At 36.0% G+C, this 72,089-nt stretch overlaps 1 protein-coding gene and 1 pseudogene across 2 annotated transcripts; one reads left to right on the forward strand and one right to left on the reverse strand.

Annotated features, from left to right (window-relative positions):
- The first annotated feature begins 6,947 nt into the window (after positions 1 to 6,947).
- Positions 6,948 to 49,418, forward strand: GLIPR1L2 (GLIPR1 like 2). 2 transcript variants are annotated; one of them, XM_032296048.1, is made up of 6 exons: positions 6,948 to 7,196; positions 21,898 to 22,143; positions 24,339 to 24,442; positions 30,380 to 30,465; positions 47,387 to 47,413; positions 47,493 to 49,418. In XM_032296048.1, exons 1-6 carry the CDS (start codon positions 6,963 to 6,965, stop codon positions 47,834 to 47,836), a joined length of 1,041 nt encoding a protein of 346 aa, XP_032151939.1. In that variant the 5' UTR covers positions 6,948 to 6,962; the 3' UTR covers positions 47,837 to 49,418. The 2 variants fall into 2 exon arrangements, with proteins under 2 accessions (XP_032151939.1, XP_032151930.1); XM_032296039.1 differs by lacking the exon at positions 21,898 to 22,143.
- Positions 49,419 to 49,997: 579 nt separating this feature from the next.
- Positions 49,998 to 53,257, reverse strand: LOC116563436 (annotated as a pseudogene).
- Between the last annotated feature and the right edge of the window lie 18,832 nt (positions 53,258 to 72,089).

Consider the following 72,089-nt stretch of genomic DNA (forward strand, 5'->3'; position numbering starts at 1 on the left):
GGTAGCTTGATGAGGACAGCACTGAAACTATAAATTACTTTGTGAAGTATGGCCATTTTCATGATATTGATTCTTCCTAACCATGAGCATGGAATGCTTTTTCCATCTGTTTATGTTCTCTCTTTCATTTTCTTAGGAAATTTTAATGGCTCCCTGTGCATCTGGGATTTTAATTCTTGGACATTTATCTAGCAAATTTCTCCATTGCCCTCTTTTACATTTTAACAAAGTAAAGTCTATCTTTCTACCCTTCAATGCTTGCTTTTATGTGTGCATCATTTTCGTTTTCTCTTCTCATGCTTCTCATGCACAATTATCTAAATCAGAAATCTGAATTATAGAAATGATCAACCAAGTAAGTATGTATTGAAAAGAAAGAACAATGAGAAAGATTCAGTAAAGTAAAAACAGTATGTTTCTAATAACATCTATACAGAGAACAAAGTAATACATTTCAGTATCTTCAGTCTTATTCCATAATCATTATCAGTAAATGTAGATTAAAAATATATTTTTAAACTTGCTAACTTGTGCAAGCCAGGCATGGTGGCTCACTCCTGTAATCCCAGCACTTTGGGAGGCCAAGGCAGGCAGATCACCTAAGGTCAGGAGGTCTAGACCAGTCTGGCCAACATGGTGAAATCCCCTCTCTACTAAATATACAAAAAATCAGCCAGCTGTGGTGGCATGTGCCTGTAGTACCAGCTATTTGAGGGGCTGAGGCATGAGAATCACTTGAACCCAGGAGGTGGAGGTTGGAGTGAGCCAAGATCATGCCACTGCACTCCAGCCTGGGTGATAGAGTAAGACTCCATCTCAAAAATAAATAGATAAAAATTTTAAAAAATTTCAAGTGCAGTGTACCAAAACTGAGAACTTAAGGAAAGTCCCAATTCATCTGAGATAAGCAAGAGGCTTAAAATTTATCCTAAAATTGCTCTTGTTTTTAAAATTATAGCAATATCTGTTATGTATGACAACAGAAATGTTAAATGGGTATGCAAAAAGTACACAAGCAGCAGAATTTAAATAAAACAATTTAATGAAACTTTATATTCCACATTTCTTATAAAGAAATAAATGATTCTGTCAATACCCACTAACAATTCCAATGTTTTCAAGAAACCGGGTGTGATAAATTAGTTTCATCACTTTCAGTATGAGGTAAGTTAAAACTGTTTTGCCCCAAATTTCAAAGTTCAAAAATCCACAACCGTTCAAAACTTATAAGAAAATGTATACAACCTGAGATTTAATACGCATTTCATGAAACTATGATTAAATAATTCTCATGTATTCTCACGCCTCTTTAAATATTTTGAAAATATGTATCTGAGAATATAATGTATTTAATTTTTTTCTTATATAAAGTACATAATGGGAGCCAATTTATTGACATATCTAAAAGACTGAATATTTACAGAACATTGTCAGCAAGCTCACTTCTTTCTGTAGAAACCAATGAGATGCTTTTGTGTGTCCTTCCACCATATTCCTATCTGAGTCACCTGGGGTTAAAATATGGCTCTACATCAGTAATCAAAAGAAACCAAGGTAGCTATATTAATTTTAGCTACAGCCAACTTCAAAACAAGTAAAACAAAACATTCCTGGAATGTTACATAATAAAAGCGTTAATTCTCCAAAAAGACTTTACAATCCTATGCACCTAATAAGAGAGTGTAGAAAGTGTAGAAATATATGAGACAAAACCAAGAGAACTACTTGAAGAAATAGATGAATCTACTATAATTGGAGACTTCAAAACACCTCTATCTGGAATGTATAGATTCAGGAGGCAGAAAATTGGTAAGGACATAGTTAAAATCAACAACAACATTAATCACCTGGATATAATAGCCATCTATACACTATTCAACAATAGCTGAATACATATTCCCAAGCTCACATGAAACATTTACCAAGATAAGCTATATTCCAGACCATAAAACACACCTTAATAAATTTAGAATACAAGTTATGTAATGCCTGCTCTCAGACCACTAGTAATTGAACTAGAAATCAATAAGAGAAAAATAACCATGAAATGCCAAAATAAGAAATGAGACAGCACACTTCTAAGTAACACATGGTCCAAAGAAAAAAATCTCAAAATAAATTTTTAAATATTTTTAAATAAATGAAAATGAAAATATCCTAGCAAAATTTGTGAGATGCACCAAAGCATTGCTTAGAGGTAAATTTATAGCATTGAATAAATATATTAGAAAAGAAGATCTAAAATTGGTTATATTTCCACTGTAAGAAACTAGAAAATAAAAGAGCAAATTAAATCCAAAGTAAGTAGAAGAGAAATAATAAAAAGTTGAGCAGAAACCAATAAAATTGAAAACAAAATTAATAGAGAAAAGTAATAAAACCAAAAGCTGGTTATTTTAAGGCAAAAATAAGATTGACACGCTTCTAGCCAAACTAACAGATAAAGAAAAAAGACATAAATTATTAATATCAGAGATGAAAGAAGGAACATCACTACAGATCTTATGAATATTAAAGGGGTAACTGAGCACTGCTATGAACAGCTCTACACCCATAAACTTAATAATCTAGATGAAATGGGCCAATTCCTTGAAAAACACATCTCCCACAACTCACACAAGAAGAAATAGACAATCTGAAGAGGCCTATACCTACTTAAGAAATTTTACTGATAACTAATAATCTTTCGAAACAGAAAGCACCAGGCCCAGATGAAATCACTGGTGAAGTCTATAAAAAATATAAAGAAAGACATTATTAATTCTCTATAATGTCTTTCAGAGTATAAAAGCAAAGAGAATACTTCTTAACTCACTGTATGAGGCCAGCATTACACTAATACGAAAATCCTGCAAAGATATTACAAGAAAAAAAAATAACTACAGACTCATATCTCTCATGAATGTAGATGCAAAATACCCTAACAGGACACTAAGCAAATTGAATTCAACAATGTATAAAAATAATTATACAATATAATTGAGTGAAATTTATTCCAGATTGCTTTGATTTGAATATTTGTACCCTCCAAAACTCATTTAAGATTTAATTCCCATTGAGGCATTATTAAAAGCTGGGTCTTTAAAAGATGATTGGGTTATGAGGGCTCTGCCCTCATGAATGAATCACTCCATTCATAGATCATTGAATAAATGGGTTAATGAGTTAATGGATTAATGGGTTATCACAGGAGTGAGACTAATGGGCTTTCTAAAAAGTGAAAGAGAGACCAGAGCTAGTATGCTCAACTTTCTTGCCATATGATGCCCTGCACTGCCTCAGGACTTTGCAGAGAGTTCTCAACAGCGAGAAGGTATTTCACCAAAAGCAGACCCTCAACCTTATGTTCTCAGCCTCCATAGCTGTAAGAAATAAATTATTTTTCTTTATAAATTACCCAGTTTCAAGTATTCAGTGATAAGCATCAGAAAATGAACTAAGACACAGGTATATAAGCTTGGTTCAATTTGCAAATCAATTGATGTAACAAATCACATCAAAAGGCTAAAGAGAAAAAAGCATATGACTATATCAATAGATGCAGAAAAAGCATTGAACAAAATCCAGCATGAACTCACGATAAAAATTCTCAGTAAACTAGGAATAGTAGGGAACTTCCTTGAGATATTGATAAAGATGTCAATATTTACCAAAAAAGCTACAGCTAACTACATATTTAGTGATGAGAAACATGAAGCTTTCTCACTAAGATCAAGAACAAGACAAAGATGTCTCCTCTCATCACTGTTTTTCAACTTCATACTGGAAGTGTTTGCTAATGTAATAAGACAAGAAAATAAAAGGTTTATAGATTGAGAAGAAAGAAAGAAAACTGTCTTTGTTTGCCGATGACATAATTATTTATGTGCAAAATCCAAAGAATCAACAAACTCCTGAAACTAATCAGTGATTTTAGCAAAGTTGAAGAATACAAGGTTAATTATAGATGTCAATTACTTTAAATTACTTTCCTATATACTAGCCATGAACAAGTAGAATTTAAAATTGAAAATATAATAGTGTTTACTCTAGCACACACGAATACTTAGTCATAAATCTAACAAAGTATTTACAAGATCTATACAAGAAAAACCACAAAAGTTGGTAAAAGAAATCAAATAACTAAATAAATGAAGAAATATTCCTTGTTCATAAATAGAAATACTAAATATTGTTAGAATATCAGTAATTCCCAATTTGATCTATAGATTTAATGTAATCACAATCAAAATTTTAGCAAGTTAATTTGTGGATATTGACAAAATGATTCTAAAGTTTATATGAAGAAGCAGAAAAACCCAGAATAGCCAATACAACATTGAATGAGAAGAACAAGGTTGTAGGACTAACACTACCTGACATTAAGTCTTACTGTAAGGGTACACGTAGGAGTCTATTTTGTGCTGCTATCACAGAATACCTGATATTTAGTAATTTAGAAAAAACAAAGATTAATTTCTTACAATTCTGAAGGCTGGTAAGTCCAAGGTTGAGGAGCTTACATCTGATAGGACTTGCTCACTGTGTCATCTGATGGCAGAAGTTCCAGAGCAAGAGAGTGCATGCACATGTGCAAAACAAGGGAGTTGAACTCATTCTTTTGTCAGGAATCCACTTCCTCAATATCTTACCAATCCTGTGATAATGGCTTTAATTCATTTGTGAGGACAGAGCTTTCATGACCTAATCACGTCTTAACGATCCCACCTCTCAATGACATTGTATTGGTGATTAATTTTCCAACACATTAATTTAGGGAGATACATTCAAACAATAGCAAAAATATAGTAATAAAAACAGTATAGCATTGGTGAAAGTAGAAATAAATAAATCCATGGAACAGAATAGAGAGCTCAGAAATAGAACAGAATAAAGTCAACTGATCTTTGACAAAGGAGCAAACGCAATATAATGGAGCAAATATAGTCTTTCCAACAAATGGTTCTGGAACAACTGAATGTTCATATACAATAAAAAAATCAATCTAAGCACAAATTTTACACTCTTCACAAAAAAATTAATCAAAATGGATCACAGACTTAAATGTAAATGCAAAAGCATAAACTCCTAGAAGATTATATAGGAGAAAATCTAGATGATATTGATTTTGGCAATAGCCTTTTTGATATAATGCAAAAGGTATGATTTATGAAAGAACAAACTGATAAGCTGGGTGTCATTAAAACTAAAAATTCCTACTCAGCAAAAGACATTCTCAAGAGAATGAAACGACAAGCCACAGCCTGGGAGAAAAATACCTACAAAAGACATAAATATGCAAAGACTCTTTAAACTCAACAATCAAAAAACAAACAGCTTAATTTAAAAATGGGTCAAAGACCTTAACAGACACCTCACCAAAGAAGATATACAGTACTCAAATAAGCATATGATAAAGTGCATCATATGTCATCAGGAAAATGCACATTAAGACATCAATGAAATACCGCTACACACCTATTAGATTGGCCAAAGTCCAGAACACTGGCAACACCAAATGCTGGCAAGGATGTGGAGGAACACAAGCTCTCATGCATTGCTGGTGGGAATGCAAAATGGCACAGCCGCTTTGAAATACAGTTTATTGGTTGCTTAAAAAAACTCAACATTACTCTTACTGTCATAGTCTGTTTAGTGTTGCTCATAAGAAAATACCTGAAACCGGGTAGGTTATAAAGAAAAGAAATTATATATATATACTATGTACTCTGGGTGGGAAAAACGTATAAATGTAGGTTCATCAATTGTAAATGTACCATTCTGGTGTGGGATGTTGATAATGAGGGAGGTGATCTATGTGTCGGGGCAGGAGGTACATGAGAAATCTCTGTATCTTCCTCTGCGTTTTGTTGTGAACCTGAAAGTGCTATAAAAAAAAATAGAGTTTATTTTTAGAAAAGGAAATTGGTTAAAAAAAAAAAAAAGTAGCTCTGCCACTCACTGGCTGCGTGGCTTCAGACAATATGATTTCTCTTTTTCTCCAATTTTCCATCTGTTAAACAGATAATAACAATTTCTTAAGATTTTTGTGATTTGAGTGAGTTGATATTCTCCGAGCATTTTAAATAGTGCCTGACACATTAAATATTTGTGAAATAAATTAAAAATAGTATTTACCACTCTGTATTGTAACTGATGATTCATCTATATCATCTTTAACTAAAAGCTTCCTGTGGATAGTCTATGTCTAGCTTGCTCAGCATTTGAAGATCTAGCTGGGCTGTGACACACAGGAGGTACTAAGGAAATAATTATTGAATGAGATGTCTAGCAGTGGAATGGGCTGCCCAGGAGATGGTGACTTCCCTGTTGATGTAATTATTTAAGACAAGAATGTGAGGATCACCTGTCAGTGATGTTTCAGAGAGTATGTCTAACGCATGAGGCTACCAATAGTGGCTAAAATTTCTTCCAAATCTAAGATTGCATTATTCTATTTATACTTTTTCTTTAGAATTTTTCGTAGCCTAACAACAGTACCTCCATAATAAAGGAATTGCATCTTTCAGTACTTGCCACCTTCACCCTTAAATAGGTTTTAGCCTCTCCTTAAGCACATTATATGCTTTTCCCTTTGTTTAGAATGCTATCTTATCCCTGTCTGTTTCACTTTCTGTATACATTTTCCAGAAAGGCTTCCCTGTTCCTCCGTAAGAGGACTAATCATCCCTCACACGATGCAATAGTATTTTGGCTTTCTATTATCACATGTTATAAATGCTGCCTGATTGCTAACTCGCTAAATTGTAAGCTGCTTGAAAGCTGGATCTGTGTCCTGTCTACAAATCTTTCCCCTTCCCACTCCTCCCTTCCTCCTCCCTTTTTCCTCCTTTCATTCCCCTCCGCTGTCCTCCCTTTCTCCTTCCGGGAGGCGGGGCACGTCTTGCCTGCGTGCCCCGTAGATTGGCAGGTCACCAGGACAGCCAGCGCGTGCGCACTGCCCTGTGCGCGGCCGGTGGACCATGGAGGCCCAAAGGTCTTTCGCTGGGGAGTGGAGTGCCCAGTCCCTCCCCGTGGCAGTAGGGGCCGTTTTGAAGCTGCGGCTCTGTGAGCTGTGGCTACTGCTACTGGGTTCTGGTTTGAACGCGAGTTTTTTGCCACACGAAGAGGACGTAGACTTTATCAATGAGTACGTGAACCTCCACAACGAGCTGCGGGGCAACGTCATACCCCGAGGGTCTAACTTGCGTTTCATGGTGAGGCCAGAAGGCGGTTTCTCGAACCTCCCACGACCGTTGCCGCAACACCCCCCTCTCGGCCTCGAGAAGTCGAGGCGACTGCTCTGAGGCCGAAGGATCGCGGAGAACCGCGCTTTTAGTTTGGATTTTAAAGCACACGTGAAGTTTATAAAGAGAAAAACCGCAGACTCTCTAACACATACTTATTACCATGATATTGCTCTGGGTCGGGACTAAGGCGATGGAGGCGCTGGCCTGAAGTGCAGACTTTAAGGGGACGCCAATTAAAAATGATATTTTAATGCAACGGGTTTTTAAAAGTTAAAAATCAGTGCAAAAATATCAGTATCAGTGATAAAGGAATTGTTTAAAAAATTAAAGACAGGATCCTTCGGTCTGGATTAGGGAAAAGCAAGTGCAACACTCTCAGGGTGGTTCAAATCAAGATGAGATCCTGTTTGTATTTGAAATCTTACAGCTTTTTCCATCACAAATGTCACATTAGCTTTGCCTTTTAAAAATACTTTTTAACTTGATTATTGTTTTTGTTTTTTGGTGCCCACTCCAAATGTGGCTCTTAAGGGAGTGTCTCAGCTCCCTCACCCTAGTCTTGACCCTGATTTTGCCTTCCCTTACAGTGCTGTTCTTGCTTTCCCCCTCTTTTCCATCCTGTAGTCATTTAACAGCTCATCAACCTTTCTCTGGTTGCTATGGAGTTTTCATGACTGTCATAATGACTGCAAAATCCAACAAGTAAATAACTGTCCTCTTAGGGAATTAGAAGCTTCAAATTTATCTTATAAATTATATTGCAAGGACTACTTCCCTCGACATGTCTTTTCTTCCTTCAGCATTACTTCTTAGCACAAATTTCAGAAATGGGATAAATACATTAAGGGTATGATATTTTTTATTTACTTAATACATAGCAATTGCTATGTTAAAGGGCTGTGCCAAATTTAGCAAATACCAACTGTGTATAAATGTTCTTTTTCACCACATCTTCACTGACTTGGACATGTGCAATTATTTACTAAATAAATTATAAATTTGTTTTAATGTTGATTTAAAAATACTATTTTGATAAGACTTACTTTAGTTCTTTCTTGTTCATTTCCTTTACCTTTTGTATTGTCAGCATTTCCATGTCAGATTATATGCTGTTTTATAGAAATATGCTAGCATTTGTGCCTATCTGCTGAAGAGACTTTTCTCTAAGCCAATTTTTTATCTTTTGAATTCAATTAAACAGTTTGGGGATATTTGGGAGTTTCAGCTAATTTCCAGTTTTTTTGTGACTAATTCTGTTTCTTCCCAATTTGAAGACTGTCCTTACTCCTGAAAATTAATAAATACAGAATACTTTCTAATACAACTTTTCATAGATTTTGTATGTCTCATCTCTAAAATTTATACGATATTTCAAACGTAAAGTATATAAAATAATATACCTGTATACCCACAATTGATATTTTTAATACGGACATTTTTTAATGAATAGTATTTGATGTATAGGTTAAAGTCCCACCCTAAATTTTTACCCTTTTCTTCTTTCTTAAAGTTAATGTATATTTTTCCCATGTATTTTACTAGGACCTAAGTATTAACTATAAATAGTATAGTCTGTCATGATAGTATGGTCTATTAAAAATGTTTCTTTAGCAGATTTGGGCATCATTCATTTTATTTTAATTATTTTATTGGTTATTTTTAGTATTTTAATATATGTACTTTATAAATTCCAAAAGTTAATATCTGTAAACTCTACCCAAATGTTAATAAGATCTTAGAACACAAATTCTGAATACTTTCCATCCTTTTTCATGCTGTTTTTGTATAGTACTTTTGCTCTACCTTGCTTTTAAATACAAAAAAACATTTTTTAATTGCATTACAACATACAGGACGTAATAACATTTATCATTTTTAAGTGTCTACTCCAGTAGCAGCAAGTACATTTGCATTGTTGTGCACCCATTACCAGCACCCATCTCCAAAATATTTTCATCTTCCTGAACTGAGATTCCATATCCATCAAATAATTACTTTACTCTCCATTTTCCCCTCCCTCCAGGCCTCTATCACCATTCTACTTTCTATCCCTATTAATTTGACTTCTTAGTACCACATGTAAGTGGAATCTTACAGTATTTGTCTTTGTTACCAGGTCATTTCATTTGGTATAGTGTCTTGAAGTTCACCCATGTTGTAGCCACATGTGTCAAAATTTCCTTTCCTTTTACATCTGAATAATATTCTACTGTATGTATATACAGCATTCTGTTTATCCATTCATCTGTTAGTGGATACTGACATTGCTTCCATTATTTGGCTATTGTGAATAATACTGCTATAGACATGGGTTTACATTTATCTGTTCCTGTTCCTGCTTTTGCTGTTTCTGAGTATATACCCAGAACTGGAATTGCTGGATCATATGATAATTCTATGTTTAATTTTTCAAAGAACCCCCATTCTGTTTTCCATAGTGGCTGTACCATTTTACATTCCCACCAGGAATGTGCAAGGGTTCAGTTTCTCCACATCCTTGACAACACTTGTTATATTCTGTTTTATTTTCCTTATTCCTCTTTTTGTCTTAATGATAACCGTCTAGTAGGTATAAAGTGATACTTCACTGTATTTTTTAGTCTGCATTTCCCTAATGATTACTGATATTGAGCATCTTTTTATTTGCTTGTTGACCAAATATTTCTCTTCTTTGAAGAAATATATATTCAAGTCCTTTGCATACTTTTTGGCCAACTTGTTAGGTTTTTTGTTGTTGAGTTACAGGAATTTTTACAGATTCTGGATATTAATCTTTTTCATATATATCATTCTCCCATTTTGTAAGTTGCCTTTTCATTCTATTTATCAGTAGTACCCTTTGATGAACAAAAGTTTTTAAGTTTGATGAACTCTAATTTATCAATTTTTGTTGTTTGTCTGTATTTTTTGTATCATATCCAAAAAATCATTGCCAAATTCAATGTCATGAAGCTTTTCCCCTATGTTTTCTAAAGGTTTTATCGTTTTAGGTCTTTGAGTTAGGTTTTGTATATGGTGTAAGGTAAAGGTCTAGCTTTATTCTTTTGCATGTGGATATCCAGTTTTTCTAGCTTTATTTGCTGGAGAGATTGTTATTTTTCCCCATTAAATGGTCTTGCCATCCTTGTTAAAAATAATTTGACCATTTGTGCTGGCGTTTATTTTTGGGCCCTCTATTCCATTCCATTAGTCTAATATGTCTGTATGCTATTAATAGTTCCACACCAATTACTGTAGAATAGTGATAAATTTTGAAATTAAGAAGTGTGTGTTCTCCAAGTTTTTTTCATCTTCTTCAAGATTATTTTGGCCATTCAGGGTCCTTTCAGATTTTTTATTAATTTTATGATGTATTTTTGCAAAAACAATACATTATTGGGATTATTATTATTTGGGGATTATTATGTATTTGGATTGGGATTATTATGGGGATTTTGAAGGGGTTTCGTTGATTTGTAACATTTTGGGTAGAATGGGCATCTTAACAATATAAAGCCTTCCAATACATTAACACAAGATGTCTTTTCACTTTCAAGTATCCACCTTAATTTCTTTCAGTAATGTTTTGTAGTTTTCAGTATACATGTTTTTCTCTGGCTAAGTTTATTCCTAAATATTTTATTCTTTTTGATGCTGTTGTGATGGAATGGTTTACCTGACTCTCTTTCAGATTTATTGTTAACATATTGAAAAGCAACTAATTTTTGTGTATTGATTTTGTAACCTGCTACTTTTCTGAATTTATTTATTGGTTCTAACAGTTTCTTGTGTGGAATCTTTAGGGTTGTCTACATATAAGATGACTGTGTGGCTATTTTTCTTCATTTTGTTAATGTGTTCTATCACATTGATTAATTTTTATAATTTGAACCATTCTTGGATCCCAGGAGTAAATTCCACTGGGTTGTCATGTATAATTCTTTTAATGTGCTGTTAAATTCAACTTCTTGTTTTTTGTTGAAGATTTTTATATTAATATTCATAAAATATATTGGCCTATAGTTTTCTTATAGTATCTTTTTCTGGCTTTGGTATCAGTGTGATGCTGGCTTCATAGAATGAGTTAATACATGTTGCCCCCTCTTCATTTTGGGGGAAGAGTTTGAGAATTGATGTTAATTTTTCTTTAAATGTATGATAGAATCACCAATGTGATAGAACCACCAATGCCTTCATCTGGTCTGGGCTTTTCTTTGTTAGGAGATTTTTATTACGGATTCAGTCTTCTTACTAGTTATAGGTTTGTTTAGATTTTCTGTTTCTTCAGTACTACCTTTCGGTAGGTTGTATGTTTCCAGGAATAAATCTACTCTCTTTTTTTCTTACTCAGAAATGTTTATCATTGCTAAATATTTATCATTTTTGTTGATTTTTTTGAAGAACTAGTTCATAGTTCTGTTGATTTTTTCTGTTGCTTTTCTGTTCTCTAATTTATTTATCTCTGCTTCAATCTTTATTTTTTCCTTCCTCTGGTAACTTTGGGTTTAATTTGATTTTCCTTTTCTACTTACTTATGGTGTACAGTTAGGTTTTTGATTTGGAGTCTTTCATTTTTTTAAACATAAGCTCTTATAGTCATACATTTTCCTCTCAGCACTGTTTTTTTCTTTTGCTACATTCCATAATTTTCAATAGTTGTGTTTTCATTTTCACTTGTCCCAAGATATTTTCTAATATCGTTTGTTATTTCTTCTTTGATTCATTACTTAAGAGTGTATTGCTTAGCATTATTATTTCATTATTTTTATTATTATTATTTTAAGACAGGATCTCACTCTGTTGCCCAGGTTGGAATATAATGGTGTGATTTCAGCTCACTGCAGCCCTTGCTCCTGGGGCTCAAGTGATCCTCCCACCTCAGCCTCCTGAGGGACTACAGGTGTTCACCACCATGCCCAGCTGATTTTTGCATTTTTTGTAGAGACAGGATTTTGCCATGTTGCCCAGGCTAGTCCTGAACTCCTGGACTCAAGCGATCCACTTGCCTCAGTCTCCCAAAATGCTGGAATTACAGACATCAGCCACTGCTCCTGGCCCATTATAATTATTTATGCTTATTTAGGTTTGTCGGTACTAGCACCCATTTCTTTGCTAATCATTACTTTTTGTATTGAACTACCACTTTCTGGATTCAGTTTCCTTGTGCCTAAAATATGTCCTTTAATAGTTCATTCAGCAAGAGAGTGTGAATAGTAAACATTATTTCTATATGTAAAATTATCTTTACTTCACACTCTTGAATGATACTGTTTTCTCTCTCAGCACTATCTTGTGTCTCCCACTGTTGCTTTTGAAGTTTCTTTTGTTAGTTGAACTAAGAGGCTCCCACAGTATGGTTCCTATACCATCAACAACAGAATCACCTGTCAACTTGTTAGAAATTAAAGTTCTCAGGTCCTACCCCAGACTTATTAAATCAGAAATCCTTGTTTTGAAGCCCAGTAGTCTGTATTTTAACAAGTCCTCCAGATGATTTTTAAGTTACTAAAGTCTGAGATCCACTAGTCTTTTGGTTGTTCTTTTAAAGATGATTTATCTTTTCTCTTCAGCTACTTTAAATATTTTTTCTTTGCTGTTCTGTAGTTTTACTATGCTGGTACTACATATGCACTTATTTTTATTTATTTTTTTTATTTTGCTCAGGACTTTACTTCTTGAACTTCTGTATTCATGTCCATTGTTAAGACTAAAGTTCTTCAGCATTATTTCATAGAAATAATGCCTCTTCCCAATGCTCTCTAGTCTCTCCGTCTTGAACTCCTGTTAGATGTATGTTTGACTTTTTCATTCCTTTTTCCATAGCTCTTCATTTTCTCCCTATTGTCTGTCTCTTTTCTCTCTGTTTTCCTTCTGAGTCATTGCTTCAGAACAGCCATTCGGTCACTAGTTTTCAGATTTTTATGATATATTTAACTGGCCAATTGATTTTTTTGAATTTCTAAACTTTTTTTAAAATTTTGCTTATATTCCCTCAGTGTCCTGTTTTTTCTTATGATTTCTATTTTTACACTCATTTAATCATTTTAAACATAATTATTTTATATTTTCATAAAATACTTTTAGTGTTTTATTATTTTAGTTTATTTGGGTGCTAAGTCTCTTCTTTTAGCTACTGATCCTCTGTCATGTTTATAATTTTCTATCCTATCCTCATTTTCAGCAGCGATTGTGTGTGTGTTTATGTGTATGAAAGGGTCCTGTGTTGTCCAAATAGTTGCAAAATAAATAAAGCTACAGACTAGTTTTTATTAGCTTTTTCCTTACTTCCCTGTTACAGTTCTATAATTGTTTTTTATATTTATAATTTGTTAAGTTTTTATATTTATAATTTGTTTGGGTATTCTCAGCATATATAGACAATGTAAGTATAGTCTCCACCTGTATGCATAGTATGGATCTAGGACTGATTTCTCACATGACATGACTTTTTTGCATCTGACTTTATGTCATTTACTCAGACTAGTGGGAAGGGTTTGCTAGTCTGCTTCATTTATGAAGAAGCCGGTTTCCTAATTTTTCCACAAATATTTCAGTCCCAGAACTTTTCTTAGGTGGCTTTATGACTACATCTTCTCTTCCTATATTAGTGGCATTTGTATCTGATCTGATGTTTCCTCTCCTCAGATTAGGCCCATGAGTTTACCACTTTAATTTTTAACTTATCTCTTCATTTCTGGCATCTGAGTATTATTACCTTTCTTTCCTTTGAGCTCAGCTGTGGATTAAAAAAAAAAAAAGTCAGAGCTCAGTGGCTCACGCCTGTAATCCTAGCACTTTGGGAGGCCAACACGGGCGGATCACTTGAGGTCAGGAGTTCTGACCAGCCTGGCCAACATGGTGAAACACCGTCTCTACTAAAAATACAAAAATTAGCCAAGTGTGGTGACAGGTGCCTGTAATCCCAGCTACTCGGGAGGGTGAGGCAGGAGAATTGGTTGAACCTGGGAGGCGGAGGTTGCAGTGAGCTGAAATTGCACCAGTGCACACCAGCCTGGGCTATAGAGTGAGACTCCATCTCAAAAAAAAAAAAAAAAAGTATAAAGATTGAACTATATGAAATTGCTCTTCAACCATTTTTGACCAAGAAAACTCAAGCAGTTTCATAGGATTTAAATTAAACATTTTATTCACCATTTTAATGGATTTGCAATATTAGAAGATTGTATATTAGCTTAGTCCTTTGTTGCTTGAACTGTCTTGTATTATGAGATGCTAGGAGCACAGAATCCCTCCCTTTTTTTTCTGTGCTGTTCTGGGGTTGAGTGATGCTTAATTCTAACCTGATATGGTAGTACTAGGAGAAGTCTCAAGACTTAGTCTTGGACTCCCCTCATGTACCAGAAAATGGCCTGTGGTTTTTTAATCTAACATCAATTTTTAACTTAGTATTATAAATCTTCCTCCTTTTTTAAAGAAAGAAAAAACAGTACAATGTTAACATTTTTAAATAGCTACTTCAGTCATGTTCCATTTCTCCATCCCCAGAGACAATGACTTTTATGAGTTTGATATGAATCATTCTAATACATTTTTTTAAGATTTTGAATATATATGTGGTTATAAAGACCAAAAACATAATGTTTGAAGGTTTTTGTCTTATATTTCCATAAGTGGCATTATATAGAATTTATCATGTTACTTGGTTTTTCATTCAAAACTATACATTTGAGATTGATTTATTGATATAAATCTAGTTAATTCAGTTTTATCTGCTATGATATTTTATCCCTTAAATATACTACATTTTTTACCTATTCCTTTACTGATGGACATTTAGGATGTTTTAAAAAATAAATAAGCATAGCCAGGATATTTTTTAAAATGAGGGTTATTGACCATATTAGATTTTATAGCATATTGTAAAGGCTCAGTAAGTAAAATAATATAGTATTAGTATGTTAAAAGATATACCATTGGAAATATATAGAGTTCAGAAATAACTCAAATATATAAGGGAGTTTAGTATGTGATAAAGGTAGCATCTCAAATCTGTGAGCTATAGATAGACTTTTTAATAAATTGGTGTTGTTAGATTGGAGTAGTCATTTGAAAAAGGTAATGTTGCTTCATCCATACATCAATATAAACTCCAGCTAAGTCAACAATTCTCCATAGACTAGACAACAAAAGTATTGATGGTCTTTGGAGTTTTACTAGCCTGACAGGTAAGATATGATCTCTGATTTTCACTTCTCTTATTATAAGCAAAGCTATGCATCCTTTCATATGAATAAGGATTTGTTAGTATCCTTTAATGATTATTTATCTACTTGTTTTTTCGCCTTTTTTTCTCCCATTGTTTATTTGGGAAATGAGCCCTTCATCTGTGAAATGAGTTGTAATTATTTTCCCAGTTTGTCATTTTTTAAATCTACTTACGTATTTTTTATTATTCAGATTTTTAAATATTTTTGTGTAGCTAATTCATTTTTAAAAACTGATTCTGGATTTTGTATCAAGGTCAAAGACCACCCCTACTCCATATACTGCTGGTGTGAAAGCAAAATGATACAATCCATGTAGAGAAGAATCTGACAATACCTACTACATTACAAATAGATTTATTCTTTGGCTCTCTGATCCCATTTCTGGTATCTATCCTAAGGACATACCACACAAGAAGGTAATAGTATCCCTATAAGTTTATTCATTGTAGCATCATTTAAGAATAACAAATTATTGGAAAAATACTCTAATGTCCAACACTGAGGGTTAACTAAAGTAAGTGCGGTTCATCCATATAAAAGAATACCATGCACCTGTGGGAAAAAGAAATGAGAAAGTTCTTTACACTAACAAAACAATATCTCATGGATCTTGAAAAAGCAAGGTACATTATGTTACATTTTATATAAGAAAATTTAAAAGAAGTTATATTTGAATTAAAAATAATGGACAGATCCACAGGAATCAATTCATTACATATAGAAGCCCTAGGGGAAATAGGATGGAGGAGAGCAAGATAACATGACTTCTCAATGATTTTTTGTGGTTTTGTTTTTATAAAGTATTAGATATCTATTCAAAAAATAAATTATTTTTAAAATAAAATGTTCTTTAATGCATGTTGATAATTTCACTGGAAATTATAAGTGATAAAGCATTCATGAAACAAACAAATATATACAGCAAAAATAATGTAATGGCAACAATTTAAAACAATATCCTCAGTAAAATACAATATTTAGTGTATTAGGGCTAGCATTCCTGCAATCTGATCTTTGTGTACGATGGGATGAAATAGGCAAACAAAACGTCAAAATGGAAGTGAGCATAATTTTACATATATATGTATACACATATATATGTGTATATATATATATTTGTATTTTTGCTATTTAATAATCATATGTAATTTTAAACATGATAATTGAAGTTAAAGATAATTATAATGATTTGATGTTGGTGGCTAGCAGTTGGGAAAAGTTAGTTGAACTTCCAGATTTACAAAAGGGAAGTAAGCAATGAAATGAAACTTTATCAAGCCTGCAATGTAAGGAGGGAAAAATAGGAAATTACTTTAAAAATTGTAAATATAAAATAATTTAAAAAATAAACTAAATGTATCAGTTATGACAAATATGAGTAAATTTAATTTTCTTATCAATAACTACAGATTGACTAAAAAAAATTCATCTATCTCTTATTTCAAAAATGTATACCTCAAACAGATTGAAATGATTGAAAATTAAAAGATGAATAAAAATATATTATGAAACTTTCAATTAAAAAAGAGAAATAATATTATAAAATAGTATAGAAATGAAGACTAAAGATACAAAGAAATACTATGTATTGGGAAAAAAAGATGTAATCCATGAAGATAAAATAAAGGCCTTTATACTGGCCAAAATAGAAAATATATCAAGTAAAATTTCCTAAAAATACAAAGAAATATTTTTTAAAACAAGATTATTGTGGGATGTTTTCTACACTTCTTTTAAAATTTTATAAAATAGATTTGAAAAATAAATTATATATAACAATGAATAAAATTGAACAAAATTAATAATTGTGTACTGTCAATAAGGGATTCTAATATCCATGAAGCTTTTACAGAAAAAAGTCCTTGTTTCTTGCTCATAAAGAAAAGCTTAAGTAGAGATTTTACAGGCTAAATTTCTGATTAAAATTTAATAAAACTAGAAGGTAAGAACAAAAAATGTTGATTGATAGAATCTTTACTTAGGAGTTAAGCAACATTCTTCAAATTGTCTTCAGATCAAGAACAAAGAACAAAATGTCCCCAATATACGGGCACAATATCAAAACATGACATAAATAAAGGAAAAGAAAATTGTGAATGTCACTTTACATAAACTGACAGTAAGTGAACTAAAAAATTCAAAGAAAAGAAACAATGAGAGAATAGCTGTATAATTAATGAAAAATAATTTTTTTAAATAAAAGTATTCTTATTTGAAAGAACTGGAAAAAAATAGACACGTTCCTGATAAAAAGAGAAAACAAATTATTTTAGGAGAAAAAGAATTGTAACCACAGATGCAGATGAGATTACAAGAACTATAAGACAACATTATGTCCAAACATCTTAATAAAATTAGGTATCGAGATGAAATAAGTGTTTTTCTAGCAAAATATACATGACAAAATAAATCCAGAAAGAGAAAATCCTAACAGGGCAATGCTTTAGAAGATAGTACCAAGACGTTGAACGTCTATTCTTTAAGTAGGCCTCAAACCTAGGTAACCATGGAGTTAATTCTGAATAATCTTCAAAGAACAGATATTTCCAATGATATTAAAATGTTTCTGGGTGTTTAAAAAATAGAAGATTCCATTTATTTCAGAAATCTAGAATAACTTAAATCTCCAAATGTGATAAACATAACAAGGAGAAAAAAGGAAAACATGTACACCTATTTTATTTATGAATATATATTGGATAGTATGTAGAATAATAATATTCTCTAGTCTCTTAATGTTTTTCCTTTACTCCCCCTCAGTCACATTGTGTACAACTCATTACTTAAATTTGTTCAGTTTCCAAAATCAGTACTGTCCATATTTTGACAAAAACTCTGAGCCTTCTTCTTAAATAGACCTTGACCTTGGGCCCTGTCCTAAAGCATACATTGCCCAGTTTTATTGCAAATCACACATAGCCCAGTTTAGACAGCATCTGCTGCCCTTGAGGTCTAATCACACTGGCCTGCCTTCAGCAAGAATCTTTGTAGGTCAGTTTAGCAAGAATCCCCCTACCCTTAATGTCTTCTTTTAGTAATCCCTGCTTGTCCTTGCTGTATTTGGAGTTGAGCCCATTCTCTCTCTTCTAATATGATAGTCTTGCCGCCTACCACAATAGCCCTAAAGTTCTCCACTGTGTTAACAAGTGTCATAAGCAATTTTTCCTTTAACAGTTATGGTACTGCTGTGACTCAGATGGTATCAGATTCATCATTGGATCCCCAGACCTCTTATCCAGGACCCCAAGTGAACACCATTGAAGCCTTTGTCTTCACTCCTGACTGTTTGACCGGGTATCCACTGGTGAGTCTGACTCCTGAGCCAGTGCTCCACATAACTGTCTGTTGAAGCACAGTGAGGATAGATTTTGATTTTTAAGCTTCTGTACACTCTCTGAAGCTGAATTAGAGTTCTAGGCTTATTTGTCTGGAAGGTCCCTTCTAGGATAGAAATTTATTTCCTGTTCTTTTTTTCAAATGGGGATTCACTCCCCAATCCTGGAGTGGAAATCCTTCTTCTTGGCTCTGTTTTGTGGGGAGATTCACTTTCTGAGTCCTAGGCTGAACATTTGTCTTGGCTTCTTATGAGAACTTCTTGTCTCCCTTTGATTCTGCTTCTCTCCTGGGAGCATTTCAGTTTGCTAACCCCTTACTGAGAACCAGCTCAGTCAGGAGACCCCCACCCAGGCGGCGCTGAAGGTATTGAGAGGTAGACACCCAGACAGAACAACAGAGTGGATCTATCCAAGGGACCAACACTGAGAGCTTAGAGGCTGACAGTGTTCCAGGCTGAAGTCCCCGAGCAGAGTCTCATCTCTTTATTTGCTCTTACGCAGGTGATTCTTATTAATACACAGGTGCTCTACATTTACTCATAACTCAAGAATATACCAAGTAGGCAGCTGTTACCTGCCTTCCACTAATTACAAACTAAAAGGTATTCTCCATAAAGGCGCCATGGGGGCAGGGTAAACAATGTTTCTCAACAAATCCTGGTAACTCTGTGCTCCACCAACTCTGTCTGAATCCTTTTTTGTTGGTGTGTGAATTTAACTAAGGATAATTTGGAACTTTGAGAAACTTCAGATCTCTGCAAACTGGCTCCTCTAAGACCCCTCCCTTCCCATCACCTCTGCTCCTCCTTCCTCCTTGTACCACCTTTGGTCTTCCCTTCAATTCCCTTGATATGTCCACCTTCAGACCCCTACCTCCTTCACCCTGTTCACACCAGCCTCTACATTCACTTGAACTTTAGATCCCTTGCCCCTTATAGGCTCGGAACTCCTATAAGCAACTACGTGAGACTAAAAAGAAAAAATAACAAAACCGACTAGGCATTTGATCTACCCAGATAGGATTTGGAAATATCTAAACAACTATATGATGATCTTATAGTCTTTTACCTAAAATTAGTTCACAGTCTCCGTGAGACTGCATATCAAGACAAAAGAAAGCCTCAAATGCTTCTCTACAAATATTGGTAAAAAGCATTAGCCTGGCAGCCGCAATGCTGAGCTCTTTCCGGACTGCGCACGGGGACTGCACCGCACCGCTGTCTCCTGCAAGAACTGGCTCAAGAAATTTGCCTCGAAAACAAAAAAAAAAAATGTTTTGCTATGAAGGCCCTTCCTTGGTCTTGCAGTTGACTTACAAACCATCCAAGTTGGAATTCCTCATAAGGAGCACCTCAAAGAAATCCAGGAAGGAAGACCATGTGCGCCTGAGGGCCCTGAATGGCCTTCTCTAAAAGGCACTGACAGACTTGCTGTGTAATAATGCCTACCTCCTAGGGTTATTGGAACATTCAGTGAGATGATACATAAAATACACTTAAAATAGTGACTGCTACATAGTAAGGATGAGGTATGTGAACTATATACAAAATAAATCAGTTGCAGTATATCCATGGGGCATTGTTTGCAAATGGGAAACAATCTTAAAGTCTATTAATAGTGAAATGGTTACATTTATTATAGACTATTCATGCTAGGGAATACTATGTAAACCTTGTAAAAATTAAGCAGATCTAGTTATGTTAATATGGAACTCTCTCTGTACATGAAAACTGAAAATTGCAGGCCAATAATATTATATATGGTATAATCACAATAGTGCAAGGGAAAAAAGTCACAAACTACCCATTTAAAACAGACAAACTTATATTTGAATGTGTATATATGTTTGTATTTACAGATATAGAGAGATGTATCCCCAGGGATTTTTTTTAATAATGGTTACCTTTGGGGAAGGGAAGTAGTGGAGAGATATTCTGAAGGTCTGATATGTTTATTTTCTATATTGTATTTATGTATAATTTGTGGAATTTACTAAGAAAGCTCTAAGGCAAGCTTCTCAGACCTGTGGCTTATTGGCCGCATATGGCCCAGGACAGCTTTGAATGCATCCCAACACACATTTGTAAACTGTCTTAAAGCATTATGAATTCTTTTGTGAGTTTTTAATTAAGTCAACTATCCTTAGTGTTAATGTATTTTACCTGTGGCCCAAGACAATTCTTTTTCTTCCAATGTGGCCCAGGGAAGCCAAAATGTTATATACTCCTGCTCTAAGGAAATGTGAGTATTGGTTTTCAAATGTTTACTTTCAGATACACTGTAATATGTGTACTTAGCATTTTGGTTTCACCATTATTTTGCTGATTTTTCTAGTATGTGGTTTTTGTTCTTGTCTTGAACTAACAATTAATTTAATGAGTCTCTAAATAATGGTAAAAGCACACATTTCTGGTTATTTCCAGATAGGCAGGGAACAGCATCTAATGCTATTTTCTCCTATTTCCAGTAACTTGCAACAAACTTTATATGTGCCTTTTTTTGTAACATTCACCAGCTATACCATGTGTTAAAAGTTGTGTGTGTGTGTGTGTGTGTATTCTCTTTCTGTCATCTGTCTTTCTCTCTTATTTGTAAATCTTATATAATCAGATATATATATATAATATATATAATTCTAATACAGCAATTAAAGGACAAAATTTATGCTGACTTAGCATTTTATTATTGACAATATATTTTGCATATAATCAGTACTTAATAAATAACCCCTTAAATGAATAATATTTTAGATTATTATATTTCTGTGTACTAAAAGCCATGAATTTAAAAATATATGCTCTGAGCAGACTACAGGTAAGTATATTACATACTTCTGAACAGACTACATGTTCACTTCTTGTAAGAGTATTATCATTTCCATCATCTAACATTCTAATATTTTAATTACAAATATATCTATAGTCCTTTGTCTCAGGAAATGGTCATTTCATTTTTTATTATTTCAAAGTTTTTACCATAGAAATTTCTCGACCAAGATGCACAAGTACAAAGTTAGAATTGTTTCCTTTAAATCTAATGATAAGAACTCAAGAAAAAATATTTTAGAGTACAAAAATCTCCTTATTATTAACATTTTCTTTTCTTTGCTTTTTGAATATTTTTCAGACTTGGGATGTAGCTTTGTCACGGACTGCTAGAGCATGGGGAAAAAAGTGTGTGTTTGAGCATAATATTTATTTACAAGGTGTACGTATGGCCCATCCTAAATTTTACGGTATTGGTGAAAATATGTGGGTCGGCCTTGAAAATGAATTTACTGCAAGTATTGCTATAAGAAGTTGGTATGCAGAGAAGCAAATGTACAATTTTACAAATGGCAGTTGCTCTAAAAACTGTTCTAATTATATTCAGGTATCTAATTTTTATTGTTATTAATTCAAAGACTTCTTAATTGCTTTATGCCTAGTTTTATGTTTCAAATTTGTATATAAATTCAAATGATAAATTATTACATTTAATAAGATCACAATTCTAATCAATCCTCCTAGATCTTTAAAATGTCTACTATCCCATCTATTTTGTCACAAACAATTAAAACATTCCCTTAAATACAGTAAACCTAATCTCCACATTCAAAGATGAAAGGCACTTTCCTAAAAATAATGCACACTGGAAATGGAGGGAAGAAACCAGTAAATAAAAATAATTTATAAATTATTGACTTATGTTTATAAGTAGAAGGTATTTTTTGCACATATCAGTACACATACTACTATATAGCTGATTGATTAAAACATTTGAAATGAAAATTAATAGTATTATTTCCCGGCCTCTGGTTCAATAATCCACCGTCACACCTCAAACTTCAGGAATACTGAAGCACTTTTCATTTCTAATACATAGTATTTGTTATTTTACATATCACATTGTTTAATAATAATTTATTTATATGTCTGTTACTACACTGAGGGCAGAGACCTTGCCTTTTCATCCATATATTCTCAACATAACAACATTAAATATTTGCAGTAAATATTTGTTTCAGTAATCAAGAAGTTCATGCAAGTTATTGCCTGAATTCCCACATTTATTTAAAAGATAATTTTTCAACCAGTAGAGTCTGATGTCACTTGAAATTTGTTCATGTTGAACTCATGTCTTTCTGTTTCATGCAATCATACTTCAGAATTTTTTCATTAGTTTTTTTTCTGATCACTTTTTTCTTCTAGAAAGTCATAGTGATTCTCCACTGACTTGCGCCTATCAAACCCAGCCTCTTTAATATGACTTCAGTACTCAGTAAACTAACCAAATCTACTCCCTAACATAGTACTCTGTATTTTTACTCCTTAATTCTAGTCTCCTAGACATTTTTGATTCCTGCATTTGATGGGCTTAACTTCACTTTAACTCTTGCAGATATCATATTCTCTATTCTTTTAATGTATAACCTTCTTGATGTGTAACTTTATTTTTTAAGAATCACACTTTTAAAACCACTAAGGCTTGAGATAAAGAATAAGAGAAAATAAGAATAGTTCCTCTTTCTTGCACAGAGGTTAACAAAACAAAGCAAGTACTTTTTTTGTTCACTTGAAAGTGTTAGAAATATTAAAGTTATACAGATAATTTGTTTATCTGGGAATGCCTTTGATTATTCCCATCTTTTTCACTCCAATTCAAGATCTATTTCTCTTTAATAGGAACCAGCTCTTTTATTTTTTAATGTAAAGGCCAGATTTTGTTTTATCTTGTAATATAATTTTCTTAACAAAGAGGAGAAATGCCAATAGCATTTAATTCTTCTCTACTTTTGTATCTTTCTTTTCTAGAATTGGATTGTCCCTCTTTTTCTCCCTTTTTTCCACAATTTCCATCTTTTTAAAAACTTTTTCTCCTCTTTCCTATCTTCTTCTCTGCCAATTACCTAGAACTCTTCGATTCAACCAGATGTTGAGTTCATGTCCTTTGTAGGGACATGGATGAACCTGGAAACCATCATTCTCAGCAAACTGATGCAAGAGCAGAAAATCAAACACCGCATGTTCTCACTCATAGGCAGGTGTTGAACAATGAGAACACATGGACACAGGGAGGGGAGCACTACACACTGGGGTCTGTTGGGGAGAAATGGGGGAGGGACAGTGGGGGGTGGGGAGTTGGGGAGAGATAGCATGGGGAGAAATGCCCGATATAGGTGAAGGGGAGGAAGGCAGCAAATCACACTGCCATGTGTGTACCTATGCAACTATCTTGCATGTTCTTCAAATGTACCCCAAAACCTAAAATGCAATAAAAAAAAGAGAGAAAATTGATTGATCAGGCATGACTTCCTTCCTCTGAGGCATTATTCTGGATCAACCATGTTCTCAAACAGTTCTTCCTAAGAATATGATATTAGTAGAACCTATTCAAGTATTTCTCTAAATACCGTGTTGAAAATGCTGCTCTAACTCCGTGGTAACCCTCTATATGTCTCTAAATGAAAATAATTTATATTTCTTGATTTGCTTGGTGAAAAGTTATATATGAATGGAATATATTATTGTTTATAATATGAGAGAGTAAGTTTAAATTTTGTGTCTTTCTTGAAAATATTATTTTAGCTTGTTTGGGACAACTCTTACAAAGTTGGTTGTGCTGTTACTCCATGTTCAAAAATTGGACATATTAGACATGCAGCAATTTTCATATGCAACTACGCACCAGGGTAAGTTATTTAAAATTAATAAAATAATAAAATAAATTCAGAATATTTCAAGGTTAAGTTTTTCTAATTTTTAATATATTTTTGTGTTTTTTGAACTATAAAATAAATACAGTACTTTACATTGAAAAGTATTTAATCAATTTTATAATGAAATAAGTCGTAACTTGGACATACTGATTTTACTTATACACTAGCCAAATATTACTTCCTATAGTAACCTTAACTTTAGTATTATTTCATAATATTTCATCTAATTAGCGTAAGACAAATTATTTTCCAAAATAGTTATTCTAAAATTTGTAGTAAAAGTGGAAAGAAAAGCAGATGTGTTGAAATTTGCATAGTAAGAATTGTTGCAGGAATAATGTCAGTTTTGTAACAGGAAGTACGCTTTTAATTGACCACGCCTTGGAGATTGCATTATTAACTGGGGCTAGTCTCATAAGGAATTGTAACACTTGAGAGATCGAAAAGCACTTTAAACATCTTTTAGTCAAGCTATTCATATGTGACTATACCCTATACCTCAGTACCTTCCAGTGGTGGAAAATAACTACATCCCAAAATAGCTTCCATTTCTTGAGAGCTCTCTTGGAAAGTCCCAAGCTTTCTTACAGGTCAATATAATACTATAAGTAATATTATAACTTCCAAATAGGTGAGAAAATATTCCGATTAACATCTTAAATAAACAATAATAATTGACTGCCTACCAAGATTGAGAAGAATTTCTGCCAAATAAAATGATTTGGGACTAATCAGAAAGAAAAATAAAAAAGCAGCGATTATTGATTGTATTTCTCTGGCTAAGAAAAACAATAGAACTATGCTGTACATCAAATTAAACTCAGAAAGCCCTTTACTGATTAGAAGTCTTGCTAACTTTGAACACAGACATGCAAAATAAATTTGGAATATAGAGTTGCAAAACATTTTAGGCTTCCTTTCCTTCCTACACACTGGAAGCATTGGGATGCCCATTACATGCATAAACTTTAAAAGTTACTACTGATTGGTGTTGCAAATTCAGAGAATTTTACACCAGGGAGGAGGGCATTGGTGGAAGTTTTTCTGGGGCACAAATCCTCATTTATTCACTCAGTGAGTATGTACAGGCTCTGTTCTTTCTACTAACAAGACCCAAAAAGACACCACATTTAGTTTATAGTCTTGGCAGGGAGACAAACATTTTTTAATAAGTGAACACATAGATACATAATATTTTAATTAGACAAAATATACTCTAAAAATCAAGCAAGATTAGCAAGTAGTGAGTGACTCGTCTAGAAGATAGATAGCGTAGTCACAGAAGGAGGGTATCATTTGAGCTGAAAACCAGATGTTCCAGGTAGAAGTAAGACCATGTATAAAAATCTCAGAGATTTGAATGAGTTTATCATGTTTGAGAAAGGAATAACTGTGGCTAGAGGTAGGAGTTGAGGTGGAGAGTTAGATGAAAGCTAGACCAAATATAGTAACATAGGTTATGTTAAAGATTTTGGAATTTATTCTAAGTAATGACAAAGCCATTGGAAGATCTTAAGCAATTGAGTCACATGATCTCATTTTTGTTTTGAAAAGAACACCTTAACAAAATATTACTGCAGCTGTTGGTAGAGAATGGCGTATAAAGAACCAAGAGTGTAAAGAGGAAGTACGATTAGGAGGCTATTTCCTGTTGTACAGGTTACAGACTGGTATTTTGGATTAGGGTTTTAGCATGTGGATTATTTTTTGAGTGTTAGATAATAAATTACCACAAATGTAGTGATTTTAAAGCAGTACTCATTTATTATTACACAGTTCTGTAGGTCATGAACCCAGGCACACTGTGGCAGGATTCTCTTCCCAAGATCTCAAAGGCCAAAATCCAGATGTTGACTAAATATTCACCTGGAAGCTTGGAGAAGTACCTGCTTCCAAGTGCATTCAGGCTGTGAGCAGAATTTAGCTCTGTATGATGATGGGATTCTTGTCACGGTTTTCTTGCTGGCTCTCAGCCATGTGTTATTTCATCTTCTGGAGCTGCCCATGTTTTTCTTGACACGTGGCCTTCACCATCTAAAAGTCAGCAAAGGTATGTCAGAGCCTTCTTATATTTCAAATCTCTGGCTCCTCTTCCATGGCCAGCTAAAGAAAACTCTCTCCTTTTAAAACACTCATAGGATTGAGTCAAGACCAACCTAGATAATGTCAATATTTTAAGTTCAATGGTGCCATATAATGTAGTTAAGAAAGTAAAATTCATCATATTCACTCTCCTGGGAGTTATGCATGGTGTATACATGAGAGGTGGAGGATCTTGTGATTCATCTTAGAATTCTGCCTACCTTAGAATGGAAATGGTGCAGAAAGGTCAGTTTCTGGGTATGTTATGAAGATGGAGCTAATAATACAAGCCAGTTGGCTTGACTTTAGCAATAAATTGAATAAAATAATCAAGCAACACTGTGCCTATGTCTTTACTCTGAAAAACTGGGTGGATGGTGATGTCATTAACTTAGAGAAGATCAAAAGATATGTTTTCTATTTTGGTATATTAGGTAAAAAAGTAAATGTAGGAAATGTGAATGAATTATGAGAAGCAGATAGCTATATGAAAGTATGTAGTTGTTTTCTAAGGAGAGGAAACTTCTGGTATAAAGGCCCAGAAGTACCAGTCACAGTGAATGAGATCACTGCGTAAGGAAGCAAATATGGAGACTTAATTTAAGAACTAGGTCCTGGGGCGCTATACTATTTCAACCTAAGGCAAAAGAGCTAGTAAAGGAGAAAGAGAAGAAGCTAATGAGGTATGAGGGAAACCAAAAACAACGAGTAAGGTATTTTGAAGTCAAGTGAAGAATGTGAGCTAAGAAGCCCAAAGTGGTTAACTATATGAGATGTTGCTGAGAGAAATGAGAAATTGAGGAAGAAGAATTGACAGTTTCATTAGATGAGATGAAGGTATTTGGTGATCTTAATAAGAATGGTGAGTGCAGGGGTCTCTGATGACTACAATGATAAGACGAAGCTGCTGGTTGCTGAAATTATCCTTTTTTTCTTGCCGCTCTCCTATCACATAGGCTTCTTTGCCTTGAAATTTCTGTTAACCGTTTTTCCTTTGATACAAATATTGGCAAGTCTACCTTGAAGGATCTAGACTGGAATATATGTCAGTCAACTCAGTCCAATTCTTACTTGATTATGTACCCAAAATAGGCAATTACATTATCCCTCTTAAGGATAGTTGGTAAAAAAAAAAAAAAAAAAATCAATTCATTACAGTTTTATAAAATACTGGGTAGAAATGAAAGTAAAAGAACCAAATTGAAGATTAGAATATGTAGCAGAATGAACGGTGTCCCCCTCCAAAGTGATGTTTAGTCTCTAATTTCCAGAACCTGTCAATACTACTTAAAGGGTAAAAGGGTGAATATTACCTAATATGGCAAAGATGTGATTAAGATAAGGATCTTGAGAGAAGGAGTTTATCCTGGATTATTTGGGTTAGGGCTAAATGCAACTACATGTATGCATGTAAGAGAAAAGAGGAGGATTCAGCACTAGACACACAGAAGAGGAGGAGGCAGTGTGACCACAGCTGAAGCAACTAGAGTGATGCATCCACAAGCCAAGGAGCTAAGGCCACCAGAAGCTGGAAAAATCAAGGAACATATTCTTAGAAGATTTGGAGGGAGCACAGCCCTGCCAACACCTTGATTTTGGACTTCAGGCCTCCAGAACAGTGAGAGAATACATTTATGTTGTTTTAGCCACCCAATTTGTGGTAATTTGTTAAAATAGATAGAGGAAATTAATGTAAAAATGGAAGAATAAAACAGACTTGGTCATGCACACAGAAAATAACAAGTCAAAGCAACCTTGCAAATTTTTCTCAGAAACACAAAGGTGAAGAATAGAGGTCAAAATATATATGAAAAAATTGTAGATTTATATGCCAATACATATGGCATATAAATCTACAAATTGGTGTTTCTAAGGAATAGAGAAGAGCCAAGGAAAGAGAAATAATAAAGAGAAGAAAATGTTCCTAATCTGTAAATATATCTGTATAAAAATATCTGTTGCTTTGACTTGTTATTTTCTGTATGCATGACCAAGTCTGTTTTATTTTTCCATTTTACATTAATGGTTTATAATGTATTTGAAAAAAACTGAAACAATATTTTTAAAACTGAAACACATAATTATTTGCTAGTCCTTATTTTTATTTTCAAAAATAAAAACTCACACATTTTAAGTACAATTTTAAAAAGTAAAATAAAACAATATTAGATTACTCTAGAACTCAAATATTAGAAAAGACCATAAGAATCTCAGCTTAATTGATAGGTAATTTTATTAACTGAGCTAGGAAAAGATACACGGTTGAGGGAAAGGGACTTTTTTATTTTTAGGCATGTTGGATCTGAATTGACTACAGGACCTTTCATTTAATTACATATAATTTTGTTGTAAGTGTGCCATAGACATTGCACATTCCACTTAAGTAAAGTAATTCACAAATATTTCCCCAGTTTGATGTTTAACTGTTGACTTAAAATGCAATTCATTTTTGTCAAATGATATTTTGTTTTACTGTAGAAACAATAGTATCAATGTTTTTTTCACAAGTTTTGAGGTCTATGCCATGCATAGATAACCTTTCTCAAAATATCACTGCTATCAGTATTCCTGGTGGACTTGAATGCTTCCAGTTCAAGGGTATCAGATGCCTTATTGGATATCACCCAAACTCTCTGATTAAATAAGATATGTCTGAGAAATGTGATACTCGGGTTTTTTAAATATGTATTTCTTAGGCTTGGCCATTGTTCTAGAAAGCCTAATGAGGCCTAACCAAAGACTTAAATAAGTCATGTTTATTTGTATAGCTCTCAATTATATAACAGGTAAATAGGCAATCCTGAATAAATTACCAGGATTAATGACCCTGCCCCCATTCAAAAGTATCTTTTCTCTACTTGTTTTCTCTATGTTTCTTATCCTAGATCATTTATATAAATTTCCCAATTTATAAGTAGTTTGGGGCCTTTTTTCTCATTTAGCTCTAGGCAATTGATGTAATTATTTTTTATTTCTCTCTTTAGTTTTGTACAATGGATTAAATCAACTTTGTAAACTTCCATTTGTATTTATTTGCTTTTTTATGAATTTATGTGTTTTTATATATAGACCCCCAAAATAATTCATGCAGATGAGTCTTTGGGACATAGGCATTTCATAATTTTGTTAACTCTACAGATACTTAATATATTATTTCCACAAAACTTTTTATGTATTTGTGCCAATCAGAAAGCAATTAATTATAAAACATTCTATGTCATCAATTTTTAAATTTATTTATTTTAGAGACAGAGCCTTGCTCTGTTGCCCGGGCTAGAGTGCAGTGGCACAGTCATAGCTCACTGCAGCCTCAAACTCCTGGACTCAAGTGATCCTCCTTCCTCAGTGTCCTGAGTAGCTGGGACTATAGGCATGCACCACGCCTGGCTAATTCTTTAAAAAATATCTTTGAAGAGACAAGGTCTGCTATGTTACCCGGGCTGGTCTCCTGGTCTCAAGAGATTCTCCTACCTCGGCCTCCCAAAGCACCAGTATTACAGGCGAGGGAGTTACCACACCTAGCCTATATTATTCATTTTTAAAAGATACATTTTGCTATAAACTAAAATGAAAGGAGCTTTAAAACCCATTCTTACATTTAATTATAATACTTTGTTTCAAGGACATGGGAATTTGTTTCAGAAAAGACTGTTTTCTGGGGGAGAACAAAAGGGAAACATTGAATCTCTAATTAAAGTTATTTCCTTAAGTGCATTTTCTTAACTCACCTTTTTAACCTAATTAAAAATTAGTAACTATATTATTTAAATTACATGTAAAAAATTAAAGCTTTTTGTAACTAAATATTTTCTGCTTTTTTGTTTGTAGAGGAACACTGACGAGAAGACCTTATGAACCAGGAACATTTTGCACTCGATGTGGCAGACGTGACAAATGCACAGATTTTCTATGCAGTAAGATAAAGAAAATAACTTAAATATGAAAAAAAAAAAAACGTAATGAATTGGACAAGAAAAATAAGTGATTAAACACTGGTTTCTATTGTTATGTTAATATAATTCCTTTGATCAGAATGCTACTGTTATGTTATCAAAGGATGGTTGACACAGCATCATCTTTATATTTTTCTAAACTGCAGAACCTTGTCTATCTTAACCCTATTCCCCCCCTAAGGACATACTGGAGTGTCAGAAAGAAGAAATGAGAACAACAGTTATACCCTGAAAAAGCTTCACAATTTATTCCCAAACAGCAGCCTATTTGATAATAACTGCTTTAAAGGATAGTGTGTTCCAAAATATTTATGAAGTAGCACATATTTAATACCATTTTCTTTACGTTTTTCCTCCAAAAAGCTGAAATCTCCTCCAAATATTTAGAAAGTGAAAAGTGGAAAATACGGTTTCATTACATTTTTCTTTTAGTTTTCCCAAACATGAGAGAATATATTCCAAAAGTATAACTATAGTTGAAATATACAATGCTTAGAGGAATGTGGTAGGAGATAAATTTGGATAATAAGTAAATAGCATATTATGGGTTTTAAAAACAAACAAAAAAAAGAGACAGGGTTTTTGCTCTGTTACCCAGGCTGGAGTGCAGTGGCATGATCATAGCTCACTGTAACCTTGAATTCCTGGGCTCAATGATCCTCCTGCCTCAGCCTCCCAAGTGGCTAAGACTACAGGCGTGTGCCACCATGCCCAGCTAATTTGTTTTAATTTTTGCAGAGACAGGATCTTGTTATGTTGCCCAGGTTGGTCTTGAACTCCTGGTGTCAAGTGATCCTTCTACCTCAGCCTCCTCAATATATTAAGTTCTTGTGCTAAAGATAAAACAATAACAAAAACTAGTGGACCGTTTTACTATAATACCACTGCAGGGATGAGTCCACCCTCACATTTCTGCTTTTGCTTCACTTGAATCAAGATGCAAATTCTTGCTCTTCCTCTTTTCCTTGTCTTTCTTTTTCTGAAAAATTCAATCCTGAAGTCACTGGGCAGGGCAGGAGAAGATAGTCATCTACACAGAGGGGCAGCCAGAGGAGATATGTCAGAGCCTAAACAGAATAACAAAGGATCCACAGAAGATGCAGTGGGCGTGGGAAGGAAACCTAAGCAAAGTGATGATGCTGTCTACCTAGGAGTGTGACCAAGTGTGGGAAGTCAGAACCCTCACGGAAACAAGTAACTATCCATACATGAGGTCTGGCTTGGGGTATCAGAGCCAGAGCAGAATAAGATGTCCATGCAGGGGTGACTCAGCATGTGGCATCTGTGCCCAAGCAAGTTGAGGAGAGCATCAACATGGGATGGAAGGGAGAGTCTAAGCCAGTAAGGAAGGCATCCCTGGAGGATGGTCTGGCAGTGGTTGTTGGAGGCCAAGCAGAATAAGAAGAGTCCATGATGGTTGGACTGAGAAGAGATTTCAGAACCTAAGCCAGTAAAGGGGACATCCATGCTTAGGGGCAATCACACATGAGGTGTCAGAATGCAAATTAGGTGAGGAAAGTTTTACTGTGGGGAAGATAACTTGACATGGGTAAGGTCAGGGCCCTAGTGGGGCCTGAATCCACATATGCAGAATGAATCCACATATGCAGAAACCCAGAGCTGGGTTTCAAAGTCTGAGCAGGGTGGGAGAGTGTTCAAGTGGAGGGCCAGCTCCTAAGCCGCCAGATTAATACAAGACAATTTTTCAGCATAAATATATTCCAAATATTGCATTGGACAGACTTATACTAAGAAAATAATTACTGCTTCCTGAGATTCAGATATAACCTGGTATCCTTTATTTTTATTTGCTAAATCTGAGTGTCTAAGTCTAAGCAGAGTGCAGAGGGCACCTATGTGTGGTAGGGGCTAAAGACAATGATGGGAGATTGGAAGCATACTGGAGGATTGATTAAAAAAAAAAACTAAATTAATTATGGATAATGGGGGCTAGTTTTCTCACTGTCAGAAATGGAGTACGAATATGTAAAGGAAAAAAACGGACATGAATCTTAGGGTGGTGAATTAGAATTAGAAGCATTGGAAATTAAGAATTTTAATAAATAAGTATATATATATAAATATGTATCTGTATACATCTATATATATCTATATCTATATATGCATCTACATACATACATACATATATTTCCTAGCTCTGCCAGGGCTCTGTAGAAAGTGACCCCCAAAGCATTGAGCATACCTAACACCTAGATCTTGATTTCTAAATTCTAATATTCAAGCAAAGGAATCAGGGGTCATTGGAGAAAAAGCCTGATTCCAGGGATAGGGTGGGGAAAGTATAAGATGAATCCAGAACATCTTTAAAGTAAGCAGAAGTGCTCAAAGAATGATGGGAACATGTAACAAAAAGGACAGAGATGCATATTAAAGTGTCAAATCTGGGAGAGTTTATTATATAATTATAATAGTAATCAATTGTAACCCATTGGATAAAACAAAATTTTAATTCGTACTGGCATAAATCAATAAGTAAATTAAAGTTTAGATGAGATGTTCAAGATGAGAAACAATGTTGTTTTCCTAGTAACAAAATAGCTTTCTATAAAAATATTTAATTACTAAGGGGAAAAGTGTAACTTCACAGGGGAGGAGCCTGGCAAGTACCGCTCTAATAAGATGATCAAAGTGAACATCCTTAGTAATGGGAAAACCATACACTACTTAAGAGGATGCAATGAGAAGAGCATAGCATGACTTCTGTGGCATTTCTAGGAAAGATGCATAACCTAATCCAATCAGAAGGAAGCATCAAATAAGTCCAACTTGTAGATTTGCTTTGAAAATTTAAGATTTGTCTACAAAATAACTGACTTTATTTTCAAAAATGAAGGTCAAAGAAAGAATTAAAAGCATGAACACTAAATGTAATACATGGTTCTGCACAAGACTTAATTTTTGCTATAAAGGGCACTGTTGTTAGAATTGGCAAACATTTAATGGGATCTGTAGATTAGATGATAGTGATGTAACTTAATTTCTTGGTTTTGATGATTATATTGTGATTATGTAGAAGATTGTCTTTGTAGCACATGCACAGTAAATACTCTGGGATGATTAGACATCAGGTTGACAACTTATATTCAAATGGTTCAAAACAAAAGTTATTTGTACTGTATTGAAACTTTTTTGTAATTAGGAATTATTTCAATTTTTTTTTTAATTTCTTAAAAAGGTTATAAAATCTTGGGAAAGTAAATCACTCTGGAGGCTTTTGTTATAGCCCAGAGGAGAAAAGAAGTTCATATTAGAGTTTTTATAAGAGAAATAGAGACAAGACCAATTTGATTAACATGTATAGACCCAAATTAGCAAATCTTGGAGACTGATCTGGTGATGAGAGAAAGAGAGAGCATAAGATAAATGCCAGGACTGGGCATTGTGGCTCTCACCTATAATCCCAGCACTTTGGGAGACTGAGGCTGGTGGATCACCTGACGTCAGGAGTTTGAGACCAACCTTACCAACATGGTAAAACCCCGTCTCTACTAAAGTACCAAAATTAGCCAGGCATGGTGGTGTATGCCTGTAGTCCCAGCTACTCGGGAGGCTAAGGCAGGAGGATCACTTGAACCCAGGAGGCAGAAGTTGTAGTGAGCCAAGATTGCGCCACTGTACTCCAACCTGGGTGACAGGGTAAGACTCCCTCGTAAAAAAAAAAAAAAAAAAAAAAAAGAGAGAGAAAGAAAGAAAGAAAATGCCAGAATTGGCATTTGGGTGACTAATGGTACAATCGAAATATGAGTTATACGAAGAGGAGAAGCTACAGAAAATAGATGATGGGTTCAGTTTTGATCATTATTAGCTTTAGATAACCATTTAAGATCTCAGTAGAGAACACTACTCAACTTAAGCTACAGATCAGGGGTGTATTGAGAATTGTTAGTATATAGATGAAGCTAAAAACATAAAAAAGGAAGTACTCACCTGAGTTGTGCTTCATCTAAGGATGAAATCCTGGAGCAGGGAAACAATGAGAAATACTGCAAGAGAGTGGAGAGAAACAGTGGGAGAAAGACAAGGAGAAGAGAGAAGGACATCTATGTCTTTACGCAACACTTTCCTGGGATTTTCATAGAAGTTACATAAAACCTATAGATCAATTGGCAGGGGGATAATGAACATTGACAATATTGAGTATTCCAATCCATAAATACAGTTTGTTTTTAATTTGGGGGGGTATTCTTTTATCAATGTTTAGTAGTTTTCAGAATATAGATTCTGTAAATGTTTTGTTAGCATTATTCCTTCATATTTCTTATTTTTGATTTTGTTATAAGTGATATTTTAAAATGTGTCTGTTATTAATTTCTAATTTCATGTCTTTGTGTTCAGAGAATACAACATATAGATTTCAGGGTATTTTAAAAATTTGTTAAGGTTTATTTTTTGGCCTGAGACATATACTAGCTCAGTATATGTTCTATGACTGTTGGAAAAAAAAAATGTGATTCTGCTATTGTTGAGTGCAGTGCTCTGTAAATGTAAGTTTGATTCTGTTGGTTGATGATATTGTTGAGTCTTTTCATATTCTTGATAATTTTCTGTCTAGCTCTGTCAATTTTTGAGAGAGGAATAGTGAAGTCTCCAACTGTAATTTTAGGTAGATTTTTACATTTCCTCTCTCAGCCCTGTCAGGTTTCCTTTGTGTATATTGAAGCTCTGTTAAGTGCACATACAATTATAATTATTATGCTTTCCAGATGAACTCACCATTTTATCAATATGTAATGTCTTTCTTTATCCCTTATAATTTTCTTTGCTATAATATCTATTCTAATATTGATTTTTAAACTATCTATATTATTAAATTTCAAGTGAGTTTCTTATAAACAGCATATAGTTGGGTCAGATTTTTTAATCCATTCTGACAATCTCTTTTAATTGCTGTATTCATATTCAGCCCACTTATATTTAATATTGTTATTAATATGTCTGAATTTAGGTCTACCATTTTGTTATTTGTTTTCTGTTTTTTCCTCCCTGGTTCTTGTTTTTACTCTTTCCTTTCTATTCCCTCTTTCAGGTTATTCGAACAATTTTTTATATTCCTTTTAATTTGTCTATTGTGATTTTCATGTATCTCTATAATTTTTTAAATGGTTGCTGTAGTGATAACAACATGCATACTTATCTTTCATAGTCTATTTAGAATCAGTAGAATCAGTAGTTGACCACTTCAATTGGAATGTAGAAACTTTACCACCGTTGGGATCCTATCACATATGTCCTGTAGTTGTCTTACATATTTTATCCACATTCATTGAAAACACCATCAATGATATACTTTTATTTTCAACTCTCAAGCATATTTTAAAGAACTCAAGAGAAAAAACAGCTTTTAAAAGGCTCTTCCTTCATTCCTATTATTCCTATATTTTTTTCTGGTATAATTTACTTCCTGAATGAATAATTTACTTTAGCAATCTTTTTAGACTAAGTCTGCTGGCTAAAAATTCCCTTAGAATTTCTTCATTTAAAAATGTCTTTATTTCTTCTTTATTCTTGCTGCATATACAATTCTTGAGAGTTTTGTTGTTTGTTGTTGTTTCATTTTAGTACTTCAAAAATATTGTGCCACCTCTTTCCGGCCTCAGTGGTTTCTGATGAGAAATCCAGTCATTTAATTATTTGTTTCTTTATAGGTAATGGTATTTTCCTCTGGCTACTTTTAAGATTTGGGGTTTTTGTCTTTAATTTTCAGCAGTTTGACTATTACGTTTCTGGTCATGGATTTCTTCTGAAATACTCAACTTCTTAAATGTGTAGGTTTATACCTTTCTCCAATCTTGGGATGTTTTCGGCCATGATCTCTTCAAATTTTTTTCAGCACTACCCTCATTTTCCTTCTGATGACATGAAAGTTAGAGTTTTTCTTTTGCTATCCCATGGGCTCCCTGAGGCTCTTTTAATTTTTTTTAAATCTATTTTTTTCTTTCTCATATTGGATCATTTCTCTTGATTTACCTTCATGTTCATATACTTGCTGCTCTATCATCTGTAGTTTACTATTAAGTTCTTTCAGTTATTTTTTATTTTTCAGTTCTAAAATTTCTATTTAGTTCTTTATTATATCTTCTGTTTCTTGGCTGATACTTTTCATCTTAACCTTTATTTAAAGTCTCTGACAACTCTGATATCTGTTTTATCTCGTCACTGGTGGTTATTACTTGCCTTTTCTCATTTCAGTTGAGACTTTTGTGGTTGAATTGTATCCTGGAATTTTGAATATTTCATTATGAGACATTGGATCTTCTTTAAATTTTATGGAGAAAGTTGAATTTTTGCTTTAGAAAGTATTTGACTTGGTGAGACTTGGACCATAATTTCTAATCTGCCTTCTGCGGGCCATGGTTTCAAAGTTTTCAAAGCCTTTGTGGAACTATTTAGACCAATCCCACAAGAACACAATCTACTGGTTACTTTGGGACATAGGGAAAGTTTTACTGATTAGCTCAGTTCTCAAGGTCATTGATGTGCTAATTAGTATCAGACCCATGCCTGGCTTACATGCTTGAGTAAGCCCAGAAATTCATCAAGCGCTTTGTGGAGTCTCTCTATCCTTTTCTGAGTTTGTCCCTCTCTGCCACCTATCTGGTGCCTTCCAGTTCCCTAGATCTCCCGTTTTCTGTGCTCTAGTCAAGAACACCCACTTCTATGATTGAGCCATGTTCAGGATCTACGCAGCAGGAGGATGGAGATAGAAAACAGAAAACCGAAAAGGGAGTTTGGCCTTGCCCTCTTGAAGCCACAGATTAATCAAATGGAGAAGAAAATTCCTCTCCTCAGAGCTTTTGCTCTGTAAGTTCCTTTTGCTGGCTTTAGTCACTGTCACCATCACTGCCACCATATTGACTGAAGGCTGGGACATGAGAGAATAGAAAAAACAAGAAAAAAAAATAATCAAGTGACTTCTCCACTCTCTCCAAATATTCGCAGTTCCATTTCCCACTTTTTGAGCTAAAACTAGAGTACTCACCTAGATCTCTCTGCCTGTACCATAGTGCTCCCTTCTAGGTTTGGGGTATTACTGAGTTCATGCTGAGAGACACCAGAGAAAGAAATAATGATGAACTCACCACCAGTTCAGCAGCACTTTGGTTCTAGTGTTCTTTCTCAAGCTTCTTACAGATGTTTACTTTTCAGAGTTCTCAAATAGCTGCCTGTGCATTCTATCCATGCACTAAAAGTTTTATTCAATGGGAGAAAAACATTGGAATGCTTATGCCATCTTATCCAGAAAAAGAACTGGAAGATCATTTTTTAAATAGAAAAATATTTGACCCTTCTCTGTTCTCCTTGTAAGTCACTCTGAAACTATAATAAAAATAAAAATAAATGTAAACTCTATATTCACTAAAATTCAGTTATTTACACCCTTTTACCAAGTATATATAAAAGTTGTCAATCAAATTCAGAGAAGTTATCTCTACAGTAGTTGCAGATCTCAAAGCCCATAGAGCACATTTTTAAAGTAGGTGGCAAACCCTGAAGGGCAACTCAACAATTACATTTCTGAGACAATAGGGACAGAATGGATAGGCTAAAATCAGAAACTCCTAAACAGTTTTCCACCAATGAGAATTAGAACATGTAGTCTGCAATGGGTTATTGAATAATGTTCCCCCAAAATACAAATTTACCCAAAACATCAAAATGTGATTTTATTTGGAAAGGGAGTGTTTACAGATGTAATTAGCAAATTAAGATGAGATTGTACTGCATTAGGGTGAGTCCTAAATACACTTATTGGTATTCTTATTAGAGGAGAAAAGGGCACACAGGGACGCACTTGGAGGAGAGAAGGCCACGTGAATAGATGCAAAGATTGAAGTGATGCAGCTGCAAGCCAAGGAAGGCCAAGTGTTGCTGGGAGCCACCAGAAGCTGGGAAGAGGCAAGGGAGGATCCTCCTTTAGAGGCTTCAAAAGCTACATGACCTTGCCAATATGGCGATTTCAGAATTCTGGCCTCTAGAACTGTGGGAGAATAAATTTTTGTTTTTTTAAGACATCAATTTTGTGATAATTTTTTAGCAGCCCCATGAAACTAATGATAAAAAAAAAACCAGAATGAGAAATCACCTACAAAATGACATATTTGCAGTAAGAATTCTATCCAGACTAAAGAAAACTCTGTACTTTGACAGCCTTGCAACTACCAATCTTTGTCTGATAGGGAGAAATACAGGCTAAAAAGGACCTCACATATACAATCTTTTGACATAAAGAAATTTACCAGTGAACTAGAAAAAAGTCCAGTTAACTTAGAGACTGACCTGGCTTCTCCCACACAACAGCCTGCAAATGCCTGGGTGAAAAATTGATTTGTTCACAGATGAATAATGTGGCAGAAAAGCCCTAGGTGACCACAAATGATCCTTACCTTCTAGTATTTAGGCTCATATAACTCCCTCCCCGTGAATGTGAATGGGACCTGTGACATGCTTCTGATCGTTAGAATACCACAAAGATAATATGATGTCACTATTGTGATTACATTATATTATAGGCCAAAGATGATGAGATGTCACTCCTTGTGATTATGTTATATTATATAAGACATCATCTTGCTAGCACATTCACTATGCTTCTTGAACTGGCCTTAAAGAAGCAAGCAGTCCTGTTGTCAACTGCCTATGGAAAGAACCATGTGGCAGAGAATTGTAGGTAGGCTCTATGAGCAGAAGGTGGTCACTAGCCAATAGCCAGCAAAAAACTGGAGTTCTCAGTCCTGCAGCCATAAGGAATTCTGCCAAGAACCTAAGCAAGCTTGGAAGCAGAATCTTCTTCAGTCATCACACTCAGGTCAATACTTTGATTTCAGGCTGATGACACTCTGAAACAGAGGACCCAGTCACACCATGGCCAAACTCCCAACCACAGACCTTGTTATAAACATATGTTGTCTTAAGCTGTTATGTCTATGGTAATTTGTTACACAGCATAAACAACTAATAGAAATAATCAGGAAAAACCAGTACGTGATCTATACAAAAAAAAAAAAAGAAAAACTCTAAGAAAAAGAGAAAAACAAATGGCAAGAGAAAAATGCTCACCACCATATTACTGTCAGAGAATATGTAGAAAACAAGAACAGATATACCATCTTCAATAAAAACTTTATAAAGTAGCTTAAAACAAGAATTTAGGCTGGGTGTAATGGCCAAGATGAGTGGATCATCTGAGGTCAGGGATTCAAGACCAGCCTGGCCAACATGGTGAAACTCCATCTCTACTAAAAATACAAAAAATTAGCCAGGTGTGGTGATATGCACCTGTAATCCCAACTACTTGGGAGGCCAAAGCAGGAGTATCACTTGAACCTGGGAGTCAGAGGTTGCAGTGAGCTGAGACCATGCCATTGCCCCCTGGCCTACATGACAGAATGAGACTCCAGGAAAAAAAAAAAAAAAGAAACTTAAAGGCAAACACATAAAGGTCACAGAAGATTTGTCAGACAAAAGAAGATGAAATTACTGGTAGAAACATTGGGAAAAAAATCATTATGGAAGCGAAGATTACACTGGAAACAGCAAAAGGAAACAAAAATGCTAGAAAATAAGTAAGGAATATGGAGGTCATGACTAAGAAATGCAAGAAATCCTATTTCATTTGCATTCCTGTCATTGGCAAACTCTAACCTGAAGCTATACAAAGAAAATAATTCATAGAGCTGTACTTCCTGGTTTCAGCTCTACAATACAAAATTAACTTTACAATTTTGTATTGATTTGGTAGTAATGCTACTTTGGAAATACAACTAAAGAAAAAAGATTGAAAAGAAACAAACAAAGCCTCCAAGAAATATGGGACTATGTGAAAAGACCAAATCTATGTTTGACTGGTTTACCTGAAAGAGACAAGTAAAATGGAATCAACTTGGGAAACACTTTTCAGAATATTATCCAGGAGAACTTCCCCAACCTAGCAAGGCAGGCCAACATTCAAATTCAGGAAATACAGACAATACCACAAAGATATTGCCTGAGAAGGGCAACCCCAAGATACATAATTGTCAGATTCACCAAGGCTGAAATGAAGGAAAACATATTAAGGGCAGCCAGAGAGAAAGGTCAGGTTACCCACAAAGGGAAGCTCCTCAGACTAACAGTGCAGAAACCCTACAAGCCAGAAGAGAGTGGGGGACAATATTCAACATTCTTAAAGAAAAGAATTTTCAACTCAGAATTTAATATCCAGCCAAACTAAGCTTCATAAGCAAAGGAGACATAAAATCCTTTACAGATAAGCAAATGCTGAGAGATTTTGTTACCACCAGACCTCTGTTACAAGAGCTGAAGGAAGCACTAAATATGGAAAGGAACAACCCTTACCAGCCACAGCAAAAACATACCAAATTATTAAGACCATCAATGCTATGAAGAAATTGCATCAACAGGCAAAATATCTAGCTAACATCATAATGACAGGATCAAATTCACACATAACAATATGAATCTTAAATGTAAATGGGCTAAATGCCCCAATCAAAAGACACAGACTGGCAAATTGAATAAAACGTCAAGACCCATCAGTGTGCTGTATTCAGGAGAATACATTTCATGTGCAAAGACACACATAGGCTCAAAATAAAAGAACAGAATATTTATTAAGCAAATGGAAAGCAAAAAAAAGCAGGGTTGTGATCCTAGTCTCTGATAAAATAGACTTTAAACCAACAAAGAACAAAAAGAGACAAAGAAGGGTATTACATAATGGTAAAGAGATCAATGCAACAGGAAGAGCTAACTATCCTAAATATATATGCACCCAATTCAGAAGCACCCAGATTCATAAAGCAAGTTCTTAGAGACCTACAAAGAGACTTAGACTCCCACACAATAATAGCGGGAGGCTTCAACATCCCACTGTCAATTTTAGACAGATCAATGAGACAGAAAATTAACAAGGATATCCAGGACTTGAACTCAGATCTGAACCAAGCAAACCTAATAGACTTCTACAGAACTCTCTACCCCAAATTAACAGAATATACATTCTTCTCAGTGTCACATCACACTTATCCTGAAATCAACCACATAAATGGAAGTAAAGTACTCATCAGCGAATGCAAAAGAACAGAAATTGTAGCAAACAGTCTTTCAGACCACAGTGCAATCAAATTAGAACTCAGGATTAAGAAACTCACTCAAAACCTCACAACTACATGGAAACTGAATGACTTGCTCCTGAATCACTACTGGGTAAATAACAAAATTAAGACAGAAAAATGCTCATCATCACTGGTCATCAGAGAAATGCAAATCAAAACTACACTGAGATACCATCTCACGCCGGTTAGAATGGCGATCATTAAAAAATCTGGAGACAACAGATGCTGGAGAGGATGTGGAGAAATAGGAACACTTTTGCACTGTTGGTGGGAGTGTAAATTAGTTCAACCATTGTGGAAGACAGTGTGGCGATTCCTCAAGGACCTAGAAATAGAAATTCCATTTGACCCAGCAATCCCATTACTGGGTATATATCCAAAGGATTACAAATCGTTCTACTATAAGGACACGTGTACACGAATGTTCATTGCAGCACTGTTTACAATAGCAAAGACCTGGAACCAACCCAAATGCCCATCGACGATAGACTGGATAGGGAAAATGTGGCACATATACACCATGGAATATTATGTAGCCATCAAAAACGATGAGTTTGGGTCCTTTGTAGGGACATGGATGAACCTGGAAACCATCATTCTCAGCAAACTGACAGAAGACCAGAAGATCAAACACCGCATGTTCTCACTCATAGGCGGGTGTTAAACAATGAGAACACATGGACACAGGGAGGGGAGCACTACACACTGGGGTCAGTTGGGGGGAAATAGGGGAGGGACGGTGGGGGGTGGGAAGCTGGGGAGAGATAGCAAGGGGAGAAATGCCAGATGTAGGTGATGGGGAGGAAGGCAGCAAATCACACTGCCACGTGTGTTCCTATGCAACAATTTTGCATGTTCTTCACATGTACCCCAAAACCTAAAATGCAATAAAATAAATAAATGGGAAAAAATAAAAATAAAAAATAAATAAATAAATAAAAATTAAGACAGAAATAAAGATGTTTTTTGAAACCTGTGAGAATAGACACAACTTACCAGAATCTCTGGGACACATTTAAAGCAGTGTGTAGAGGAAAATTTATAGCACTAAATTCCCACAAGAGAAAGCAAGAAAGACCTAAAATAAACACCCCAACATCACAGTTAAAAGAACTAGAGAAGTGGGCTGGGCAGGGTGGCTCACACCTGTAATCCTAGCACTTTGGGATTTGAGGCCAAGGCAGGCAGATCATGAGGTCAGGAGTTCAAGACCAGCCTGACCAACATGGTGAAACTTCATCTCTACTAAAACTACAAAAAATTAGCCAGGCATCGCGGTGCACACCTGTAATACCAGCTACTCAGGAGTCTGAGGTAGAAGAATTGCTTGAACTCAGGAGGTGGAGGTTGCAGTGAGCTGAGGTCACACCACTGCACTCCAGCCTGAGTGATAGAGTGAGAAAAAAAATAAAGGAACTAGAGAAGCAAAAGCAAACAAATTCATGATAAAAGCTCATCACCACTGGTCATTAGAGAAATGCAAATCAAAACCACATTGAGATACCATCTTACACAAGTTAGAATGGTGATTATTAAAATGTCAGGAACCAACAGATGCTGGAGAGGATGTGGAGAAATAAGAATGCTTTTACATTGTTGGTGGGAGTAAATTAATTCAACCGTTGTGGAAGACAGTGTGGCGATACCTCAAGGATCTAGAACTTGAGATACCATTTGACCTAGCAATCCCATTACTTGGTATATACCCAAAGGATTATAAATCATTCTACTATAAAGACGTATGCATATGTATGTTTATTGTGGCACTGTTCACAATAGCAAAGATTTGGAACCAACCCAAATGCCCATCACTGATGGACTGGATAAAGAAAATGTGGCATATAAACACCATGGAATACTATACAACCATAAAAAAGAATGAGTTTTTGTCATTTGCAGGGACATGGATGAAGCTGGAAACCATCACTGTCAGCAAACTATCACAAGAACAGAAAACCAAACACCGCATGTTCTCAAGTTGAACAATGAGAACACATGGACATAGGGAGGGTAACATCACACACTGGGGGCTAGGGGAGGAATGGCATTAGGAGAAATACCTAATGTAGATGATGGGTTGATGGGTGCAGCAAAGCATCATGGCACATGTATATCTATGTAACAAAACTGCACGTTCTGCACATGTGCCACAGAACTTAAAGTATAATAAAGTCATTATATAAAGTATGAAGTAAGACCAAGTGCAAAGGACTAAAATAACTTCAAAGATCCAAAAGGTCAGTTCACCTCCAAGGTGCCTTAATATTGAGTTCTAAATTTTCCTCTAAGAGTAATATTATTTCAATAATATTACTCTTAGAGGAAAATTACTTTTGTTGCTATTGGGTTATTTATGTGTAAGAACTCATTTATCGTCCCACTCTGCTTCCTAGTGGAATTCAGGATTGGTTATCTGACCATCATAATATTTAGCTCTGTGTCCCGACCAAAATATCATCTTGAATTGTAATCTCCACATGTTGAGTGGGGGGACTTGGTGGGAGGTGATTAGATCATGGGACCAGCTTCTCTCATGCTGTTCTCATGATATGAGTGAGTTCTCAAGAGATCTGATGGTTTAAAGTGTTTGGCAGTTGCCCCCTACCTCTCCTCCCACCATGTAAAATGTGCCTTGCTTTCCCTTCACCTTATGTCATGATTGTAAATTTCCTGAGACCTCTCCAGCCACGCATAACTGTAAGTCAATTAAACCGTCTTTCTTTATAAATTATCCAGTCTCAGGTACTTCTTTATAGCAGTGTGAAAATGAACTAATACAGGAAATTAGTACCAGGTGTTTGGGGCACTGGTATAAAGATACCTGAAAATGTGGAAGTAACTTTGGAACTGGTAACAGGCAAAAGTTGGAATCATTTGGAGGGCTCAGAAGAAGACAGGAAGATGTGGGAATGTTTGGAACTTCCTAGAGTCTTGTTGAATAGTTTTGACCAAAATGCTAATAGTGAGATGGACAATGAAGTCCAGGTTGAGGTGATCTCAGATGGAGATGAGGAACTTATTGGGAACTGGAATAAAGGTCATTCTTGCTATGCTTTAGCAAAGAGACTGTGGCATTTTTACCCATACCCTAAAGATCTGTGGAACTTTGAACTTGAGAGAGATAATTCAGGGTGTCTGGCAAGACAAATATCTAAGCAGCAAAGCACTCAAGGTGTAACCTGGATGTTTCCAAAAGCACATCATCTTATGCATTCATAAAAAGATGATCTGAAATTAAAACTTATTTTTAAAAGGGAAACAAAGCATAAAAGTTTGGAAAATTTGCAGCCTGACCGTGTGGTAGAAAAATATATACATTTTATTTTTTCTAGGGAGAAATTTAAGCTGGCTGCAGAAATCTGCATAAGTAACAAGGAGCCAAATGTTAATCACCAAGACAATGGAGAAAATGTCCCAGGACATTTCAGAGATTTTTACGGCAGCCCCTCTAATCACAGGCCCAGATGCCTAGGAGGGAAAAATTTTTTCTTGAGCCAGGCCCAGGCCCCCACTGCTCTGTGCAGCCTTGGGATATGGTCCCTTTCCTCCCAGCTATTCCAGTTTAAGCCATGGCTCAAAGGGGCCAAAGTACAGCTCAGGCCATTGCTTTAAAGGGTGTAAGATCCAAGCCTTGGCAGCACATTGGCAGCTTCCATGTGGTGTTAAGCTTGCAGGTGCATCGATGACAAGAGTTGAGCTTTGGGAACCTTTGCCTAGATTTCAGAGGTTGTATAGAAACACCTGGATGTCCAAGTAGATATCTGCTGCAGGGGTGGCGCCCTTATAGAGAACCTCTACTAGGGCAATGCAGAAAGGAAATGTGGAGTTGGAGCCCCTTCACAGAGTCTCTACTGGGGCACTGCCTCATAGAGCTGTGAAAAGAGGGCCACCATCCTCCAAATCCCAGAATGACAGCTTGCACCATGGGTCTGAAAAAGCCACAGGTACTCAATGCCAGCCTATGAAAGCAGCCATAGGGACTGAACCCTGCAGAGCCACAGGCCTTGGAAGCCTACCCTTTGCATCAGCATGCCCTGGATGTGAAACATCTAGGAGATTATTTTGGAACTTTGGGAGTCAATGACTGCCCTGTTGGGTTTCGAATTTGCATGGGATATGTATCCCCTTTTTTCAGCTAATTTCTCCTACTTGAAATGGGAGCATTTACCCAATGTCTGTACCCTCATTGTATCTTAGAAGTAACTAACTTGCTTTTGATTTTATAAGCTTATAGATGGAAGAGACTTGTTTTTTTCTCAGATGAGACTTTGAACTTGGACTTTTGGGTGAATGCTGGAATGAGGTTAGAATTTGGTGGACCCTTGGAAAGTCATGATTGTATTTTGAAATGTGAGAAGGACATGAGATTTGGTAGGGGCCGGGGCAGAATGATATAGTTTCGCTCTATGTTACCACCAAAATCTCATCTCAAAGGGTAATCCTCAAGTGTTGAGGGAGGGACATGATGGGAGGTTATTGGATCACTGGTGCAGTTTCCTCCATGCTGTTCACATGTTAGTGAGTGAGTTCTTATGAGATCTGAGGGTTTAAAAGTGTTTGGCAGTTTCCCGTTCACTGTCTCTCCTGCCATCATGTAAGACATGCCTTGTTTCCCCTTCACCTTCTGCCATGATTTTAAATTTCCTGACGCCTGCCCAGCCATGCAGAACTGTGATTCAATTAGATCTTTTTTCCGTAAATTACCCAGTCTTGAGTAGTTATTTATAGCAGTGTGAAAATGGAATGATACATCTCTCAACCCAAATGAGCAGAAGAAAGGGAATTTATTTCCTAAAAAGTATTACTATCTCATTGGACTAGTTAACTAAAAATATTGAATGCCAGGCTATAGAGTTAACTTTGCCATCTGGGAAATTAAGAGCAACTGAAAGCTTCTGAAAATAAGAATTACATGAGGAAAATGAATAGATTTCTAAGATTAATTAGGAGTTATCTGGGGGGGAAAGAGAGATGAAAATAAGAGATATTATAGAATCCTAGAATGTTGGAGCTGGAACAATCTTTTAAGGATGGAAGTAGAGAGACTTATTTAAGTCAATGATGTGAAGACAGAATTAGCACTAAAATGCATGTCTCCAGGCCGGGCGCGGTGGCTCACGCCTGTAATCCCAGCACTTTGGGAGGCCGAGGCGGGTGGATCACGAGGTCAAGAGATCGAGACCATCCTGGTCAACATAGTGAAACCCCATCTCTACTAAAAATACAAAAAATCAGCTGGGCATAGTGGCGCGTGCCTATAGTCCCAGCTGCTCAGGAGGCTGAGGCAGGAGAATTGCCTGAACCCAGGAGGCGGAGGTTGCGGTGAGCCGAGATCGCGCCATTGCACTCCATGTCCCTCCCTCAACACTTGGGGATTACCCTTTGAGATGAGATTTTGGTGGTAACATAGAGCGAAACTATATCATTCTGCCCTGGCCCCTACCAAATCTCATGTCCTTCTCACATTTCAAAATACAAAATACTCCGTCTCAAAAAAAAAAAAAAAAAAAAAAAAAAATGCATGTCTCCTTACTCCTATATTTTCATTCTTTCTGTAGCAGACCAGGCTGAGTTCACTAAAAGGGAGTATATTGTACTTTGAAATTGGCTACTGGTTGGAGAGGGGACATCAAAGATAATGCCTGAGAACTAAGAGAAAGGGGCACTATTATTGGGAAATTATCTTATTTTTTTAGAGAAAGAAGAAATTTTATCTAAAATTTTATGGACTTTCTTTTTCTTTCTAGGTAATGCAGATCGTGACGAAGCCGTATGTATGTATTGTCCTTTATTTCTTAAACAATTTAACTACTTTATGTGAAATCCAGCTTTCAATTGCTTCTTTATTTACAGATTACCAATTTTGGTATCCAAAATGGGAAGTGCCCCGGCCAATTGTGTGTGATCCACTGTGCACGTTCATTTTATTATTGAGAATATTATGTTTTATGCTGTGTGTCACAACTGTTTTGATAGTACAGTCTCATTTTCCAAATATCTTGTTGGAACGACAAATTATATTTACCCCTGAGGAATCCGAAGAAGAGAAAGAAGAAGAGGAAAAAGAGGAAAAGAAGAAAGAAAAAGAGGAAACGGAAATGGAATTGGAAATAACGGAAATGGAGGAGGAAAAAGAAGAGGGAGAGGAGGAAGAGGAGGAAACACAAAAAGAAAAGATGGAGGAAGAGGAAAAATAAGAGGAGGAAGAAGAGGAAGATGTATCACCAACATAAGCCAAAAGTATAATACAAAAAAGACAGACAGAAAAAAAAGGAGTGTAAAACACTGAGTTTTAACAAGAAAGAAAATATGCAAACCACTATTGGAATGTTTTTTATTCCCTTCTCTCCTGTGCTTATTCAATAAATTTAAATTTGTAAAACAAAGAAACAAACAAAAAACATGTAAGCATTAAGGTGAGCTCTTCGACGCTAAGAACAGATACAGATGTAACATGAAAAACACTGAAAAATATTTGACCAGTCTAATTAATCTTAATATTTCACCATGTTATTCTAATGAAAGAGGGAATTTTTATTTTCTAAATATGTTCCCATCTCTGTGCTTTCAGTATTTTCTAAATGAGTTAATACATTTTTCAAGTATTAAATGACATTATTCATTTAAGGTGCTTAAGATCATTCCAAGTTCAGATAATTCCAAGAAAAACCATTGAATAAATATTGTTGGATTTTTGTTTTTACTGTTACTGTCATAGTTGTTATTGGTGGTAGTGGTATTTTTCATATGACATTAAGGTATCTAATATTATTATTTGTCTTTGTGGTATATGTTCTTGGAATGATTTAAGTGGTACCTGTACATCCTGCTAGGATGCAAATTTATTATTTCTAATTTATGTTCAACATTTCAGTAAAAACTTGCTGTAATTTTCTGCCACCAAAGGTTAATAAATGCCAGAATTTTAATTAGTTGTGGTGGGAGAATCTGGATGCTTCCAAATTTATATGATAAAATAAATTTTCTAAAAATTATTTACTTATGTAGCAAAAGTTCACAAATTAATAACTACTTACCACTAGTAATACTAATAAATGAACTAAATAAAAATACCTAGCAAAGGAGATTTCTTTAGCTATAAAATAAATGAATAGTACTAGATGACCACTAAGATCTCTTCATCAATAAATATTCACGGATCAACTTTGTAAAGGAATTAGTAGTATCTGTGGAGTATACCAAGCCAACACCTGGGGAAAGGACCTGATTTCCATGAAAATATTCCTGAACTGAGCACCTTATGTGGCAAAATGGTAAACAACTTTTATTACTCAGTTTTAAAATATGCAAAAAGAAATGTATACTATTTTTCTAATTGCCATTCCATGCTTACCTGTCTTATTGTTGCACACTTATTAGAACTCAATGTGATTTAGATGTGAAAGGTTAGTATAATTCTATTTATGACAGGGACTTAGAGAACTCATTCTAATTGAGAATCAGAGGCTTAATAAACCTGAAGGTTTAAGCGAAAGAAATGACATTGAAAGAAAGAATCACTGCATACCTGATGTTTTCAAATGAAACAATCTCAGTTTTCCAATTTTGGTAGAATATTGTGTTCTAAAGCCATATTTCTCAATGAATAGTTCCACTAGGGAGGAAAAAATCCTAGCGTAGCCAAATACCTCAAATGGTATAAATGCTATGTGTATTAACTCTGTTGTTTTTTATTTGTATCAATAGTGTGTTAAAAGCCTGTTCCTAAGTAGGGCAAGATCAGAATTATATTAAAAAGCCCTGAGCTATTCTCTTGGATTTTACTGTTTCTGTTTGGTTTGTTTCCTTTGCTTGTTTTTTTTCCAAGAGCTCTTCTTTGTAGAAATTAGATATTTTTCAATCTATAAAGAGCTTCTCTTCTACCAGTCCCCTGAGAAAAAGCCTTAGGTACAGAAAAGGGCTAGCTCTCTACAGGGATGTTATTTATTATTATTATTGTACATTTTTGTGTCTTACTTCATAGCTTCCAAAGTCCTTTCATGTAACTATTTCATATTCAAACCATTCTTGTGGAGCTGGCATTGCCTCCATTTTTAAAATAAGAAAACTGACCTTGGATTTGTGAATATTTGATGCATTTACAAGTACAATTTCTTCATTTCTTAATTCCCACACATGACTAACTTGTCATATATCTGTATGCCTAACAGTCCCTGGGCCTGGTCCATGAAACCATTTTCTCCTAGGCCCCCAGCACTGTGATGGGAGGGGCTCCCATGAAAACCTCTGACATGGCCTGGAAACATTTTTCCCATCATCTTGGAGATTAACATTCAGCTCCTGATTACTTTTTTGTTTGTTTGTTTCCAAAGAAAAAAAATTTTTATTTCTCATTAAAAAAACAACAACAAAAAATTTATTTAATTAAGCATAAAGTTACTTTCACATTTGTCTACAACCATGGTAAATACAGTTCTTGGCATAAAGACACAGCCTCCCCACCTGCAAGATTATATATATAAAATTCCCACTATTGTTTACATAATAGTGGAATTTTTAATTGAATTAAAATAGTTATATTATCTAGAATAAAATAAAATGGATATAATTTACTTATAAGATTCATATTTAAATCTTTGTTTACAAAATACTATCCTGAGAATTATAATTCCATTAAGCTTCAATTTGAGTAAAAGTGTAATCTCTTAAATAACAGTAGTTACTTAAACTGAAAATGAGATCAGTCAAAATTAATTTTGAAGTGAGCAAAAATATTGTCAGGTTTCTTGTTGTGGTTCTGGATGTTCAATAGAGGGCTCATTTGAAGGCAAAATCAACCGTTCTAACTTCAGAATATGAGGGTGGGGGGAAATCCAGGCCTTGGGGGAAGATAAGGAGGAAAACTCCTCAGTGGATAGACATTTCTCATTGCAAATGGAGCATGTGGTAGACCTGGGAAATCCCTTAATGGAAAGTAATCTTGAGAAGCTCCAAACATGGTTCCTGGAGGAGGTAGGGAGAAAGGAGGTCCTCTTCTCATGAAGGATCTCCTTGTATCCGCTGGAAACAATGGAGCTTTAATTGGAGTAACAGGTGGAGGAACAACGCCAGGGCCAGTTGCTTCATTTTCAGCGGGGAGAGATGAATCAGGCACACTTAAATTACCAAGATCATCTTTGGTATCATTTCTACTGGATTCCATTTCTAAAGGGATTGACCCATCCATTTTATCCAAAGAAGGCATATTAAAACTTCTGAGTTCTGCTGGTCCAGACAGTCTACCAGAATTAGAATAAAATCTGTCTTGCCTTTGTGGAGGAAGAGCTGAATCAGGATATGATTGTCGTGGTGGAGGAAACACTATCCTACAGCCTGTTCCCATGGAGGTGACAGGGACAGTGTCAGGAGGAGCCCTATGAGTACTGGGTAAACTAAAATAGCTTGATTCTTCACTTTCATTGGTAATCTGATGGTTCAGAGGATTCCCAGGGCCTCCTGAGCCTCTTCCTCCTCCCCCTGGAAGCAAAGGTGAGAGTCTGAGTGGACCCTTGAACAAAACTGGAGGAGAGACAAAAGCTCTCATTTCAAATGAAGACCAACCCAATGGTGAAGGACCATGTCGGGAATGCTCTCTCAAATGCTGTATTCAGAACATCAAGTTCATAAGGATCTTTTTCTAAAAGTTCAAATTTAAACACTGTTTCAGTTCATTTTTGTCTGTTGTAAGCATTTTCTGTCCTTAAATTCATTGAGGCTTCTTTCAGCAGTCTGAGCTGCCAACCAATTATCATGTGGTTTTTTTCTCATATGAAGTAAACTGCCCTTGGATAATAATGAATAGTTCTCTCCAATTCTTCTTCAAGATCTTTGGCTCACTTTCTATAGGTCTCCAGCTCTTCAGTGTCATGGCTAATCTTTTTACCTACTTTAGAAAGTTTCTCTTCTTTTCTAACTGGTAATTTTCCTCTACTGTTAATTTCCCATGGAGTTTCATTTCATTTTCATGATATAATTCAGTCATTAAGTCTCTGTTGAAACTTCTGATTCTCACTTTCAAAATGTGTTTTCTGACTGCAAAGATGCTTGTTCAGTCTGAAGGTTTTCAATGTGCTCTGTAAGCTCTTCCTTTGTTTTATTAACTTCAGCTAACTGAATATAAATTTGTTTTCTTTCTCCTAAGCTTTTTAAAGAAGGATTTAACTTAGCAACATGAATCAGTTTCTTCAAAACCCCTTTTGGAGGATTATCTAAGTAAGCACCATTTTCTGATTCACTGTCCACTTCTAATTCCAAGTTATCATCATCCATTACATCTTCTCCAAGCGTAGCAGCCCAATCATTCATCTTTGGCAAGCGTTCAGTCAGAATCTTGATGTGATTTTCTTTATCTTTTAGATCTTGCTTTGCGTGTACTTTGGAGTCTTCAAATGTTATTTTCTGTTTATTAAGTTCACTCACTTGTTCTTTCCATACTTCAGCTTCTTGCAAAAGCTGTTTCTGGTTTTCCTGAAGTTGAGTATTTTCAGTCAAAGCATCTTTTATTGCTATCTTCACTATTCTTCATTCATTTGAAATATCTTGAAGGTCATTTTGGCTTCAGCTACTTGTGATTTGAGGGATTTTGACTCATATTCTAGAGACTGTAATCTTTTTGAAATATCCACTGTCAATTCATCTTGTTCAGAATGTTTAGATTTCTCTTCTTTTAACTCCTTTACTAAACAGGGTATTTCATCCTGAAGTTCCGCATTGGACCTGTTCAGCTTTTCACAGGTTGCCTCCAAACGTTGCACTTCTGTTGCCTCCTTCTTAAAGCTGGCATCCATTAAAGATGACTCTACTTCATAGCTTCATACTCTTTTTGAACAAGGCTAAATTTTTCATGTAGTTTACATTTTTCTTCAAGTAGTCCAGAAAACGTTACAGCAAGCTTTTTCTCTCTTTCCAGATAAAGCCGACTTCTAACTGATCTAAAAATTCTCCACCAAAAAAAAAAAAAAAAAGGAAACAGCAAAAAATCCAACAATAGCTGCCCATATCACCAATTCCCATAAAAAAAATACCATAAGGATTAGAATCTGGTCGCATACCATCAGGCAGTGATGCCACAACCCTGCATAGCACCTCCAGGACCAGTCAAAAGTGAGGCTGAGGGGTAGCCCTGGGCTCCTCCATAATGCCAAGGGTGCTCTGGCAGTCACTGCAGTAACCCTGGCCTGTCGGGGTCACAATGGGGGACAGAGAACAAGCAGCCTTTGGTCTGGAACCCTAATCTGCACATGGCAACCAGAGCAGACCACTGTGGAGCCAGCTGTGGGGGGAACTGGGGCACCCACGGGCCTCACAGGCCCACACTGCCCACCCTGGCTCCCTTGTTACACTTTACAACCTGAGGCAGTGCAGGTTCAAGCCCGACCCGCACAAGCCTGCAATGCACCCTGTCCTCGCCACTCCATCACCCCACCCCTCTGTTTGGTTTCTATTTCTTTTCTCTTTTTTTCCTTTTCAAGTTTCTGCAGCCACCTTCAATTCCTCCTCAGAAAATAGTTGTTTCTTTTCTATCACAATGTCAGGCTGCAAATTTTCCAAACTTTTATGCTCTGCTTCCCTTATAAAACTGAATGCCTTTAACAGCACACAAGTCGCCCCTTGAATGCTGTGCTGCCTAGAAATGTCTTCCTCTAATACCCTAAATCATCTCTTTCAAGTTCAAAGTTCTACAAATCTCTAGGGCAGGGCACAATGCCACCAGTCTCTTTGCTAAAACATAACAAGAGTCACCTTTACTCCAGTTACCAACAAGTTCCTCATCTCCATGTGAGACCACCTCAGCCTGGACCTTATTGTACATATCACTATCAGCATTTTTGTCAAAGCCATTCAACAAATATCTAGGAAGTTACACGCTTTCCCACATTTTCCTGTCTTCTTCTGAGCCCTCCATACTGTTCCAATCTTCTGCTTGTTACCCAGTTCCAAAGTCGCTTTTACATTTTCAGGTATCTTTTTAGCAATGCCTCACTCTTACTGGCACCAATTTACTGTATTAATCCATTTTCACACCACTGACAAAGACATACCCAAAACTGGGCAATTTATAAAAGAAAGAGGTTTATTGGACTTACAGTCCCACATAGCTGGGTTGTCCTTACAATCATGGCAGAGGACAAGGAGGAGCAAGTCACATATTATATGGATGGCAGAAGGAAAAGAGAGAGCCTCTGTAGAGTAACTCCCATTTTAAAACTGTCAGATCTTGTGAGACCCATTCACTGTCATGAGAACAGCATGGGAAAGACCTGTCCCTATGATTCAACCATCTCCTACTGGGTCCCTCCCACAACAAGAGGGAGCTGCAGATGAGATTTGAGTAGGGACACAGAACAAAACCATATCACTATCCAAAATAAAAGAAATCATTATATTGAAAAAACACCTGCACTCATGTTTATCATAGCACTATTCACAAAAACGAAGTCATGAAATCAACCCAAGTGGCAAATATTTAATGCCACTGGTATCATTTCTGCACTGTTGTCATTTCTGATTGTATTTATTTGAATTGTCTCTTTTATTCTTGGTTATTCTAATGATCATTCTGTCAATTTTTTTATCTTTTCAAAGAGCCAATATTTTTTGTTGTTTTTTGATCCTTTGTATCATTTTTTGGTCTTGATCTCATTTAGTTCTGCCTTGATCTTTGTTATTTCTTTTCTCTTCTAGCTTTAGGTTTGGTTTGTTTTTGCTTTTCTAGGTTTTGTTTTTGTTTTTGTTTTTTGTTTTTGGTACAATGTTAGGTTGTTAATTTGAGATCTTTCTATCTCTTTAATGTAGGCATTTAACACTATAAACTTTCCTCTTAGAACTGCTTTTGCTGTATCCCAGAGGTTTTAGTATGTTGTGTCTCTAGTTTCAAAAATGTTTTATTGATTTCTGCCTTAATTTCATTATTTACCCAAAGACGATTCAGGAGCAAGTTGTAATTTCCGTGTATTTGCATAGTTTTGAGATTTTCTCTTGGTATTGATTTCTAATTTTATTCCACTATGGTACAAGAAGATACTTGGTATGATTTTTATTTTTTTAATGTATTGAAACTTGGTTTATAGCCATGCACATGATCTATTTTACAGAATGTTCTATGTACAGATGAGAAACGTGTATATTCTGCAGTTGTGCCAACTGTTCTATAAATATTTATTAGGTCTAGTTAGTCTAGAGTCCAGTTTCAGTCTAGACTTTCTTTGTTAATTTTCTATCTCAATAATCTGTCTAGTATTTTCAGTTGGATATTGATGTCCACCAGTATTATTTCATTGCTGTTGGTCTCTTTTCTTACATCCAGGAATATTTGTTCTATGAATCTGGGTGGTCCAGTTTGGGGTACATATATCTTAAGATTGTTATATCTTCTTATTTAATTGATCCCTTTATCATTATCATTTATATACAGCTAGTGCTCGACTTACGACCATGATTGGTTCCGACAGACTGGTCGTAACACGATTTGGTTGTAAGTTGAGTAGGCTATATGTAAAGTACTGTGAAATGATGTTATAAAAATCTTTAAGTCATATTTTATCATAATTTTCTTTCGTTATTGTTATATATCATAATTTTCTTTGTTCATTTTCTGCCATTTGTATCATCTCTACACCATTTTGTTTCTAATTTTTACATTCGTCAGGTTTAAGTAAAACACTGCATTACCAGTACAACTGGTTTAATATTTGCAAAACATACAAAATTACAAAATACAGGTGCATACAAAAATACAAAATATTGGTGTAAAAAATACTATAGGAAACATTTCATTGGCCTTTAATGTAGCAATCGAACCTTGGTCCATAGGCTGGACGAGTGGAGTCGTGTTTGGTGGAAGAAAAACAAATTTTATATCTGGATGGAGATCACCTAGATGTGGTGGGTGTCCAGGCACATTATCGAGTAGCAATAAAATCTTGAAAGGAATATCTTTCTCCAAACAATATTCTCGAACTTGAGGAATAAAACAGATCATAAACCAGTCTTCAAACAATACTTGTGTCATCCATGCTTTACATTGAGAACAAAAGTAGACGGGCAGTGTGTGCTTGTTAACATTCTTGAATGCACACAGGTTGTCTGAGTGATAAATTAAGAACGGCTTCAGCTTAAACCCTGCAATGTTCCCACCAAGCAGCAGAGTTAGCCTATCCTTAAATGCTTTAAATCCCGGTATGCTTTTGGCCTCTTTGTGAATATAAGTGCGTGCTGGCATCCGTTTCCAAAATAATCCAGTTTCATCAACATTGAAAATCTGTTCTGCTAAATATCCCTCATCGGTAATTAATTCATCCAGACTACCAACAAACTTACGTGCTCCTTCCTCATCTGTACTCACTGCTTCTCCAGTCACTCGAACACTATGCATTTGGAATCTTTTCTTGAATCTCTGGAACCAGCCAGTGCTTGCTACAAATTCTTGACTGTAATCTTCTCCAGCATGCTCCTTCAGAGTCTGAAATAGACTTCTCGCCTTCATGTGCAGGGTAAAAAGACTTAATGGTGTCTGTTTTTGAATTTGATCTTCCATCCAAATTTATAGCAATTTCTGCATTTCGTGGATGGGCCCACTTCGTTGCTTTGTTATAACTGTTGATCACATGGGTGCAGAACCTTTCACAGCTTCACAAATTCTTTCTTTATCTTTCAAAATCATCGACACAGTTGAGTGTGATAACTTTGTATCATGTGCAATCACATTCACTTTCTTTCCTCCTTCATACTGCTTAATTACCTTCATTTTCGAGTCAAGATCGATGGCCTTTCTTTTCTTCTTGGCAGGCTGAGGTGTAGACAAAGTCAATTTCCTCTTGGTAGACATCTTGGGAGGGGTTTGATGAAAAATATCCAAGACACAAAACACAAATTGCTGTACCGAGTCTGGGATAACAGTTGAAATGGTGCATGTGGAGATGGTAGTGCTGCCGGAAGCTGATCCGCACTGTCATACGCCCAGCTGGGCAACGTTTGCACTGCCAGACGTGGAGCAGTCGTGGCTAGTGATTGTGGTCGTAAAGTCGAATGGTCGTAAGTTGCATAGGTCGTAAGTCGATCAATACCTGTAATGATCTTCTTTGTCTTTTTTTTTCTTTTTTACTTTTGTTGATTTAAAGTCTGTTTTATCTGATATAAGTATACTATTCCTGCTCACTTTTGGTTCCCATTTGCATAGAATGTTTTTCTCACCTCTGTACTTTGAGTCTTTACCCATTACATGGCATTCTTGTAAGCAGCATATAGTTGAATTTGTCGTTATATTCAATTCACCAATCTAAACCTTTAAAGTAGAGGATTTAGTTCATTGGCATTCAAGATTAATATTGATATGTGAAGTATTGTTCTTGTCATAATGTTAATTGTTACCTAGTTGCTTTCTAGTTTCATAATTGCTTTATAAGACCCATGAGTTTTATACTTTTCTGTTCTTTTATGATGGCAAGTATTATCCTTTTGTTTCTATGTTTAGAATTTCTGTGAGCATTTCTTTAAGGGCCAGTCTAGTTTTAACAAATTCCCTTAGCATTTGTGTGTCTGAGAACTGTTTCATTTCTCCTTCATTTATGAAACTTGGCTTAGGAGGATACAGAATTCTTGGCTGGCAGTTTCTTTCCTTAAGAAGATTAAAAATGGAACTCCAGTCTCTTTTGACTTGTAAGATTTATGTTGAGAATTCTGTTAGACTGATGGGATTTCCTTTATAAGTTATATTCTTCTCTCTTGCTGCTTTTAGGATTTTTTCTTTCACATTGACTTGAATAGTCTGAAGACTATATACCTTCATGAGGTGTGTCTTGTACAGTATCTTCTAGGGGTTCTTTTTGCTTCTTGTATCTGGATGCCTAATTCTCTGGCAAGACTAGAAAGGTTTCCCAAATTGTCCCCTCAGATAGCTTTTCCAAGTGTTTTACTCTTTCTTCTTCTTGTTTAAGAAGGTTTCACTTGTTCTTCTTCTTGTTTAACTCATAAGTTTGGTCAATTTACATAATTCCATATTTCTTGAAGGCTTTGTTGATTTATTTTATTTTTTAAACTTTTGTCTGCCTATGTTAAAGGATTGGTATTCAAGCTCTGAAAGTCTTTCGTATGCTTGGTCTAGTCTATTGTTAAAGCTTTCAGTTGTATTTTGTAATTACTTCAATTTCTTTTAATTTCCAGAAGTTCTGTTTGTTTTTTAATATGTATTTCTTTAGTAATTGTTTGTGTTCCAACATTTTTTCTAATTTCTTTCTGTTGGTTTTCAACTTTATCTTGGATCTCATTGAGCTTCCTTTTGAATTCTTTATCTGTCATTTCAGAATTTTTATTCTGATTAAGATCCATTGCTAGAGAGCTACTGTGATCCTTTAGGGATGTTGAAACACTCTTTTTTTATACTGTTGGAATTCTTATGCTGATTCCTTCTCATCTGAGAAAGGTATAATTTCTTAATTTGGAATTTACTTTCATTTGAATGAGACTTTTTCCCTCAAGGATGTGGCTGTAATGTATGTTGTGTGTGGTCATTTTGCTTTGATTCTAGGTGCTTTCAGTAAACCAAGATTTTGTATGAATTTCTTAGTTATAGATAGCTTTTGTGTGGTGGTTTTCTTAAATGCTGATTGTAGTAGCACTGTATTCAGTATATGATTAGGCTCACTACCTTCTTCAGGGCTGAGAGTGCAGAGGCCTCAGGAAGTTTATCTCATTTCCTAGCACTGTGCTCTTCTGTCAGCAGGTTTTATATTTGGCTGGGCACTTCAGTTTTCAGTCCAGTAGGTGATGCTTATGGGCCTCACCCTTTGTGCAAGCTTAGGCCAGTATGCACACCATCAGTGGGGGTGAATTCACCCCTAGTAGCCCTAGAAATGTTCTCCCCAGGTGCTACTATGCCAATTCTCAGCAGGGACATCCATAGCAATAGATGAGGGTGGAAGAAGACCCCATTTCCATGTCCATTCCAGGCACCGGTACTGCCTGGCTGCTGGGGTGAAACCACCTTCCTCCCCTACAAAGTCCAGCACCACACCCATGTCTCCACTGGGAGGGGCACAATCATCTTCCTTTCACAAGCAGGGAGCTCTCAGGCAGAAGAGAGTGCCCAGTCTGGTTTTCTTTGTCCCAAAGGGTGCTTTGGCACATTCTCCCTTTGGGATAAGGTGAGGGTGTGATTTTTGATCTGCACTTGGCTGAATCCACAGACACAGCCCCTGAAGATATGGAGGGCCAACTGTACTGCCTCTATCCTGGAACTTTAGCTGCACCTTCAAAAGACAATGCTAATTCTTTATTGGCCAGCAGTTTCTACATAGTGTAATGTATAATACAACCAGTAGTTTTCATAGTCAGTGCTCCCCTCCTGAAACTCCTTTATTGTAAAGTGAGACCTCTGATTGGATGCTCACTTCTGTGGGATTCTATGCCTGTGAATCATGAACTCAGTAAATCCATAAATTGTGGTGTTTGCTCAGACTCTGAGGGCTGGAAAGTCCAATCCATATCTGGAATGGGTGGCAGAACAGGTGTCTGTTCCAATGAGAAAGAACTATTAACGTTTCCAGGATTGAAGGGACTAATATAATCAATTCGTTACAAAATTCCAGTTGATCTTTTCAAAGAATAGTGGCATGGTGGGGACTGATCTACATTGTTAATAGGTTGTACATACAGAGGCATTTTGATCAGCCTCAATAAGTGGAAGTTCATACAAATGGACTTATGTGTTGCATTCATGCATTCCCTTTGCCTATAATACTTACTCTGCTTAGGAAAAGGACCAAGGCTGGCTAATGTCAACTAGTTGAGTCATTTTGTCTATTGATTATTCAGTGGCTGTGGTGGGCATTAATCTGTAAAAACTTTTCACACACCATTCCCACTCCCATATCTCCACTAATATGCCATTGGCCAAGACCCTCTTATTTCTGATCTTCCAATTCTTTTGTTTCTAAACCCCGACCTCTGGCCAGGCATTTGCCACAGTTCACGCTTATTTTAACCTTAGGCCACTTCTGCTTTCATACAAAGTAAATAGTCAGGTGTACCCAAAGTTTCACCTTGAAAATTTTCTCTCATCACTGTCTTTCAAGGCCACCCTGAGTATGGCTGTAATGCAGCCATTGTCCATTTTTACCTTGTACCCACCTGTCAAGCTAACCAACAGATAAACCAAGAACAAACTTTTTTTTATTTTCTTTATCTAGTGAGACAGGAACCCCTCTCTCATATGATGCTAGGCGTGAGCTGAAAGAGGTGTATTGGTACAGCTGTGGTGGGTGATATGGAGGTCTAGGTTGTCTGCTTATGTAGTTTACTTATGCCCTCTGTTCCTACTTAGATACAATCTTAAATGTACTATTTACATCTTATATGTATGCTGTAACTGGAACTTCCTAACTTTATGATTTAACCGGACAAAACACAAATCGTGATGGATGGTTCTGGATACACGGTCATTTGGTATCCTATCAGGTTCTAGGCATCTGTCTTTGTAGTAGAGAACACAGGTGCAGCAATTTGTCATTTACTTCAGATGAGTTGTATCAGCATTTTCCTGACCCCTGAATCTCTAAAATTCTTACTGAAGTGACAGATTCATCTGGAGTGCATATGTCTTACCAAGACCTTCCGTATGCTAGTCACTTCTTGTTCATCCTGCCAGATCAGAATGATGCCATTAATATAATAAATCAATTTGAAATTGTACAGGATTGCAGACAGTCCAGAGCTCTTCTAAATATTTTCTGTCAATGGGTAGAACTGTTAACATAGCTCTAGGCCAAAATTTGATTCCTTCCATGTGAATGCAAACTATTTCTGATTATGTTGATTGATTAGGAGTAAAAACACATTTGCCAAACTAATGCTGCACACTATACATGTGAGGATTTATTAATCTGTTCAGGCAATAATATGATATCCAGCGTGGCAGCTATGACTGGTTCTATTCCTTGGTTGACCTTGTGGTAGTCCTCAGGCTTTCTCCAAGATCCATCTATTTTCTGCAGAGACAATACTAGTCCATTAAAAATACATAGGATAGGCCAGGCATGGTGGTTGGTGCTTGTAATTCTAGCACTTTGGGAGGCTGAGGTGGGTGGATTACCTGAGCTCAGGAGTTTGAGACTAACCTGGGCAACATGGTGAGACCCCACCTCTACTAAAAAACAAAAAAATTAGCCAGGTATGGTGGTGCATGCCTGTAATACCAGCTACTCAGGAGACTGATGCATGATAATTGCTTGAACCTGGGAGGTGGAGGTTGCTGTGAGCTGAGATTGTGCCACTTCACTCCAGCCTAGGCAACAGAGTGAGAGTCTGTGTTATGGTTTGGCTGTGTCCACACCCAAATATCAACTTGAATTATATCCCCCAGAATTTCCACATGTTGTGGGAAGGATCCAGGGGGAGGTAATTGAATAAAGGAAGTCAGTCTTTCCCATGCTATTCTCATGATAGTAAATAAGTCTTACAAGATTTGGTGGGTTTTTCAGGAGTTTCTGCTTTTGCTTCTTTCTCATTTTCTCTTTCCACTGCCATGTAAGAAGGGCCTTTCACCTCCTGCCATGATTTTAAGGCCTCCCCAGCCATGTAGAACAGTAAGTCTAATTAAACCTCTTTTTCTCCTAGTCTTGGGTATGTCTTTATCAGCAGTGTGAAAACAGACTAATACACTCTGTCTCCAAAATACAGATGATAGGGACTACTATTCCTCCAATTTTTAAATCATTAAAGGAGAACCAATCTCTGCATGTTTCAGGAAACAATATTGTTTTCTATTTTCTTTTTTTTTTTTCTTTTAATTTTTTTTTTTTTTTTAAAGACGGGGTTTCACCATGTTCGTCAGGCTGGTCTTGAACTCCTGACCTCAGGTGATCCACCCGCCTTGGCCTCCAAAGTGCTTGGATTACAGGCGTGAGCCGCCACGCCTGGCTGTTTTCTATTTTCTATCTTTAAGCTTGGTAGTATCAGAGACTATGTCTTCCTCCACAGCCAAGGACCCAGTGTGGAAGACTATCGAATAGTACATTTGAGAGCCAGATAGATAACCATGCAATGGATCTGCAAACCAAATGGACCCACTGCAAAATAAACTTTAGCCAGTAATATTTTACTTTGCCCCATGCACCTCCATGTACAAGGGACCCATGGTGATACTTTGGCTCTCTGCATATCAATCTCAACTCAAATCCTGTGTTCAACAGTCTCCCAACTCTGTGTATATTCTCCCTTTCAAGTATATATTCACCATGTAAATGTCCATGGATCCCTTTGAGAAAGACTAGACAAAGCCTTAAATTACATACAGAAGAGGGGTGCTAAGAAAATCTTTAAAGTACATACCAGTAGCATTTTTTCTAGGGATTCAGCTACCTCTTTAGTCAGTAGGTTTCGGGTCTGAAAACTGTCTCAGATCCAGTAATTAAGCAAGGGATGGTGATTTTTTTATGACTTACTTTCTTGGACAACTACTGAAACCAGCTGTGCTAGTTCAAAAGGCAATGTCAAGATAATGCTAGAAGTGAAAGAAAGTTATTCATTGATGCCTGTAAAAACTGAGGGATTAAATTGTATAATATGGGAAGGAAAAGGAAAAAGAGTAACTTTGCAATAGAGAAAACTGACAAACACTGTCTTGGCTGAGTGATCCAGGTCAACATCAGGTCAACATCAAGTCATGGTAATAGTCGTGTTAATAGTATTTCTTTTTGATGTGATAAGAATAGCACTTTTCCTCCAATGGTCTTCTTCCCAAGAATACATAATCCCAGCCTAACTGTGAGAAAAGCATCATATGAATCTCAACTGAGGGACATTCTCTAAAATACTAAGAAACATTCTCTAAAATTTGACTCTTTAAAACTGTCAAAGTGATCAAAAACAAGGAAAGTCTGAGAAACCATCCCAAACACAAGGAGTCTAAGATTAGAAGCCTGTCTACTCGGTGTAATACGATATCCTGAATGAGACTTTGGAAGGGGAAAAAAAGAGTATTAAGTAAAAACTTAAAAAATAAATAAAGTATGGGCTTTAGTTAATGAAAATGTATCAACATTGGTTCATTAATCATGAAAAAATGTTCAGTATAAGATGTTAATGGGGAAAGTGGGTGTGAGGTACTGTAAACTTTTCTGTAAAGCTAAACGTGCCCTAAAATAAAGAAGTTTCTTAAGAACATTTTGTAAAAAGTATATTTTATAGCACATAAAAATTCTATAAAATTTAAATTACAGCACCCATAAAGAAAGTTTTATTGTAACACACACACACACAATAAATGGCAGAGGAAACAGGAGTAGGCAGAAAATGATTTATACCACAATGTATATCTGATATTATGAAGGGGAGTATGTCACGGGGAAGGACAGAGATTCAGTAGGAAGAGGCTCTGAGAAAATTTCAGCCCATACAAGGGGAATTTGTGCCACAAGAATCCCCGGTGGAGATCTTTTGTGTTGGGAGAAGTATGTATTGGGCAAGAATGTCGTAGTACAATGTCATGGTCAGTCCTTAAGTGGGGCTGCCCAATAAAGTGTGGCCTTGGCTGAAACACTGTGGCAGATTTCAAAGGTGGTGTAGCTAAGGACTGTCAGCTCACTGCTCTCCTTTCGACACGTTCTCTTGAAGGGAAATCTTGGGAGTGTGCCTCCATATTGCCACAGGGGTAAAGCAGATTCACCTGAGTAACTGAGAGTAACTGACACTTCAAGTTGGTCAAAGCGTTTTTATAGCCTATCTTATATGTTTTAAGGTTTCAAGGAGAAGTTGAGGGAGAAATAACCCTGGGTTTTTTTTTTTTTTTTTAAAGAAGAAGGATTCTAACTAAAGAGTCTGAGATTAAACTCTCCTCCATAAGAAAAATAATTTCTGGAGGATGAGATGAAAATTCCAATTGACAAGCAGGTCGGGAAGATCTGAAGCTATATGGTTAGGTTATAGTGTAACGGCCTGAGGATAAGTAACTGTACTTCCCTAACTTCTGGGTACTGAGTTCAATGTACAATATAACCCAGATCATAGGACAAGAACCATGTCTGAATATTAAAAGGACACAGAAATGCAGTGGTGAAAGAGTGAAAAGTGTTGGACTGGCAAATGTGGCAAACTGTTATGAGGAACACCTGACCCCATTGTTGGTGCAAATGTTATGAGTGCGTAGAAAACTCAGCTGTTGTCACTGAGAGTTAAGTAAGGAAGCGTTCTTTAAGTGAGGAACCTTGGAGTAGTCAAAGCTGAAAGACATGGAACCATCTTAATAAAATGACCCCATGGGGTACATTAGGAAACCGTACTCTGGCAGAAGGCTTGGGGAGTGCGTAGGGAAGAACGTTGTGCTTTTAGATCTAATGACCATTGATTCAGCTACTCACTACTTTGTCTTTTAAATATAGTTATAAGCATTCTAGTGGGTACTGGTTGAGACTATACCTACTAATGCGTGGCTTCAGTAATTTTAGGATCAAAGATTCCAATAAGAACTTGAGCACTGTCTGAAAAACATTTAAATAAGAAACAGGCATCTCAGCAAACTGAACTGATTAAATGCAGTTGATATATTCAGAAACCTGCAAAGGTGAGTAGCATGGAAGAAAACCATAGGATCTATGAACAATGGAAGTCACCTCCCTAGGGGCAAGACTGTCCCCATAAGATGACTTACCTCTAACATTGAAAGTTTGTGCCCCATTGTCTGAGCCTCTTAATTCATAAAAGGAAAAAAAATCATGGAGCTTGGCTTATGGATGACAATGCTTGATTAATAGATATTTGTACTTGAAAGAATGCCAGCTAACAGAAAATTTCTAGTTAAAAAAAAAATGGCCGGGCTGGGCGCGGTGGCTCAAGCCTGTAATCCCAGCACTTTGGGAGGCCGAGGCAGGTGGATCACGAGGTCAAGAGATCAAGACCATCCTGGTCAACATGGTGAAACCCCGTCTCTACTAAAAATATGAAAAATTAGCTGGGCATGGTGGCACATGCCTGTAATTCCAGCTACTCAGGAGGCTGAGGCAGGAGAATTGCCTGAACCCAGGAGACGGAGGTTGCGGTGAGCCAAGATCGCGCCATTGCACTCCAGCCTGGGTAACAAGAGCAAAAACTCTGTCTCAAAAAAAAAAAAAAAAATGGAGTATATCAGCAAAATTGGAAGAATTAGATCCAGTGTGGCTGGCATAAACTCCCACTGAGATAAATGGATGAGATAGATAGATGCATAAATTGATATCTACTACTATAGATATCTATTTATATAATAACTCAGTCAATTACTAATGTACTAAACATTTGTTTTGGCAAATGAGGCACAGTGAATCAGACATAAAAATGCCAATCATTAGGATGCTGGATTACAAAAAGCACCATGAGTCTTTAATTTAAAAATATATATCGGTCATATCAATGCCTTTCAGTTACATTCAGAGGTAGAAAGTGAGAGTGACTAAGACAATAAGTCACGTTTTTTATACAAGCTTTGGCAATGTTAAGTCCCTGAAATGACTGTGCATAAAGCAATAAGCTAGGTATCAATTTACACATTTCCAGGAATTGCCCTTGTTTCTTGGAATTGTCCGGTCTGTAAATTGCCAAAGATATTATGTATCAGTCAATAAACAGATAAAAAGGTTAAATGGTCCATAACCCATAAGACCAACAAGTTTTAACTAGGTTTCCTCTTATATTGACATTTTTTTTTCTAGTTTTGACTTTAACACTGAGAGGCCTTAACAAGGATACAAAAGGCTAGAAAACCAGACTGTCCACAAACGCAGACCTAGACTTAGAGATCAACAGGTCAGGGAATAGAATTTTATATTACAAACAGAATAGGAGAAGAAGGGCCAGGAAATTAATGTGAAGTGATTTTCTCAATAATTCATATTCACCACAAAGTAATGGAATAAATGAATATTAAAATGATCAATTTAAGCAATTACTAGATAATACTTGGGGTGGCAGAGCATTAAGGAGTAATGTTCCAGATTAAAACTATGTGCTACAAAATTCACATTGAAGGGCAATAGAGGTAGAACACCAGTGAACTGTCTAATAGATAAACTTGCCAATGAGATGGTAGAGGTGAAAAGTGTAACTTGTATCCTGATTAGCCAAGCAATATTTAAAACAGTGTCCATTCTAGTCCTTATTATTTTAAAATCAGAGATTGTTATATGTTTCCTAATTAGAAACATTAAAATTCTTATAATCTGTGACTTGCTATAAAAATGTTACTGCTACAATTTTATCAATAAATTGCCTCTGAAGACAGGCATTTTGCAGATGCCAGCAAAATGAAATCTTCACAGACGACATACTAAATGCTTTGAGTGTAGGTTTGGAATAACAGCGGAGAGAGCTTGGTCATGCCATATTTGCTTCTCAGTATTTGGAATGTTATTCTGGGCTGTCTCCTCCGATAGGGCAAACATACATAAGGAAATATGCAGATAGAGAAAAAGATAAGTGATGGGAGAATCAGGCATCCCTATTTGAGCACTTTAAAGAACAGTAAGTAGAGGACAAGAGAATGTGCTCTTAGCATTCTTACTTCATATGTCTGTACTCCTTAAGAAAGGATCTGAAGAAAACGTGTTAGCAGTGACCCAGCCATTTTGAGTCTGTTTCTGTGGACTTATACAAAAGGCTATCCTGTATGCTCATATAGTGTATGGGCAATAATGGAATGAGCATTGTCGATGTGGCCAATTCCTAATTAGGTGGTTGCAATTTGGAAATAGAAGTGGAAAGAGTGGGATATTTAATCAGTATTGAGTTTTTTGCCCTAAGAACCCAAGGGAAAATTTATTTGACAGAACAGTCAGCCATAATGCAAAACAGTTGTCATGTTTCAGAATCTATTATTTTGAGGTATGGAAATGTACACCAAGTTTCTAAATACAATGGAAAGGATCTAAAAAGTGGCTCATTCTACATGAAGGGCTGTATTTTGTGCACTAGAAAAATGACATTGCTTTTGCAGGTGGCCTCTAAACCCTATATAATTTAGATTTATGATATGATAAGTATAGTCTTATCATAACATAGTGCAATGATAATTGATTTGGGAACCATGAACCAGAATCAAAAAGATAACTGATTTTTATGAATCAGACATATAATAAAGAAAAAACAGTGAAATGAGAGCCCATGAAGAGTTTCTGTTTCTGGATTCTGACCAAGAATGAGAAGATGAAGAAGCTTTGTGAATATAAGCTTTGTAAACTTAGCTTGTCCATATTTTATTTATTTATTTTTTCTTTCTCTCTTTTTCTTTTTTTTTAAAAAAGTTTAAATATCTCAATAAACTTAGAAATATTTTAATCTATTATAGGCAACTAATCCCTTTAGCTAAACAGAAGAACCATTGCTAATACTAGGCATTACATAATCTAATATCCATTGTTAGACAATGGCTAAAAATACTGGGATCACAATTTAAGGGAGCCCAAATCTGAACTCACTTTGGCAAAAATGGTGACATGACAAGACATTAATGGCTTCTAGAGCAGGATATGCCCCAGAGGAATGGTTCTCAGGCCTATCTTGCCTTCCCACTGGTACAAATAGGCTTACCAACATAACACTTCAGTTGGGACCTGTCTCATTATATTATGTGTCCTTGTTTCACATTAACAAGATAAAGCTAAATCCTTTTTTAATGGTTACAAAATCTTTCTACTAGATGAATGCTCCATAAATAACTTGCTTCGTTTTATTGGAAGTTCATATTCTTTCTGCCACACTACATAAATAGTGTGGTTGTCAACCTTCTTGCTCAAAAGGAGATTCTCCACTACTTCAGTTCTAACTCAATGGGTATGTGCGAGGTTGTTCTCTTTTTATGCCACTGTCTCCACATAAGTTTCATAAAGACAAAATAACAAGTCCAGGACTGTTAATTTGGAAGTTTTCTATAAGTTACCCAGTTGCTAGGATGAGAAAACACAGAGAAAGCTGATTCTCTGAGGCCCTTCCACTCTGCTCACTGGTCTTCTCCAGACCTTCCTTTAAGTCACGGTTAATTTTATGTATCAATTTGACTGTATTAAGGGAGTTGGTAAAGCATTGTTTCTGGGTATGCCTTTGAGGGTGTTTCCAGGGGAAATGGGTGTGCTGAGTTGGGGTACTGAGTGAGGAAGATCCCCCCTCAAGGCAGAAGAAAGGTAAATTGTGTGTGTGTGTGTGTGTGTGTGTGTGTGTGTGTGTGTTTCCTGGAGCTGAGACATCCTTCTTCTTCTGCCCTTGGAAATCAGAATTCCATGTTCTCCAGCTCTTGGAGCAGCCCCCCAATTTCTTCAGCCTTTGACCTCAGACTAAGAGTTACACCATCAGCTTTCCTGGGTCTCCATCTTGCAAATGGCCTATCAGGGGACTTCTCATCCTCCATGATTGCATGAGCCAATTCCCCTAATAAATCCCCTCTCACATATCTCTCTGTGTGTATATCCTATTGGTTCTGTCTTTCTGGAAAACCCTGAATCCATCTCCTTTTGTTTTTAGTTGCCACTCTGGCTGCATTCTCCTGAAGCCCAGGGCTTATAACATGGCTCATTTATCCAGTAGGCACAATAGGCAAGGGCCTAGGGCCAATGATACTTTGAGGGACCCACAACAATGTTTTAATTTTTTTAAATGAGAAAAAAATGAATGTAATAATAATGGAAATAAAGATGAATCCACCCTGGATTGTATTTGTCTTTATACCAACACTGTTAAAAAATATAATTTTTCATACTTTTAATGGCAAAAAGGTCTACAAAGGTAAAAGTAGCTAGGGTTCAGTTCTGCTAAGATCTGAGAGCTAGGTTCTTGATTTCTTTGAGTCTTTGGTATGAGTTAGGGGCACAAAAATAGCTATTGAAGTATACATGAAAGAGAAAGGGGAGAAATAATTAGATTAATACTTTGAGATTGAGCCCTGCCATATAAGCATATATCCGAGCTCTCGTTCAGTTATTTCTTTAGGATAAATTGTTAAAACTGGGATGGTGGGGGATAAAAATATTGAAGGCATTTGATCTGTTTTACCACAGTAATCTTTTGGATACATTAATAGCTCTTATCTGTGGATGAGAGTGCTATCATTAATTTTACTCTGTCAATATGACAGACTACAAATTCCATCAGGATATTTTAATTTATATTTTTAATGCTAGTGAAGTAGGATATTTTTAAATGCTTATTGGCCCTTTGAATTTCTTTTATTGCTTGCCTATTCAAATTCTTTAGCCATTCTTCAGCTGGAGTTTTTGTCAATTTATTATTGACATGTAAGACTACATGTATTTAAGGATGCTAACCATGCTGTTATACGGGTTGCAATATCTCTCTCTAGTTTGCCATTTGCCTTAATATTTGTCTATGATGCTGTTTAGAATCTCTCTATATAGCAGGAAAGATGGCTGTCAGTGTCCTAGGCCTATATCCCCTTACACCTCAGAGACTGGTGTGTCTTACTAGCTTCAGCCCAAAATTCCTGGGAATGACTCCAATTGACTTATCTTAGACCATGTTCTAATTCCTGAATCAACCACTATCCCCAAAGAATGCAGAGAAACATCAAGAAATGCTCTGTTTGGCCCAGTCTGGAATCTATACCCATTTGAGCACTTGGAGATGGAGGAATAGGGTACCATCATTGGAGCCAAACCATGGCTACAGAGAGCAGATGGATAGCAAAACGTTCCAGACACAGGAACACTGTACTTAACCACAGTGAACTGCAGCAGTGTGCCACTGTAATTTTTCCCAGATTAATAGACAACAGTCCTGACCTCACTTTAAGAATAACCAATTAATCACTCAAATATGTTTAGGCACATACCAGACCAAAAAATATCCCACAAGTGTGGCCAAAAATAATTTAGAATTTGAAATTTCAGCACAGAAAATGCTGAATTAAACAAAGTTAAAGTGATCTTTTTTTTTTTTTTTTTTTTATTTTAAGACAGTGTCACACCATCACCAGGTGCCAGTATGGAGTGCAGTGGCACAACAGCTCACTGCAATCTCCTACTCCCAGGTTCAAGCAATTCTCCTGCCTCAGCCTCCCGAGTAGCTGGGACTACAGGAGCATGCCACCACACCCAGCTAATTTTTTTGTATTTTTAGTAGAGACGGGGTTTCACCATGTTGGCCAGGATGGTCTCCATCTCTTGACCTCATGACCTGCCTGTCTTGGCCTCCCAAAGTGCTGGGATTACAGGCGTGAGCCACCGCACCCCACCCTAAACTGATCTTTACTATCTACTACAGGAATTCTCAGAGCTTTTGAGATGCCAAGTATGAATTACCTACAGTCAAACTGTGTGTTAAATACACAGAGTTTTTCATGGTTTTTATCAACATGAGGACGTTCTCATATATCTATTTTTTTCAAAAATATATAGTTTGGTAAAATAGTGCTGTATATTAAATTATTATAAACACTTGCCTTTCTTCTGGACTTTTAATTTTATTCCATTGATCTATTTAGTTAGGTTTGTCCTAAGAAATAGATTATACTGAGATGCTGTTAACTGACAAATGTCATACCTCCCTTCCCTCAACACACACTCCCTGGCTGCATGAGAATTATGGAAGACAAAGTAATTGTTTACTGTTAGAAGGGCTTTATCTCCAAATCCCACTGAAGAGCCACAATGAGCTTGCTTAAGCCGTGTCCAGCTACGGCCTGTGCATTCTCTCACCCTACTACCTAAACCTGGGTCTCAGAGCTTACCACTGAGTAGAAATGAAACCCATACCTGCCAGCACCAGAGAAAACAGAAGCAAAGGAATTTAGCAGATGTTTATCACAGGCCTGTTCTATGTGGGTATGGGTGGAAGCGTTACAAACTCCAGCGGCAAGGAAGAAAAATAGAGAAAAGATCATATCTGTGTTTATTAAGACTTTTTAGTTTGTTCAATTGCTGTACCCCAAACAACATGTCCCACTCAATGCAAAGAAAAATGATGAATAGGTCAAGAGATCAAGACCATCCGGCCAACATGGTGAAACCCTGTCTCTAGTAAAAATACAAAAATTAGCCTGGTGTGGGCCAGGCACCTGTAGTCTCAACAACTCGGTAGGCTGAGGCAGGAGAATCCCTTGAACCCAGGAGGCAGAGGTTACAGTGAGCCGAGATTGCATCACTGCACTCCAGCCTGACAACAGAGCAAGACTCTGTCTCAAAAAAAAAAAAAAAAAAGAGAGAGAGAGAGGGAAAAGAAAAATGATAAAGCAAGAACAATATTTTTGCTAGAGGTAGAGTCAGCTAGAATGAGTATGAGTGTCTGAGCTCCTAAAAGAAGCCTATTTATCCATTCTTCTACCAGTAAAATTATGATGATTAGCATATTTTCCCATTCCTCTTAGAATAATCACTCATTTTCTTTTTTAAAGTTTTTGTACTAATCTCACTTATCTTTTGAATGAGCTCTAACATACTTTTGTCATGTTATAAACAAATCCAATTAATTTTTTTTTTCACCCAGGCTAGAGTGCAATGGTGCTGTCTTGGATCACTGCAACCTCCACCTCCTGAGTTCAAGCAATTCTGCCTCAACCTCCCAAGTAGATGAGGTTACAGGCATGTGCCAGCACGCCTGGCTAACTTTTGTATTTTTTCTAGAGATGGGGGTTTCACCATGTTGGCCAGGCTGGTCTCCAATTTCTGACCTCAAGTGATCTGCCTGCCTTGATCACCCAAAGTCCTGGGATTACAGGCATGATTACATGCCCAGCCCAACTAATATTTTTTTGAAACTTTATTTTTTAAAACAAAGTACAGAGATTTCTCATATACTTCCTGCCCCTACACATGCATACTCTCCCCCATTACCAACATGCCCCTCCAGACTATTACAATGTAGGTACAATGGTGAACCTACATTGACACATCATAATCACCTAAAGTCTATAGTTTATTAGAGTTCACTCTTAGCGTTGTACATTCTGTGGGTTTGGACAAATGTATAATGACATGTATCTGCCATTTTACAATCATACAGAGTAGTTTCACTGCCCTAAAAATCTGTGCTCTGCCTCTTCACCCCTCCATTCCTCTTTAACCCCTGGCAACTACTGATCTTTTTGATATCTTTCATGGTTTTGTCATCTGAGTATCTCCCATGTTATCTCCTAGAAGTTTTGTGGTTTTGCCTTTTCCATTTAGGTCTCTGAATCATTTTCATTTAAATTTTTGTGAAAGGTATAGGATCTGTGACTAGATTAATTTTTGTGCATGTGGATGTGCAGTACCATTTATTGAAAAGACCCTCTTTGCTCCATTTTATTACCTTTGCTTCTTGCTCAAAGATTAGTTCACTATATTTACACAGGTCTATTTGTGAGCTTACTAGTCATATCATTGATCGATTTGTCCAATCTTTTGCCAATAGCATTATAGTAAGTCTTAAAGATGGATTGTTTATTTAAAAGTGTACTTATTTGAGGATTTTTTAGTTACCTTTCTGTTATTAGTTTCTAGT

This window comes from Sapajus apella, unplaced genomic scaffold, assembly GCF_009761245.1.
Source record: "Sapajus apella isolate SASKATOON/1434 unplaced genomic scaffold, GSC_monkey_1.0 scaffold2, whole genome shotgun sequence".
NCBI lineage: Eukaryota > Metazoa > Chordata > Mammalia > Primates > Cebidae > Sapajus > Sapajus apella.

Bases quoted from the DNA above. Each gene is read 5' to 3' on its own strand.
- GLIPR1L2 (XM_032296048.1), top strand. From the start codon at position 6,963: ATGGAGGCCCAAAGGTCTTTCGCTGGGGAGTGGAGTGCCCAGTCCCTC. The intron at 30,466-47,386 runs GTAAGATAAAGA...TTTTCTTTCTAG, and splicing joins ATGCACAGATTTTCTATGCA to GTAATGCAGATCGTGACGAA. The intron at 47,414-47,492 runs GTATGTATTGTC...CTTTATTTACAG, and splicing joins AGATCGTGACGAAGCCGTAT to ATTACCAATTTTGGTATCCA.